The sequence below is a fragment of the Pectinophora gossypiella genome, chromosome 9 (assembly GCF_024362695.1).
Source record: "Pectinophora gossypiella chromosome 9, ilPecGoss1.1, whole genome shotgun sequence".
Lineage (NCBI taxonomy): Eukaryota > Metazoa > Arthropoda > Insecta > Lepidoptera > Gelechiidae > Pectinophora > Pectinophora gossypiella.
The window spans coordinates 16,553,907-16,614,854 of NC_065412.1; the positions used below are offsets into that span (position 1 = coordinate 16,553,907).

A 60,948-nucleotide genomic window follows, 5' to 3' on the forward strand; every position below is an offset into this window, starting at 1 on the left:
GTGAGCTTTTATGTTTTTAGGTTAATGCTGAAAACGATGGCTGTAAACTTTTTCCGTTGTTTTTGGAGTAATGATAAAATGCCATAGACCTCGTAAAATACATAAGCCGTAGAGCCATTTGCGAGATTTGTTTTAACATAGATATGACTTCCATATCCTGAATCTCGAAACATAATATACGATTTATTATTATTATTTTAGTAATTTGTATGTTACGTTTGCGTTGCTTTTTTGTTTATTACTATTAAATTGATGTATTTTTATCTTAACTGTTTGTTTCGATCAATACATTTTCACATTTATAATATTAGTACAGTAGGACTGTACTTTGGATATCTCAAACAGTTACATTTTATTTAATACAAGAAAAAGACAATATTATACTGTAACGTAATCTCGCAATTACAAAAATCTCGTGGTAATATCCATATTAACCACAACTTTGGGGGCTTTTGACGCCAAATGACACTAGCTTTCCCGATTATGATACAAAGTAACGTTCTTATTCCTATGGGGGCAGCTATTCCTGACACTTGTCATAAAACATATCGTGCAAATGATCTTCAACAGTTTGTCTTTGATAATTACGTTAGATAGATGATTTCTTTCGCAAATAAGGCGAAGAAAAGATTAAAATATAAGACAATGCCATAAGCGTGGCCAATTATTGGTCAGCAAAAATTTAGTATCGATCGCCATCGACTCGCAAAGAAGAATATAAATACTAAATATTTACCTCTTTACATTGTAGGTAATAAGAAAATAACGGGGTGGTTCGCTACAAAAGACAAAGTAGAACAGTTTTAATTGTTCCATTATAAGCTTGTTTAATTTACGTACAGCCACTAATGCAAGCTAATTAGCAGGGAAAAGGGAAATAAAACATGTTCTTAACAAGACTTACTGCGGTGGAACATTTACTTACATGAAAGGAAGAATTGGATCAAGTGAAGGTGCGAGGGATTGCACTATTTCTTGTACGTCGGATCTCGTTCGGATAAGCGCAATATAGGCCATTGATAGTGAAAACGGTATCTAACCATAATACTGCCTTTGAACGCCAATTGATAACAAAAAGCGTCAGTTCATGAACTAACGAAAAATTTGTTCCGATTATGATTCTGATCCTTTCTAACATATATTTTTTCAATAATTAATTCAGGCTTCTTGGTCTAGCTACTGGGTCGATTCCCGATAAGGACAATGTCGAAATGACTTTGCGGGACCGTCCTTTGTTTTCCGAAAAAGTAAAATGATTCCGTGCTTCGAAAGGTACGTTAAGCCTTTGGTCCCGGGTCACTAGTCTAATAAACATCACCACTAACCCATACTGGTGCAGTGTGATGGACTATGTTTCATACCCCCTCCGGTTGATTGAGGGGAGGCCTATACCCATCAGTGGGATGCATTATGGTGTCTATTTACGTTCTATGTTTATGGTCTTTTTATTTACTAAACTCATCATTACCCTCTATGTAACATGCAAGTATTTTACAAATATCAAAACCATTATTTTGTTTCCCTGCTACATTCGTAACGAATCGAAATCCGCCAAAACTGGAACGCCAGTGAACCCTGAACTCAATTGCAGAGAATCGCATTAGTGCAGATCGTTTAAAGCCGTACAAAGCTTAAGGTCCATCTAAAAGCGATAATGAGCTAACAATACCATGAAGTTGCCTAGAGTCTATTATTCGACTAAGTAGTGGAGCGATTACTGGCTAACGATTTGCGGGGCGAGTCATGCGGTTGCATCGCGTCGGTTAATACGATTACGAGTAGAGTTTGCAGTAGGAGCGTTAGTAAGCAGTTTAGCAGGTAATTAAACGACTATTACTAGAGGTAACTGCTGTAGACAACTGCGGATACAGTTCATCTGTCTTGGTTGAGAGTTGAATTCTACTGGCCGTCTGTAATTTATTTATTTATATCGAGGAAGGTTTACTGGTCAGACAGCCAGTCGGTTTTATAAAAACCCAACCTGTCCAATGTTTAGGGTAGGTAGGTAATCGGACCCAGTGAAAAGCTTGTTAACGCTAAGGAAATGAAGAGGAAAATAACACATACACATTTTTGTTAAAATAATTGAAAAGTTTCCACGTAATGCTAATTTGCCCCTTTACAGTCGTCAATCATTATAATGAAGAAAACTACTTATAAACATTTAACAATACTGAGACTCCTAATCGTATAAGTAAATTTTATTTTGAAAGATATAAATCTTATCCTATGATTGGTTGAAGCTATTAGTTTCTGTCAAAAAATGGACATTTTAGCGATTATATCTGTCAAGATATAAAATGAGTTATACGTACACCTCAAGACTGACGTCACTTGTATCACCAAATAATGTTTTCGCATTTTTTTAGTGCTACATAGAACAATTTAAATAAGAATCTTGGGGAGAGATTTTTGCGCTATCTAGAATAAGACTGAAATAGATTTCCTATCTATTTGTTCATTTTTAATCAGAATAAGATTCTGGTTGTTTGCATCCATTTGCATGTTTCGATGCGGCAGTAAGTAGAATTGTGGGATAGCTCTGAAATATAATCTTCATTTTCAATATCAATGGAATCTTAACGATCCAAGATTGAAATAAACAGCTTCTGCATAACTATGGCAAGACCGGACTACTTATAAGGAAAAATGCAAACTTTTTTCATTTCCTAATGTATGTTTTTTCTATATTAATAATAAGTACTTAATTAACTTCCCAAAGTTCACTAATAACATCATAGAATAATACTACGTATAGAACGGACATTCTCCGCCCCGCACCGATTCGTATAGGTGTTGAGCTAGATTTACCTCACCCCTCCGCTGGGTTTTACTTTATTCTTAATGGTCGTAAACTGTTAAGGAGTAAGGGAGCATACGCAGAACGTCTGTCTCGCTTGCACTTATGCGGTAAGCCGGTATACTGGAGAATGATATTTTTGTATGAAGTGTCCGAGCAAGTTTTGAATATGGCTAAAAGAAAACCCACGTACAAGCATTTCGTATTTGTAATGGACGGCCACCCCGCCAAATATTGACGAAACAAAACATATTTGTTTGGGTCTACTTTGTTTCTGCTGCCAATCGGAACTTATATTTGGGCTTTGTTTTGTTTTATTGATTTCGGAAAATACCAAAGTAAATGTTACCTTAGCCTCATTGTAGCGGAATAGATTTGTCAAATATGCACGGTTATTTTTTATTCTCTTCTAGTATTGTCATTGTTACCCACACTTTTTGTCCAACAATTTTAAGAAAATAATTTCATCATTTATTGGCGATTTGATGCCTAATTCGACGGAAGGCCAAAATCTTAATCATATTTTTAAAAGTCATAGAAAATTGTTTTTACTTTTAGTAGAACAAAATTGACTGAGTCATTTTATAAAGTTAGCTATAAGGTAGTTAGTTACCTTATTGATATTCAACGGTTAGCATGACAATATTGACAACCATTTCGACCGCTAAAAAACGAACTTAACTACGCAAAAAAATGAGGAAAAAAATTCAATAATAACGACAATATTTTTTAGGCTTGGTTTATACTTTAGGGCTCCTCACTAGAACGCCAAGGCCGTGTTGCTACCAACGTCACCAAACGTCGTAGATGTAAGTTGCCAAAGCGTCGTCGCCAACAGAGTTGCCTGACATTATAAGAATAAAACTGTTCGGCAACTGTTGCCAGATTGACAGGTTCGGTTTATTACAGAAGCGACTGCCGGTCTGACCTTCCAACCCGCAAAGGGAAAACCAGGCCAACACAGGTTAGGTCACATACCTCCGAAAATGCATTTCTCGGGAATGTGGGTTTCCTCACGATGTTTTTCCTTCACCGCTGAGCACGTGATAATCATTTATGATCCAAGCGTAAATTAGAAAACAAATTCGACAATCATTGGTTTAGGCCTGTGCTGGATTCGAACCTGCGACCTCAAAGTGAGAGGCAAGCGTTCTACCAACTGGGCTACCACGGCTCATATATGGCCACTATATTACATTACATACATAATATAACATAAACAGCCTATATACGTCCCACTGCTGGGCACAGGCCTCCCCTCAATCAACCGGATGGGGTAAATTACATTACTTTTATTTTATTTTTCGTATCGTTTGATGAACCAATGCACAAGAGTTTAATAGCTATATTAATACCAGTAATTGTCGTAACAAAGTTACATTTAAAATATTATAAATAGGTATTGAATGCAAACATTTATAATTGCGGTATGCAACACCATCTATAATATGTTGTAGCTATTAAGATATTTCTAATACCATATAGTTATTATAAATGAGGTAACTTAGTATGGTAGCCAGTCACATAGGCACAGCTCATCGTAATCTAATCCGTAGGTGCCGGGTTCGAATCCCGGTGGGGACGACGTACCAGATTGCAAAGTTTTTAAATGAGGTTTTAATCATGTTGGTGAGGTATGGATACCTACTTAGTTTATCATACGATGAACATTCATTCCAAATGGGCAATTGTTTGTTATGTTATAATATTAAAGAAGTATAAATAATTCCCATTAGGGTAGGCAGATATCATGGAACTCTGCTTAATACGATCTTGACACACCACTTTCTTTTCTTCCGCGCTCGTAAAATTCCATTAATGTTTGCAGGAAGCGAAACCTAAACGACAACATTACAACACTACATAGCATCACGCCTGTATCCTCGACGGGGTAGGCAGAGGTGTATAGTACACCTAGTCCTTACCAGGTACGTTTAAGCTGTGCTATGGTGGAGGCCTGGAGTCCTAAAACATAGGATATCCAGTTTAGGCTCCTGCCTCTTCAAATATTACCATGTATTTTTGTAGATGAAATGAAGATTTTACTTACTTAAGCTCCATGTAATAACCTAACCGACTGAAGACTAAACAAATAGAAATCGAATGGATTCTGGCTCGCTTACCTAACCTGAAGATTTAATAGGTCCAGTTTTTTACAGTAAGGTATGGAAGCCGAATACTATCTAAAATAAGCAGAAGGAAGACTTGTACGCTAAGATATTCTGGTAGAGACCCGCGCTCGACAGCTCGATCTGAAACCCATCAGAAATAGATAGCCGTGAGCTATTGAACTGATTTCGATGTAGGTTGTTGATATTTGAGTAGGTGTATAGAAGGTAGGCATTACATGAAATTTTCCTTTAGGGAATGATCGTTACTTTATTTTACTTGAGTTTTATGACGATGGTAAACTTGTCTCTAGTAGTCTTCTTCTATAGTACCCGGTCCCAGAGTTATTATTGAGCCACCAAAAGCCCTTTGACATGACTCATGTATCGACTACGTACTTACATCATCAGTAAGTAGTCACCGGGACCATCGTCTTATCGTGCCTTTAGAAGCACGGTCATCTTCTTACAGACATTCGAGTGTTCAGCATGTAATGTCTAAACCAAACTGGAAATCACAAAGTGATTTTTTGATATGTCCCCACATGGATTCGAACTCGAGACCACCGGATCGTGAGCCTAACGGTCAACCACTGGACCACGGAGGTCGTTACGTTATAACCAGTAGTTTAAACTAGATAGAAGTATTTACTTCATCATCATCATCAGCCGTATGACGCCCACTGCTGGGCATAGGCCTCCCCCAAGGATCTCCACGACGATCGGTCCTGCGCTGCCCGCATCCAGCGGCTTCCCAATGATTTACTTACTTATAGGTAAATCTTTAAAAAGATAACTAGGTAATAATAGATAGGCAACTAGATGAACAACTAGATAAATATACTTCCTATAATACCTAGCTATTTTTTCATGCATATTCTGCCGAATAAAAGCTAAACCTCATTTCAAAAACAAATCTTATTGCTCATTTAGGTAAGGAGAATCCCCGGCGATTAATTGTTACCACAATAACACATTAATTTGAGTTTTAGCGTCATCACAGAGGAAACTTTTCTCCACCGTAATTTGTGGTCAGTGTTGTGGTTTTCACCTTCCATGCATGACATAAATAGATTATATTTATGACTCCTGATAGGCACCCCTCAATCAACTGAAAGAGGTGTGGAGCACTCTCTACCACGCTGCTCCAAAACTCTGAATGTACAGTACTTGTGAGCTCGATGAAGTGTAGATACCTAGTTATTATTATCCGCTATTATTATAATTGTACAAAATTTTCCTGTACCCGGAGGTCGCCTGGAAGAAATTGCTGCATGAGCAATAAGGCCGCCTGTTGTGCTTTTCTGTATATGCTGTCCTTATCTCTGTATTTTGTGTCCATTGTGCTCAATAAAGTATTTTATCCATCTATCTATCTAGGTCATCTTTGAGGATTTACCTCTGACTAACCCAATTGAAAAAAACTTGTCAATAATTTATTTATAAATTGAAAAGCATATAGGTACACGCATAGCATCACAGTTCTATCATCGAAAGTGTTGGCCTCCGCCTATCCAACCAGCCAGCCGTTCTTGGCCAGCTACTTTAAAGCCTATTGCCATATTCTTCTTCTATCGTGTGGGTTGGTAGGTGGAGTACCAACCTCATTATCCCTGGTGTCAGGGTTACTATTGAGCCGCCATACGCCCCTGACATGGCTCATGTAACGACTATTTACTTACATCAGTAAGTAGTAACCGGGACCAACAGTGTAACGTGCCTTCCGAAGCACGGACCATCTTACTTATTAATTATAATATTAACTGGGCACAAATACTGAAAACCACGTGTTATCTATGATTCAAGCATTAACTCACAAACAAAAACGTAAATGCATGGGATGCAGATACTCCTTAGACTACAGTAAGTCTTAGAGGGGGTGAGGACAACGTCCCAAACGAATTGGTGCGGGGCAGAGAATTACTAAATTCTATACGTAGTGTCATTCTTTGTAATTTGGGCCTAGAATTTCGTATCTGGTGTCAATTCTTCAAAAAGCTTTTAGCTTTCTGCACTCTGAAAACGAATAATATTTGTTAAGTAACTACTATTGTTCTGCGCAAGGATCCTTATTAACCAGGGCCGCACATGAATTTGAACATAGTGACGTCATGAAAAGCCAACGAGTCGTCATCTGCCACCATATTACGGTTCTTTGAATTAATTTAGTGAGTAATTTACCACAATTTTACAGCCTCATTCCGTTTACGACGAAGTTTACTCGAGTTTTATTATATCCTTCTGTCTTCACTAACTTTTGTTTGTGATTTTGCTTTCTCGGTTTTCCTCGGATAACGCAACATAGCACCACGCCTATATACTCGAAGGGGTAAGCAGAGGTCTTCTTCTATCGAGTGGGTTGTGAGGTGGATTACTAACCCCGTCAACCCTGGGTTTGGTAATCCACCTCACAACCCTATTAGGTTGCTTTTGAGCCGCCAAAGGCCCCTGACATTGCTCATGTAAGTAGTAACCGGGATCAACGGCTTAATGTGCCATCATCTTTCTTTCGGACAAAGGTGATCAGCCTGTAAACCTGTTTTTTTTTTGCCGTGAGTTATTGTAGATTTGCCGCAGATGGCATTAACTACTTGACCGGACAAATGGGGAGCGCTGAAGGTTCTCACCCGGTACAACGTTTAAGACAACAGGCCTGAGGGTGCCCAGTTGGGCGCCAACCTCGGCTCAGGGCGTCGTCTGAGAGGAAAAATATTTGAAAGAATTAATCGACCCTAGTGGGTCGATAGCGATAAGCGCTGAATGAGGGAAATCGTCGACCACGCCGGCGGGGTCGGTATCGGGGACCTGAAGTGTTTGGTGTCGCGAGCTGATTGGCTGCCTCTATGGCTAGAGTAATCGGGTCGTCGGGATCGTATATTACGTCCTTCAGACGCCGATACTTTTCAGTACCGTCCCTAAGCGGAATGTACTCGGAAGCCGCAACTACCAGGGGATTTGGGTGGTGCGGAGCAGAATCGAAAAAACGTTTGGAAGCTAATTTGAGCCATTGGGCAATGGTTGGCAGACCTAGGTCAATGTGCAGATTTTCATTGCGAAGGAACCACGGAGCTCCCGTGGCTTTCCGCATTGAGGGGTGATTCAGACCATGATTCTGAGTTGACAACAAGTGGAATTTTCCGTCTGTCATTAAATCAGAATCATGGTCTGAATCACCCCCTCAGTTTTCACTAACACTCTGCATATCAAAAACGAAAATAATAAAAACAGACATTAAGATTTCGATCACGTAGTATATTAAAATACATTTTTATTCGCCCTTATTCTTTTATCCACCATTAGAATAAGGCGGAATATAATTTATCCAATAATTATTTATTATTGCCTGGTACACCATCATAGATATTACGTAAGTTTTATTGATACTATGTAGTCATGACGAGTAACACAAATATAATTACTTAGTTACGTAATTTGCTTCTATGCTGTTCTGGGAGCAAATAAAAAACATAGAACACGTTCAGCTGCTTGTCTTCCCGGGCGTGTCGTATAAACCGACAGAGGGATTGCGTCCTCTAACATGATGGACTGATGTTATGGGCGATAGGCTGATCCCTTATCACCATAAGGTTCATCATATCCATCTTAGGACTTCGTATCAACAGTGGCTGCAAGTTGTCTTTGATTACTTGTGGCTCTGCCCACCCCATTTGGGATTACGGGCGTGAGTTTATGTATGTATGTATGTAGTTACGTAATAAATAATGTAAAGAAAGTTAATGTGCCGTTGCTTTTATCACGAAAAGGGACTTTCCAGGCTATGCTCCTCAAAAATAATATAGATGGCGCTGTACAGATTTTCCCTCGTTTAGCCTTCTAATTTCATGAATAACAGACACATGCATCTTTTATCTTCGTTTTTGGGTAAAGATGATGACCCTTATTACACCCAGGCACAGTTACATCTTCCACCCATTATTATTCTGATGAAATTAAAGAGAAGCAATATAGTCATAGTCATAGTCATTTATTGATAATAATAATTACACGTCACAGATATTACAAAATTCAATTACTTAAATTAAATATTACTACGAAATTCAATTACATTAATAGTATTTTATGCAACAGTTGTATAAGAAGGGTCAAAAAATGCGAGTGGCGTGAGTTGCGATGTGAGCCTTGGCGAACATCGCAATAAGAGACGCCACGAGCATTTTTTGACCTAGTTATACAACGTTGCATACAATACTTTTTCTACGACGACGTAATTTTAAACGAAACACAAAAATTTTCCAATTTATTTTCCAACGCGCGGGAAAATGGCGGCAAATGTATACTTTTTTTTATAGTATATCTATGGCACCAAACAAAGTAAAGGTGCCAGTTTCCAGGTCAAAAAAAAAAAAACAACAACAATGCTTTTTTGGCGACATTATAGTACAGTTACACTTTGTAAACAATGCTTTTATAGGCCATAGAGCGTACACTTTTTCAAAGAGTTTAATTATGTATGTACTTATATTAGACTTTTTGGTTATTTAAATGCCAGATTAAAGTAGAGGAGTAGAAAAAATATATTATCAATTACAGGTCGTCAAAACTATAGAATGCCTGCTCAATAAGCCATTTTTTAAGTTTATGTTTAAATATAGTACAATTCTTTGCTTGTATGATATGGTCAGGCAGTTTGTTGTACACTCCCGGGGCCATGACATGCACAGTTTTCGCGCTCCTCCGGAGCCTATGAGGCACCCTGTCGAGTATATGCGCGTGCCGAGAATCGTGTCCTCGTCTGTCACCTCTGCAACTGTACAACTCTCTATTGTTGTACGCATAAAGAGCAAGCATAGGTAGCAATATAATTCTAAACATAATGTGATCCAAATATCAAGCAACAATTACTTTATGTATGCTATTTGTATGAAATAGGCGTGAGTTTATGTATGTGTGGCGGACCCAACTAGTTGGCCATCTAGTTCCGCCCACATGCAACAGATGGCGCCACGTTCAATAATGCAGTCTTCAAGCAGTCGTGAAACGCGATATCGAAGTTTACACAGCAAGACGCATATATACAACTTCGAACATAACACCGTCGGATCGTCGATCCCTAGTCACACTACCAACTTGTGGCTAGCGGGGTACTATGCTCAGTTCGGTACCCCGAAAACATCCTTTGGTACAACCTCGCCGCCAAATATGTATGTGTCATCACATTTACTTAAATACATAAATTTATAAATATAAACGACTATAACACAATCTTCCACCGTGCTTGAAAAGGTTAAAAGATAGAAGGAAATCACGGAAGGAACTGCGAGGAAAAGCACGCCGGCGAAAAATCCAGTCGTGACAATTAAGAAAGCGGAACAGATTGTTAATGCAATGAAATGCTGTTCATTTGGATGCAAATGTTTAGCTGCACTGTTGCAAGTTCTCTTGCATTTTAAGACCAAGCAAATTTCATCATTATTCGTAGAGATTCTTTGAAATTTACTTGGCGCTGTTTGTGTTGTTAACTCTTTGGAATTTATTGTATTTTATAATAAATCGACTAATAAATTAATCATCAATATCTCCGTGTTTCTTTATCGTTTTTCACGGGGTCCGCTTACCTAATGTGAAGATTTATCAAGTCCGATATATTACAGAAGCGACTGCCTCTCTGACTTAATCCAACCCTCGAAGGGAAAACCAGCCCAATACAGGTTAGGTCACATACCTCCGAAACGCATATCTCGGGAATGTGGGTTTCCTTACGACATTTTCCTTCATCGCTGAGCACGTGATAATCATTTATGATCCAAATATGGATTCGTAAACATATTCCATAATCATTAGTTTAGGACCGTGCTGGGATTGGAACCTGCGACCTCAGAGTACTTTCAACTGGGTTACCACGTGACAAATTATAAGTATAATATTATTATAATAAAAAGTGAACCTTCTATACGAGTGTTTTAAGAATGCTGATTGCCTAATTAAAAACGGAGGTAATTATCTATTTCCTGACATTAAATATTGCAGCAGGTGTTTTGTCAATTTGGTGCCAAAATTTACATCGTTGGTTAGAGAACTAATTATCATACTGGTCTAGATACATAAATAAATACATTATTATACGACATATCAAAGTTTCTTCTATATTTTTCTATTGGATATTAGTTTATATTCTTAAATGATCGGGTTATAACACGTCCTAGGGGGTTAAAAAAGCCACATCGAAGCAATTCATTTAAAAAAACAATATTGCAATTTGACATTTGCGCATATTATAAAAGTAAGTGCGCATTGCACACAAATACCGAATAGCAATATTACTTTTTTAGATGAATTGTTATGATGTGGCCTTTTTAATCCCCCAGTTGTCATTTCCCGGGCATGTCCTCACCACACCCCGGACACTTTTCTATGTTTTACCGATAGAGGGATTGTGTCCATTCTAACTTGATGGCTCATCATCTGTCACCATACGATTGTGACATCATCATTAATTATTAGGACTTCTCAAGACTATTTGATAATCTGTCCTTTGGCGTAAGTGTACACTTACGCCAATTTTTCACATTCAATTCAATTCATTTTTTTTTTAATTTTTTTCATATATACTGTCACTTATAATAGATAGATATATATATATATATATATAAACAAATAGATAATTTATGATAAAAGGCATAAAAAGTTTATTTCTATTATAAGTGACAGTATATATACTGTAAATTATCTATTTGTCGTATATATATTTATTATTTTATGTGTACGACTGGAATGTAAAGTGTCCCAAAAGTGTCGGGTAACCTTAAGTATAGAATAAGGAATAATACTACTTCCTTAAGGTCGGAATTCGGTTTAACTTCCTGGTAAAAGCTGAACCTATTTGTCTCGCAATATTTATTGTTATCTTACCGGACTGACCGCGCTAAATCCAACCACTATGCAAATTTTGTAGACTGAGAGCATAGAGCAATGCGGGTCTCCGAACTGAGTGGGTACTTAATGTGACACCTTTATATGCAATTAGGTATCACCTTTATGGTACTTGTAAAGCAACGTGGCCATCAAAACAGGGGCCCCTTAGTTGATTCCGGATATAAACAGACTCTTTTTCGAAAATTGTCTGAGAAGGGAATGTTAGGTTGGTTTGGACACGTAGAGCGGATGAAGGATAATAGAATGGCGAAAGCGGTATATAAAGCGAAAGTTGATGAAGGAATTACATTGACCAAATAGGAGATATCCTTAGAAAAGGCTTAGTTCGATCTACTCTGAACCGGCGTGCGTATATATGAAGCAATTGATGAATGTGGAGGAAGCAAGAGAAGTGTGTCATGATCGAAGCAAATGTAATTCCATAAGTCTTTGCTTACCCCGGTGGGAAACAGGCGCGTGTTTATGTATGTATGTTTTTCGAAAATGACTCGAGGCGGTCTCTCCACCAACCTGCAAAGAATTAGCAAGATGGATACCCCCTTAATAAACGAAGACATAATTAATAATAAACAAGCGGTGAACGTGAGTATAAATATTTAAGAGCCAAGCAAAATTGAACCCAACTATCAATTAATTCGATTTATTATATAAAATTATATTATGACATGACTTCCGTATTTATAATTTCTCACTTGTATTCCGTTTTAATTGCATCACAAAACAAATGCTCTTGTAATGTTGCGCATTAAGTAGTCAAATATTGTAAATACTCGCTTCCGAGGTCGCCCGGTCACGCATACCGCTTAGATAACTGCACGGATACCGATAAAAGATACACATGGCGCGATAAACCCACGAACAGGTGTAAGTGATAGCACAGCCAAGGCACTCCATACAAAATTCTCAACCTTACCGTGTGCCGCAACCTTACCGCGTAAGAGCGACAGAGACAAAAGTCCTCGCGCGCTCTCTCTTATACTCCTCAGCGCCTTATATCCTAGAGTAACACCCAAAGAGAGAAAAGGAGAGAGATTTTCTTTCCACGAGATAATTATATATTTAAGTCTTGGTCAAATTATATCGGCGGTGAAAAAAAAAACCTTCCTGATTCCAGTAGGCCTAAAATTTATGGAAGTTACGTGATTTTAGGCTGAAATTAAAAAAAAACCATCCCAAAATTTTATATTGCCCAATAACCCGACAGAATTAAATTAACATCACTCATCGAACTGGTTGAAAATCAGCGGCGTGTCTATTTTATTCGACCGGGTTATTAATTCATTTTAAAATTAAAAGTTGTTAATCATCCGTCTCATTCCTTTTCGGCGGATAAGAAAATGACGGGTATAATTTATAATTAGGAGGTTTGTGCAGAAATAGCGGCCAATGGCCAATGTCAATGGCATAAATTGACCACTAGGTCCTTATTACTTTTCTAATAAAATATAAAAAAAACCTTTTTATTTTTCCCTTTCCTTGGGAAGTTTGTGCCTAGCAGTGGGACGTATAAGGCTGTTTATGGTATGCATGTTTTTATGTATAATTAAGTGCTTATTAGGCATGCATAATTTAATTGTGCGAAGCGATAAGGGCTCTCAATAAAATATAACTTGTTTTACAAGTTATTACAAACCTACTTTGTCACTAGATTGTATATATTTGAGTTTTTTCCTCAAACACGTTTTATTCTCAGAAGAAAAAAAGTGATAGGTTTGACGTCAAGCAAGAAACAAATATCACTTATCGTTGCGGTTATGTCCAATAATGTTGTTGATTTTATCGAGTCCTATGTCGCGGTTACTCTTGGTTCTATTTCTTCACACCGTGTTTTCCTGTTCGATAAATTGACGTGGAATCATTGTATGTACAATAAAATTGCTCACATCACACGATTTTTTAAAGATTATTTTGTGGTAAATTAAAAAAAAATAAAATTAATTAAGTAATTAAAATAAAAAAACATAAAATGACAACGTAACGTTTAATGTTTTGTAAATTTGTGTGCAATAAAGTGTTTTATTATTATTTATTATTTTTAAAATAAATAATATTAAAAATAATTATAATTAATTAAATAATTCATTATTATATAATTCATTTATTACATTATATATATTTTTATTTATTTTAACAAATTTATTCTTTATAATATTTTTTTATTGTAAATTTTAAAGTAAAGTTTTATTTTAATTAACATTTTACTTAAAATGGAAAAAATGTATATCGTTCCCATTTAATTTCTGAGTCTGAAAACATTCTACGATTTTAAATACATCCTCTAGTTTGCGAAAGTAGACACAATCTGAATGACCTCCTTAAACTGATTGTGTTTAGTCGATCATGTTAGACGACCATCTCGTAATCGTAAATTCATAATTAATTATGAATTTTCTTAGTAAAAAAATGATCAGAAATAATTAATTCTCAAACAGTATCTCTCTTGAAACTCAGTAAGAACTTAAAGCTGTATTTTTAACTATGAAAATTGAGATAAACGTCCTTCTTCTTACTCCATTAGAGTTGTTATAAGTAGGTATATTCATTTTATAACTGTTATCTCCAACTGAGTAAGTAGTCTTAGTCTAAATTCTTAATTAAAAGTTATGGTCCTTATACGAGGACTCTCGTACTGTTAACAAGAAAACTCCATTAACACTTTATGATTTTGTTCTTGGTGTAATTTCAACTGGAGTCTTTATAATTTTAGTCTTTGTATTTTAGTTTAAAACAACTTTTTTTTGAATGTGAAAGGTACTTGAATAAAGAATAATAGGTACTAAATACTTACGAAAACCTTACGTTTACAACGAATGTCGGTTTACCTTACGTACATGAGCCAAGTCAGGGGCCTTTGGCGGCTCAATAGTAACCCTGACACCAGGGTTGATGAGGTTGGTACTCCGCCTCACAACCCACACGATAGAAGAAGTACTTACGTAACTCTCCTTCACCAACTCGTATCGGGCACGGAGTTAGATTTACCTCACCCCCTCTGGGGCTTACTTTGATGAGTAAGAGAGTGCGTGCACGGACTTTCTATCTCCCTCGCACTTACACGGTAAGGTGGCACATGGTAAGAATAATATTTTTTAATGGAGTGTTCGGGGTGTGGTTAAACCGTAAAAGCCGACAGAGAAAAAGCTCCAACATGATGGACTATTGTACCTGTAGGTCAAACGGTTCATTATCACGCCTCAGGACTTTGTATCAAAACTGGCTGCAAGATTGATTATAGAATAGAATTAGTTTATTATAAAAGGGCGCCACACACAAAAAAAAAGACAATTAACATCATATCAAATTTCCACTAAACAATTACAAGAAAAGCAAGACGGATGTTTGTCGAAATGATCATGAGGTGGTAGTGGACGTCCTGAGATAAAAGGGCCTCACTCAGCACAAGTCGCAGCGTGAACCACGACGCTGATATTATGTGGACCCTGTTGGGTAACGCACTTTTAATTACTTATAGCTGTTACCCCATTACGGTTTATGACCTAATTATTCAATACGAAGGCATCGTGTTTGCGTCGCTTTTCCTCAAGTTGTCTAGAAGACTGAGCTTATTTTGTGCCTTATCAATAGGGACGATTATTCTTAGGGATAACTGGAAGCAGGACGACGCCTATTATTGTATTGTATGAAAGAAGAAAGAAAGAAAGAAAGTATTTATTATTAGAGGACACCACAGTAACAATACAAACACAGTAGGGGAAAAAAAAATATTACAGAAAATCACAATTATTAACATAAACGTAAAAGAAACAGAAAAATAATAATAAAATACAAAATATTGGTCGTACAGTCATGTGGCGGTGGTGGACGTCCTCAATAAATGGACCTCGCTCAGCATAAACCGCGGCGTGAGCCACGACGCTGGTATTCTGCGGGCCCAGACGAGTGAGGCATGGACATCGTGTTCCATACTTATTTATTAATTTTTGTTACATAAGTTCGTACATAAATAACATGAAAAAATAAAAATAATACTTAAACATATTACAAGTGTTCATAAACAAATATACATAGGTACTTAATTATAATTATTTTTGAAAAGTGTCCATAAGTAGGTGGGTGAAATGTTAGTATAATAATGATGATGTTAATCGATATAAATATAATACATTAGTAATATCATACTATATGGCAATACACAGATACGAAATAGGTACTTTAGTTAATGTGTTCAATCCAGGCAAAAAAAGTGCGCGGCGCGACCGAGACCGGTATGCATATTGGTCCCGATTCCTGCAGACATCTCTTAATTTTACTTTAAGTTATACCTGTCATTTTCTTATCCGCCGAATAGGAAAGGGACGGATGATTGACAGCTCTTAATTTTAGGAAGAATGAGTAAATAAATGAATAACCCGGGCGAATTTTTAGACGGTTGTTTTAGATTTGTGCTTAAAATTGACGTGTGTTCCATAAATTTTATGCTTGTCGATTACCCGTCCCTTTCCTTTTCGGCGGATAAGAAAATGACAGATATAACCTAAAATAAAATTAGATGGTATTTACAGGAATTAGCACCATTGTATTGTTGCACTTCCAGGGAACAGTTGCGCAAGTGAGTATACCTACGGATGCAATAATTTCTAGAACTCTGTAGTACGGAGCGTTGTGGCCAGTGAGGTTGCCATTCATTGCAGTTAGCCTACTGTGGGCAGGGCGGTGGATAGAGAAATATACCATACCCATTCTAGTTTCTGGATACTTTTATAGTGCTAGAATGAAATTACAGCATAGAATGAAAAATATCCGCCCAAGTATGTAATGCCATCTGCGCCAAATGTACAATTGTGTATTCTACCTCTATGTACTATGTTTGTAAGTTATTATGTTTTTATTTAAGTATTTGTGACACAAAGCAAGTGGAGAGTTTGAATAAAACACAGTCATGTTAATTAAATAAGTGCTAGGAATTTTATTTATAAATTATTACATTGTAATGAATTTTAGTCTCACGTGAAATATTTACAACAGACGCAGTATATAGTATTATCTCTTAACATATATTATTACCATCAGGTAATGAGCCAATAACTTATCTGAAAGTTCATCCAATTTTTTTTTTCAGATTAATTAATTTGAGTACCTAACTATAAATACTTAAATCGTCGTCTTATAGAGCAAAGCATGTAAGCGCCTCTTTTTTAAAAAAATCTTAATTGATTTATACATTGTTTTAAGTTTACGCGGTTATTATCATAAAAAAAACACATAGTAACGGGTTCTTACTAGAGCTTTAGCTAAATATATGATCCACGCAGGATATTTTTTTTTTTACCAGACGAAATAATAATAATAAAGCGATGTTAAAAGTATCGAATCCCACGCGGGGCACCTATTCAACAATAGGTACCTTGTGAAGATAAAAAGTTGATGGTTCAATTTGCATGATTGCTTCGATAGATACCTTCGTTTTGGTGGCATTCATTTAAAAACTTACTATATTATTTTTTATTATTATTAATCCTACTATTTACAAACTGGTGTTTTTTTATTATTATATCCTATTGTCGTGTAGTGGTCTGCCCGGCGGCTTGATGAAGTCAAAGTTGATTTGTCTCGTCCTGACTATTTCTCGATAGTTGATGGCTGAAAGCTTGGGGGTTCGAGTCCGGTTGGGGTCATTGAAATCCACATGGTATAGGCCAAACTTTGATCTGGAATAAAACAGGTTTATAATTTTAATTTTAGGAAATTCTATTCACTCTATAATCATTGAGCGTTAAGAAAAAAGTAAATTTAAATTCACGTGATATTTAAATTACCAATTTTTATTTATTTAGTATCACGTGAATTTAAATTTTCGAGTCTTTCTTCAGAAAGAACAGAATCGATCGACATAATCTCGACTGATACAACATTATACTAATGAACGTTACAACATTGGCTTTTCATTTTGACAGATGTAATTTTTACATTGTTTTAAGTTTATGCGGTTATTATCATAAATAAAACACATAATAACGGGTTCTTACCGCGCCGCGTTTAAAGCAGGGATATGAGACTCCCGATATTTCGACACTGTTGCAAGTGCCATGATCACGGGATGACTAATGAGATTGGAGTGGAGTAGGTAGAAATATCGGGAAATATCAGGAGTCTCATATCCCTGCTTTAACCGCGGTAAGAACCCGTTATTATGTGTTTTAATTCTAATTCTTACGGCATATTATGCGTAAGAATTGAACAGCATCATATGAGATTGTGGTCAATTTATTCCTACCCTATTGTGTATTTTCTTCAAACGTGACACTGGCAGAATTGTGATCACACAAAAGCCATTCATCAAGAACTGAATTGATTGTGGTCAAACGTGAACTTATTTTCAATGCCATAAAAAGTAGGCTTTAGATAAGCTTAGTTGACATTAGTTGGCTTGCATGTGATTAAAAACATACTGGTTTTCAAGGGCGGGTGAGATTAGTAAATCAGAAGGTTATTTTAATAATTAATCATTTATCTTTAGTGCAGTTTTCACTAACACAGTTGGCTCGACCATTATATACGGCGATACGGCTCACCATCTATCACGTAGGTCTAACATTAAGCCCGGTGAAGTGGGTACCTACTTAATTTTGCGCTGGATGTACCACAGTTGTGAGCTTGTGTTAGGTATTTCAATAAACTTTTGTAAAATGTGAAGAATGTTTTGATAATTTTATTTGCTGTGTATAATTATTATACATATATTTGCATAAGAGTCGGGAATATAATTGTTTAATAGTTGATAATATCTTCAACCACTTATACGGACTGCGCGGTCGTGACTCACGGTAGGTATGGATAAACAATTAGCTGCTTATTGAATTATAAAAGCAAATCACTCGCTAAATTGTATTTAAGTGGTAGACGTATATTTTATTTGAAATATAATAAACGTTTTCAAAATATAGTTGAAACTGAAACAAATTTTGTTCAATTTTATTTTTATTATGAACTTAAGCATCGTTTACGTTACCTACTGTTTTCTTATGTTATTTTATGAAATAAAAATAAATTTGCGATTTACAAATTGGGACCCAAGATGTCACTTAGAAATAAATTTAAAGAAATTAATATTTTAACTTTGGCATCACAATATATCTTTGAAAACTTGCAAATTTGCAAAAAATAGCGATCGGCACATTGTTAATACCCGGAATAAAAATAAACTTTCTTTACAAGTCAGTCGATTACATAAGATTACTAAATCTTTTAAGGGGCAATGTATACGTTTTTACAATAAGATTCCCATTGACATTCAGAATTTGCCTTTCAACTGCTTTAAGACAGTAGTTAAACAAAAACTTTCCAAAAAAGGTTATTATAAAGTTAGTGATTATTTAGAAGATATGAATGCATGGGATTAACTGTCTGAGAACTGATATTAGGTAGCTAAATTACTCAATTGTATATCAATATTTTATGTTTATTTTTTTAAAGAACGTCTAGGGCCCTGTGCCGAGGTTTTTCTTGCAGCTTCTTTTCCCCGGCTATACAGGTTGTGAGAAGCTGCAGTAGTTTTAGGCGGATGAGACGTTCGTTATGTAAAAATTGACGATTCAAAGTGTAACTATGTTACCTATTGAATAAAGATATTTTTGAATTTGAATTTGAATTAACATAAGATCATGCTTGTGTCTGCATACCCCATGCAGAGATGTATAATATATACACCCAACCTCGCAAACTATGTTTAAGTCCCATGTAATAAGGGGCGAGCCTATTGCTATGAACAGGGCACAAATCCTAGAAACCACGTGATATCAATTAACTCTCCGCTCCCCGCCAGCGTCTGAGCTAGATTTACCTCACCCCCTTCGAACATAGTTTAAACTTCACCCACATAGATGCGCGTGTACGATAATGTGTAGTGTCTGTGTAAGACGAGGTGAAACAGTAGACGACATGAAACAATAGGACTAGGGACCTGTGCTCGGAGGTTTTCTGGCCACGTCTTTACAGATTAGGTTAGCGTTACAGATTCCGATGTGGTAGTAGTTTTACAGCTAGTAAATATGTAATTTAATTTTTGACGTTCAAAAAGCGCTGACTATGTAAGCCAATTTTGAACAAAAAATATTTTTTTTTTTTTTTTGAGGTTGTTTGTATGAAGTGTCCGGGGAGTGCTATTATTCAGAAACGAGTTCAAACTCATAAAGTCGAATTAATCAGTTAATTCTGCGAAATTTTCATCCAACTGCTTTGTTGAACTTTACACACCACTTGACCACTTATTTCGACTCAATTTTAGATACTGCTAACCAAGAAAAGCGTGACCGGTTGTAATGATCCTTAATAATGAGAAATTCCCTGATCTGAAATCAATTACTTCAATCACTTAAGAGATGAGATTAATTTGTAAACGCAAAACTGATTAATGCCATTAATCGGAATAATATCTTTGAATTCATGAATAATTACTATTGTGATTGTAAAGTAATTGAGGGTTAAGAAGCTTACCGACAGCGATTGTAATAATAATTATCAGAGTAAGTTACGGCAATCAGACATCTATCTACAATGTCAGGTTGTAAACTTGAATTATTAAATAATTCTGTTTCATCTATTGTAAATACTGTTCAATTCCAAACGGTTAACCTCGTAAGACCGAGATTTCCAGGCACAATATTTAAACAATGGGATTTGGATTTTAAAAACACATTCTGTTTTACGACTTTAGGTATAGTTTTAGCTAAAACTGTACACTATTTGGTTTTGAATTCTTCTTCTACCTAAGTGGATTACCAACCCCATCAACCCCGGTGTCAGGGTTATTATTGAGCCGCCAAAGGCCCCTGACTTGATTCATGTAACGACTACGTACTTACATCAGTAAGTAATAATCGAGACCAACGGCTGAACGTGCCTTCCGAAGTAATGTCCTAACCAAACTAGGGATCACATAGTGATTTTTGCGATTTGTCCCCACCGGACCCGGGCCCTTTACCAAAATATGGGGAAAACTATATTAGTGAAAACATTTTACAGGCAAATATGATGAATTTCGAATAGGTACTTTTTCGACCAGCCGGATGTAAGCTTGAAAATATATTTATCAAAACGAAATGACAAATCATACACCTACTTACTTTCAAAACCAGAATAGGTACAGTCATGGCCACAACATATTGACTGCCCTTACAGTCCCAATATAAGAAGAAAGAAAGAAAGAAAGTATTTATAAGCATGTGTATATTATACAATCATGAGAAATATCATGAACCCACGATTAGAACCACGTCGCTTTGACGTATTTGACATCTACTGAGACTTACAACAGAATTTTAAAAAAGTTATTGTGATATGGTTCTAACCTGCTCGTGAACGTGTCTAGGTTTTTTGCATGTTCTCTACTGTATTGATCGAGCGGCAGTATTATATCTCGTGCATTGAAAGCAGTTGCAACAAGTTTGACAGGCATTGTTTCAATACATCCTAGCTAGAACGCTGGTAGCTACAAACAGTTCTAGATTGTAGGTACTCGTGTTTGACTCTGACACAGTCGTCACACAACACGCCATGTCACACCTCAGACGTCACACTCTATTGTGACGTTTGACTCGAGTGTCATATGCATGTCAAGTTTAATTAATAGAGGTATTGGATTCAATTGTCTGGCAATCTGAAGAGAATTACTTTGAAATATAACGTAACATAGCATCACGCCTGTATCCCTGGGGGGGTAGGCAGAGCCGTGTCGTCACGTATAAATAATTTCTAATTGTAAGAAAAACCACGTACCGCCTTTTTGAAAATAAAAAGTGAACAATACCTCTTATGCGACTGACAAAAACTACTGCAGCTTCGCAACCTGTAGAGCTGAGGAAAAGTAGTAATTAAAGAGACAGCAGGGCTATAGAATATATCTGGAACAACCCTATTGCTAAAGAACGCCTTGAAGGCATCATTCTCGCTTTAACATCTTTTCCGGCGTCTAGGTATATCTCGTTTGAAATAAAATGTACATTTGTCATTATACGACGAGATAAAATGTTAATATAATACTAGTCTACGTTCTATTAACGTAATTCGAGTAGTTATAAGTTCTTATTGTGCAGGTCGTGTACAAATTCAAATTCGGTTACACTTTGAATCGTCAATTTTTACATAACGAACGTCTCATCCGCCCAAAACTACTGCAGCTTCTCACAACCTGTATAGCCGGGGAAAAGAAGCTGCAAGAAAAATTTCGGCACAGCCCACACGATAGAAGAAAAAGTTGGTGATAATATCAAGTCGGCTTCAAAGCATTGCTTAACAACTTGTCACATCACGCAGTTTGGACAAAACAAAAGAAAACACAACTCCACTTACACATATCCATCTGTCCATTCAAAATCGTCCATCAACGTCCAAGCGAAGTAACCTTGCACGTTGCATCCATCCTGGTACATGGCTAGCAGCATTTGGTACAGATATTTGTTATAGTATGACACTCTTTCGTAGTCCTTGAGGCCGCCAAAGTCGCAGCTTCCGTTCTCCGTGATAATAACTGGTATATCACTGCCGTAGTTTCTCTTTATCCAGTTCAGCAGTTTCCTGAAGCCTGGTGGGTAGACCTGTGTTAAACACAAATATTACATACATACATAATTATATTATATAAATTCGCTGCTTGGGGTGGAGTAAGTACTGCCTAGTCTAAGTAAGTTGAAAATTTTTGTTCTTAGTAAGTAAAATATTGCATCGAAAGGTTCCAAGCCGAGCGATAGTTTGCAAGTAAGTTTGATTTGTAATTAACAAATCATAAAATAAAGAACGCAAATTAGGTAGCGGTAAGTAGGAACGGAAATGAGGAAGCGCTAGGAAGAGTAAGGAAAAAAAGACAAATACTGAAAAATATTGAGGACAGAAGAGGCAAGATGATTGGACACCTAATAAGACACGACGAATTTATTAAAACATAATAGAAGGAAAGCTAGAAGTAAAGAAAGGAAGGGGAAGACCAAGAAGAGCTTACATGGAACAGATTAAAGAAAAGGTTAACGTCGTGTCTTACAGGGAAGTCAAGGAATTGGCTTTTGATAGACTGGAATGGAAAATGCTACACCGACAAGAGCGTGGCTCTTAAATTGATGATGATGATGAAAGTAGGTAGGCATAACACTGGTATGTAAGTAGGTAGTGTTTTTTTCGTGACTTATTTTTTATTTTTCGCAGATGGTATTAACTACTTAGCAGTAATGTACTCGTAGAGTAAGTACTAAATACAGGTTTATATGTAATGAACATACTATAATTAATGTAGTTCCAATCTGCAGAATATATTAGTACAGTTCTTTTTTTAATCTAAAAAAAGTAGACTTTAAATATTCCAAAGTTTTTTTTTACCTCATAGTAGTAGGCTTTTAATCTGATGCAATTTTAAGGTCTCTTGCAGTTGTGAAAATAATTATGTACTGTAATATATTGAATAGAATAACTGTCAAGTCAAAATGACCAGGCAATTTGTTTAGACCACACCTAAATCTAGTTTTAAGCGAAGCCAGTTACTTAGTTGCATTATAATAGTAGTATTAGTAGTCGACGCAAATAAGGCAAATGAATTGAATATTTGTTGTCGAACGTTTATTCCTTGTAATTGTACAGTCATGAGCAATATCATGTACTTATCCACTTTAGAACCCTGTCGCACTATCATATTTGACATTTAATGAGACTTACGGTTTAATATGTCAAAAAAGTTAATGTGACATGGTTTCAAAATGTATACATATTAGTACTCGTGACCGTACTATAATCAGATGCAAATCTAATTATGGACTTAAACGGCTACAGCCCAATGCCCTCTCAATATTATGTGGCCCCCAAGACAAACAAAGAACAAATGACTGATCACAGGAATACCCGGAGAGTAAGGAAGCAGGTTTGCCAGCATGGCTCTGCTAGTTGCGGTAGGCGGCGGTACATGTCACACAGCTGAGCAAAATATTGAAAGTAAATTATTATAATTGTTATATTTATACATTGTTTTAAGTTTACGCGGTTATTATCAGAATTAAAACATGTAATAACGGGTTCTTACCGTATTTAAAGCAGGGATATGAAACTCCCAATATTTCGACACTGTTGCAAGTGCCATGATCACGGGATGACTGATCATGGCACTTGCAACAATAATTAAAGCACATAATAACGGGTTCTTACCGCGTTTAAATGGGGATATGAGACTCCCGATATTTCGACACTGTTGCAAGTGCCATGATCACGGGATGACTGATGAGATTGGAGTGGAGTAGGCAGATCCATAATTTTCTACGGGCAAACATATCTGTCTACCCTCTTTCTCTGCCGCTTGTTTATGTTTTTGATACCGGAATGTTCGGAACCATCTGAACTCGCACGAAACTCACTACGACAAACCGCACTCACTGTGTCCTCACGTTTTTTCACCACATTAGGCCGTTTCAAGCTTTTTACAACACCTACTACTGGATTCCACATACTCGACAACTTGAACCCGTCTAATTATGATAATAACCGCGTAAACTTAAAACTTGCAACAATGTCGAAATATCGGAAGTCTCATATCGTATCGCGGTAAGAACCCGTTATTATGTGTTTTAATTATGTTATATTTATACTAGGTATAGAACGATGCGGGCAGCGCAGGACCGATCGTCGTGGAGATCCTTGGGGGAGGCCTATGCCCAGCAGTGGGTGTCATACGGCTGATGATGATGATAGAACGACAAGTCTCCGTTCCCCACCATGGTCTGAGCTAGGTTTAACCACCCCCCACTCCTGTTTATATGAAGTGTCCGGGGGTGCGACAGGACCCTCAATTCAATGTTCTTCTTGTATTTTTCGTAGGCGCAGGACCGGCGTGCGTGTATGAAGTGATTGATAAATGTGGAGGAAGCAAGAGAAGTGTGTCAGGATCGAAGCAAATGGAATTCTATAGTCTCTGCTTACCCCGGTGGGAAATAGGCGTGAGTTTATGTATGTGTGCAGGACAGCAATATCTTTAAAGGTCAAAATCAGCACCATTTATTTTAATTAAATTACCTAACTTATTGGTAACTTAATTTACTTTTGCCTATCAGTTATAAATATGTTGAGAGTAGGTTGAGTTTACTTTTTATTAAATAATCGAAATAACAATAAAAACGATACCGGAAAACGAGCTAGATACGCAGTTGATATGTTTCGATTCGATATTTTTTTGTGAAACTGTCATTATGTAACATTATTGGAGCTTATAATCGACATTTATCTAGTCACGTCAATCACATAAACTATAATTAGTAATTGCAATGTTTTTCTTACAAGCCAAGTAGGTATAGCTTATGATTAGGTATTATGAGGAGGTATTATTATGATTGTTATGGGCTAGAGAATGGTGACCATTTGCGTTTTATATACATTATGCTGGTGGTGTTTTAACGGCTAACCCGCAGTAGAGCAGAGTGGTGGACCATACTCCACCACTCTGCTCTCTCTCTAGTATGGAGCATACTCCATACCCCTTCCGGTTGATTGAGAGGAGGCCTTTGCTCAGTAGTGGGACGTATATAGGCTGATTATGTTTTATGTTATGTTTTGTAAGCATTATTTACCATATTTTGATGTCCTAGTGAGATAATTTCTTTCATTCATCTCTTATCGCTATGGGCTCAGTAGGGTCGATTCCTCTTTTCAAATATAATCCTCTACGAGGATGCCCGGAGCCGAGGTTAGATAGATGATAGATAGATAGATAAATGATTTATTTGGTCTACAGACACACATGCATACAATACAAATCAACAACAATACACACCACATACAAAATGTTTAACACACGCCAGGTATGTATGTGTGCTGCAGCAGCGCAAAACGGTCATAGCTCAGCGCAAGCATTTGCCCTTTCGAGCAAATCGCTGATTTTCAGCTACAACCCGGATAGAGGAAACCGCGGATACGGTAACCGAACTAATTGACGTTGTTTACAAATAATAAATAATGCATGCAGAAGATAATCGTAAAAATGCGTTGTAAGATTACTGATATACCTACGTACATAATAAAAAGATACTTGTTTGATATTTTATAGGTATATATATATATAATAACAATCTAAATGCATAGACAAAATAACTATAAAGCAGTGTTCGCCACTTATGCAAGAAGTTGTGAATTTTCTTGTTTCTGACAATATAGAAGTATTTTTTTTACTTTTTCCTTAAAAGATAATTTTGATGTAAGAGCTCTTATTGGTGGTGGAATATTATTCCAACACTTCGTTGCATGGTAGCGAAAACTGCCAGTGAATGCTACTGTTCTGTGTTGATGTACACTTAAAGGGGGGCGTAAAGTTCGGGGCTCATGCCCACTTTTGTATCGTTTATCAAAATGTGGGAATTTCAGTTTCGAAAAAAGATAATCGGGATTTTTGAATTTTATTATGTCGAACATTAAGGAAGCAATGTGTAACTGTCTACGATACTGCATATTAAGTATACTGGCATTATTTAAAAATGGTGTAATATGACCCCTCGGCGGTACATTAAAGATGTATCTACAGCATGCATTCTGCACGCGCTGTATTAACCGACTTGTTTTATATAACAGTCGAGGGCCATATACAAGATCTGCATAGTTGAGACGAGACAAGGTTCGCGCCCAAGTCCGCCCAACTGGACAGCCTCAGGCCCGTTGTCTTAAATTTTGTACCGGGTGAGAGCCGTCAGCGCTCCCCATTTGTCCGGCCAAGTAGTTAATACCGTTAGCCGCAATTAAGGCCCTTGCACAGTTGGCTATCGATCTTTATAAACAGCGAAACAGCTTACCTCAGAGATTTAAGCAGCTCGGTTAAGCATGGGAACTTAGTCCATCATACGATAGATGTACCTCGGACTACCACGATTAGGAATAAGTCTATATCTTTTTTTTAACTTATACTAACTTATTATTCTAGTATGTCTAAGCTTATGTTATGTATTAAGGAACATAATGAAGGAAAGGGTCGTACCGTGAACCAGTCAGCCCCGGGTTTTGGCCAGTTAGGGTTCTGCGTAAGCCGCACGCCAGTGTCGTGGTCTAACGAGGGCACGCGCCAGGTCTCCTCGAAAGACGATGGAGCCATCAGGAACGTCGTGTAGTGGTTCAGGCCGAAGAAATCTGAGCTACCGTGGAGCTGGTCAATCTGGAGGAAATGTAAAATGATTAGAATTTATCGCCATTCCTGTTTAAGTACCATATTTCTTACTCTGTTAACTGGCAAGCAGGCCAGGCGAGTGGAAGAAGTAAAATTGGTATCAGGATCGTCATTAGTGGAACTCTGTGGTCTTTGCCTAGAGAAATAGGCATGATCTTATGTTTGTAAGTATGAAAGTAATTATTACTGTTCGTAATTATAAAGTATTGTATAGTTGTGCTAACGAATAAAATCACTGTCTTTACAAAGTGAGGTAATGCTGTGAACAGATGATTGGAAAATTAATAAGACACGACGAATTTATTAAAAACATCATAGATGGAAAGCTACAAGGAAAGAGAGGAAGGGAAAGACCAAGAAGAGCTTACATGGAACAGATCAAAGAGAAGGTGAACGTCGTATCTTATAAGGAGTGGCCTTTGATAGACAAGGATGGAGAATGCTACACCGAAAAGAGCGTGGCTCTTAAATTAGTGACGATGAATGCTGTGAACAGTATCAACTCCATATTTACTACTATCAAGTTTATGTAAATACTAATCTCCAACTTTCCGATTTATAGTAATGAACTAAAGTAGGTTTACCTCTTCTAAAGTGAAGTATGGAAGTCGGGACCGTGCGAAGCCTTGATGCAGACTGATGTTATCGACGCGCTCGCGCACTATAGCTGGGTAGTCGCCAGTTTTGGAGTAGATTGGGTGCGCGTAGATTCCAAACTGTATACAAGGTACATCATCAAATAATGTAAATAATATAAAATTTAACAGTTTCACACAAGAGAGAGAAACAGTAAAACTAGACATATCTAGTAAACTAGACATAACTTGGTTTTATCGAAAAAGTGATCAGCTTAAATATTGTAGGGTGAATACTGACATTTTAAAATATCCGGAGTACCTACACCGGCTGGCATCTCAATAAGAGGTGCGCCGGTTCGAATCCCTGTACCGTTGCAGCTATGAGATATCAATTTATTTTAAGTGCAGTTTTCACTAACAACGTTGGCTCGACCAATAGACGACGATACGGCTCACCACCTATCACGTTGATCAAACAGAAAGCTCGGTGACGTGTTGGTACTTACTTCATCTTCCACTGGATATACCTCTGACTACCCCGATTGTCCGATTGCCCTTGGTCTTGGTTCCATACAAGACCATTAACCCGGCCCCAGGGGGGACAGAGTCATCTTCTCTGCCCTCCACTGGGGCAATTCCTGTTCGGCGCGTCCTTGCCGCGGGGGTGGGCGCCTCTTACTTCAGTAGGCCGGAGTAAGATGGTGGCTGAGTTCGAATAGGGACCCAGACCTACGGGGTATAACGTAGAACCCTTGCCCAGGGATACAGGTGAAGACCTCAACGGCTGCAGAGGCGGAGATGGGAGCCATCGGTACGGCAATGCAGGACGGAAGGGGCATGTCACAGGGACTGTAACCTGGAACCTGACAGAGGGCAGCAGTAACTGTCAGTACTATTCAGAGGCAGAGGACAGGAGTCCTAGTATGGCTTTGTAATAGACTACTCTGGGCGCCATCCCACTCGCGTCAGACAGAGTACTGCGGGGCGGAAGGCAAGAGGGAAACCACTGCCCTATTTTTCCCTAAAAAAGTAGCATGGAGAGTATTTTACAGAAATGCTGCACCGACAAGAGCGTGGTTCTTAAATTGATGATGATGACCCCGATTGTGATATAGTAGGTACGGTCACGAGTACTAATATATGTATATACACTTTGAAACCATGTCACATTAACTTTTTTGACAATTTAAACCGTAAATCTCATTAAATGTCAAATATGATAGTGCGACAGGGTTCTAAAGTAGGTACATGATATTGCTCATGACTGTACTATAACAAAGGCAACTAGAAAGGAACTGATGTAATTATAAACAATTAAACACAGCAAAAAAACAGCCTCCGTGGTCTAGTGGTTAGAGCGTTAGGATCACGATTTGGAGGTCCGGGTTCGATTCCCGACGGGGACATTTTCGAAATCACTTTATGACACTATCCTTGGTTTGGTAAGGACTTTTCAGGCTTGAATCACCTGATTGTCCGAAAAAGTAAGATGATTCCGTGCTTCGGAGGGCACGTTGAGCCGTTGGTCCCGGCTGTTAGCCGTAAAAACACCTCCACCAACCCGCATTGGAACAGCGTGGTGGAGTATGCTCCATACCCTCTCCGGTTGATTGAGGGGAGGCCTGTGCCCAGCAGTGGGACGTATATAGGCTGTTTATGTTATGTTATGTAATTAAAACACATAATAACGGGTTCTTACCGCGTTTAAATCAGGGAAATAACCGCGTAAACTTGAAACAATGTATAATTAAACACAGTGTAGCCAACTAAGTATTTCTATAAAGCAAGAACCTTCACCACGGTTAAGGCCATACAAGAACTGGTTTCTGCGAAATGAGTTCACTAGACGCAAGTTCATAACTTGTATGACAGGAATGATTGAAGTCGTGTACGTCTAAATATGTGCGCTGTTGTTTACAGGAAGCTTTTGTCATAGCGATTAATCTGGAAGCATTATAGTTATGGTAAATTATGTACATTATTATGTTTGTTAATTTAGTATGAAATAGACGAAATAAGGGTTTAATTTCTGGTACAAAGGCGGACGGCACAAAGGGATATAGGTTGGTAGTTTCTTTATAAAATACTAATTACTTATATTAAAATTTAAAAATGTACATTTTGTTACTTCTGTTTGAATTATTTACGAATTCGAGAAAACGGCAAATTCGCCGAATTCGGCGGAATTTTGCTGTTTTCTCGAATACAAATACTACATAGAAATACTTCTATGGCGTCATAAATTAAGGTGCGTGCAACGAAAACTACACATAAGATAATAACTAATTCGTGCAAGGCTGCTACCGGGGTTTCAACCGGCGCTCTCCATTTGAGAAGCAAGCAGGTGACCATAGGACCACAGTGGCTATTTACGAATAGATTATCATGAAAATACATGTTAAGTAGTTCTTTATATCTTACATGCATCTGTAGATACCGTTCCGCCGCCTCATGGTCCTCAGGTTTGCTGCTGTCGTGAGGTTCTGCCCAAAACGCGTCCAGAGTTATGCCAATCTTTCCTGGAAGAGGATTCACCAGTCATTCGAGTAATATTGCCACTTGCCGTCAAACGGCACTCCACTGTCTTCGCCAAACACTGAACTAAAAACGACGTGGAAATCAAGAAACTGTGTGTTGAGAAAGCTAGTATGTCTATACTTCTACGTATCGATGGAGTAAAATGCTGATCCATATGTCATTATATTATGGTCATGCAAAAGCTATCAAAAATCAATAAAATCTTTAATTTTGTAGTATTTTAGATGGTACCGAGTACGGTAAAACTACTGGGAATAGGGGGACAAAATCCATTTATACAATTCTTTCTGGCATTAATAATCTATCTAAATATATAAAAGCAAAAACTGACTGACTGACGTATCAACGCACAGCCTAAACGGGTTAACGTAGCCACTTGAAATTTGGAAGGGACGTAGCTTAGGTATCGTAGAGGTGCACTAAGAAAGGAATTCTCGAAATTCCCACGGGAACGGGAATTAGCGGGAAAAAACATTTGTATGAAAAAAACATTCTCATCTCTGAATTCCAGACGAAAGCTTATAGGTACATCAGGGTTAGCCTCCTCTGATTGTATTTTCCTAAATTTATATTAAACCAAATTAAAATAAACTAATAATCTAAAAATTAATAACAATTCATTATTTAACTGAGCTACTTTTAGTCGCTTACTTTTCGTATTTTCTTGTAGTTTTTAATCAGTGCTGTTAATAATGAAATTAGGTAATAATTTTTGTCATTAATTTTATTCACATAGTACGCTTTTGTGACTTTATTAAATTTATTTGATTGTTTTTATTATTATTTACTGTTCTCGTTCATATTATTCTATTACGGATATATTGTTATTATTTTTTTTGTATAATTTTCGACACAATGTAAAAATTGTTCAGAAATAAATAAACTTGAAACTTGAGCTACTTATACTATAACCTCATTTAAAAATAATAAAATTAAGCATTTTTTTAACCTTTCTCCCACACACACAAAGATGTCTCTTTTATAACACGCCACGCGGATGAAGTCGCGGGCAAAAACTAGTTGACAATATACCTTTCTGTTTGGGCCGGTACTCTCTGTCGTACAGATGGTAGACCCTGGCATGGGCCAGTAACATGTAATGAGTACACAAGTACTCTCCCACCCCGTGGGACTGCAGCGCGGGGACAAAATAATTGTTTCCATAGCCCTGTGAACAAAATAACATAAGCGAATATATCACAATTATTATTTGCATTTCGTCCTCGAGATTAGTATTTTATTTATACTTGTAGTAATGCATAGATGCCATCACTCTGCACTGCAGAGCATAATTATGATAGAACTTCACTTGGTAAGTTCGTTTACATACATAACATTAGCCTATATACTTCCCACTGCTGGGCACAAGCCTCCCCTCAATCAACCGGAGGGGGTATGGAGCACACTCCATCACACTGCTCCAATGCGGGTTGGTGGAGGTGTTTTTACGGCTAACAGCCGGGACCAACGGCTTAACGTGCCCTCCGAAGCACGGAATCATCTTACTTTTTCGGACAACCAGGTGATTCAAGCCTGAAAAGTCCTTACCAAACAAAGTGATTTCGACAATGTCCCCATCGGGAATCGAACCCGGACCTCCAGATCGTGAGCCTAACGCTCTAACCACTAGACCACGGAGGCTGTCGTAAGTTCGTTTAATCATCAATTATTATTGGGGTAGTCAGAGGTACAGAATCAAAATCATTTAATTTTATTCATCGTAATTATCATAGGTCAATTTAACATTTTTGAATCTACGTCATTTCGCAATGTGTTATGGCTGAGGAGAAGAAACTGCAACAGCAATACATCTTTTAAATCAATGTAGGTATACATTACAAGTTATTTAATAACTACAGAAACATTGAATACCAGGCATTTTTGATAAATCAATTTTATCATTTAAGTAATCATTAATCTTTTAATAACCTTTTTTACATAAAGTAAGCTGCACGTGAGCTTTAAATTTATTTTCTGACAAATCATATATACATAAACAATATATACATAACCCCAAAAAAGGTTAATTTAATTTACTTAGCCTAGAATTTTGGATGACAATTATATACATCCATCGCAAGATGAACTAAGTATCTATACCTCACCGAACTTTCTGTTAGGTCAATGTGAGAGGTGAGCCCTATCACCGTCTATAATGTTAGAGCGAACTGTGCAAGAGAGTGAGTTTTTCAAATCTTTGTCTCGGAAAAATTCCATGGTGGCAAAAAACAAGAAATAACACAACAATAGCACTTGTCGTTTGTCCTATAGTGTACAAATAAAACAATACACGAATCTTTGCGGATGTATAAAAGAGAAACTGACGTATGGCGGATATTTTAGCACACAAACCAAATCCCATTACCTAATGGAATAGAGCTAATGTTGCCTATATTATCACCAATGCTGAAAGTAGGTCAGAATTCTTCCGCACCGTCCGCGCTGTAAGAATATTTATTTTAAATGTTATTAAAATTATTTTTACGGAACTGAAAGGGTCGATTCTCGTTTGTTAATTTGATAAATTCTGATGACGTCATCAAAAGGATTCGTCACTGGATGGCATTCGAATTTTTCCAATTAACAAAACAAATATTGACCTTCTTTGTTCTGTGATAGTGATTATAATTCAGTAATAAACCTGAAAATTCTGTCACCGCATACGATGCGGATTTTTTTTCTGCTGGCACCTTAAGAAGAGTGTTTTTGTTAGTCAACCCAAGAGTAAGGAAATTCTACGTGGATAAAATTACTGGCAAAATTTTGTGTAAAAATAATTCAATTTTCATATTCCTTACTTCAATACAATGAAACGGTGCCACTTGTAATTTTGGGGCCAATTCATCAAACCGTTATAATTCAGTTAGCGTTGCTTTATCGATGGATATTGACACAGCTTCAATATTTCAGTGGGTTTTCCTTATCTCCAGACTTTATTTACTACATGACGTAACATATTAAGCGAGAAATTCTATTTGCTACTGTTATGTTATATGTATCTATAATACGAGAGGGGTTTTCTGGGTTGAATACTTAAATATTTTTTTTGTATTGATTCAAGTTATGATGTTTACAAGGTAGGTAGTAGGTAGAATAGAATACATACATACATACAACATAAACAGCCTGTACACGTCCCACTGCTGGGCACAGGCCTCCTCTCAATCAACCGGAGAGGGTATGGAGCATACTCCACCACGCTGCTCCACTGCGGGTTGGTGGAGGTGTTTTTACGGCTAATAGCCGGGACCAACGGCTTAACATGCCCTCCGAAGCACGGAATCAACAATAGAATAAAATACAATAATGTTTATAGAGAATGGGAAGAAGTGGATGATGGTGAATTTAAGACTTTTAAGACTATGGTTAGTTGTGGCTCTGCCCATCCCATTAGGGATTACGGGCGTGAGCTGATGTGTGTACTCACGTTATAACAGTGTTGGTGCGGCTCGTTCAGAGTGGTCCATATGTTGACGACATCCCCGAAAAGGTCGAAAGCAACCCGGGCATAATCTTCGAAATAATCCACAATCTTCGGGTTGGCCCAGCCTCCGAGATCCATCAGCGGTGTAGGCATATCCCAATGAAATAACGTTACTAACACCGTTATGTTTAATCTTTTCAACTCCTTAAATATTCTACGGTAGTAATTCGCGCCGTCCTTGCTTATGTTATTATCGGTTCCGTTCGGCAACAATCTGTTGGCAAAGTTTTTCTTTTATACTTATGTTTCTAGTTGTGTTCTCACGAGAAAGTTGTGGCAGTTTTTGTATTGTGTATATTGATGGGTGTTGTACTTGACGGAGATTGGATTGGGAGGTTGTGAAGAATGAAGTACCTACTGTATGAAGTTGTTAGTCCTTTGTTGTACCTACTTTACGTTGACTACAAGTAATAATGAGGCGCGACACTTAGTTGTAAAATTCTAAGCTTTATGATAAAATATTCGCAGTATCAGTGTGCTTGCCGTTGGTGGCCTAATAAATAAAATAAAATATATAAATAAAAGTAAATAGATAGGGTATTAGTGACATCGTAACAAAAACTGAAGAGATTTTCCTGTCCGAAAATTCATTAAAATTTTAGTGCTTTTTTTATATAGTTCCATAATTTGCCAAGGAAAATCCTATTTGTTGATATCAAGTAGGATTGCTCATTGACATCAACATGGTCTGAACCATACCTCAAAGTTGTCGTTACGATGTCTCTGACACCTTGTATAGGTGTGATATACATATAGGTGCCCGAAGGCATTGACGACGCCTAAGATGGAGTTTGCTCGCCCAGAAGGTTTCTGTTGACTCTGGCCTTAAAAGCACCCGGGTTATATGCATTTGGAAATAAAGAAGATGGCAGAGAATTCCACTACTTAGCATTGCGCATAATGAAGGAGAATGCGAAGCGCTTTGTGCGAATAGTTGGGACATCAACAAATAGGGATAGAACCAGGCCGTACGTCTGAAAGTCCGAAGATAAAAGGGGGATGGTGGAATGAGCTCGTGTAGATCGGGGGCACACTGCCCGAAGTGCAGTCTGGTGCAGGCTGGTAATAAGACCTGTTACCAACATTACAGCTAGTCTTAGAAAGACGTCAGAAAGAAAAAGTGCGAAAATGGTGTGTAAGGCACTTAATTCACACCTGAATGTAGGTTCTGGGTAATTGACCAGCTAAGTGGGCAATAAATAACGACCATCTGGTTCCTTTGCATTCACCATTAGCCTAATTGTTGCTCGTTGATCCTTTTTGATTTTTTTCCTTTGTTTACTAAGGCAAAGATAATCTTTTAAGACTCTAGAAAGCTCAGCGAATGGAAAAGTGACTTTCTCATAAAGTGGAACTTCTTGTCTGATATTATTCGGATAGACTTTACGTTTTTTTTTCGTATTACGTTTCTTTGTCTTAGGGCCGTTGGTAGATATGACTTTGGTCAGTATGACAGCCATGCTATTGAAGTTCTTGGTGCTCCACAAACACTTAATTGGTTTACTTTATGTCTAAAGAATCATCTCGCTAGAAAACAAAAAAAAAAATAAAAAGAAAACAAAAAAAAAAAAAAAGAAAACAATTTAACTCGGACGAGACTTCAACTCACCGCTCTTGTCAAGCCGGGACGAGCGTGTTAACTATTACACCATCGGGTCCTCCTCCTGTCTCTGTGAAATTCTTTCGATCTATGTATCGTCATGAAGCTGACGTCGACGCCGACCCCGACGTTGACTTGGTCGTGTAATGGTTATCACGTTCGTCCCGGCTTGACAAGAGCTGCGGATTCAAGTCTCGCCCGAGTTAGATTGTTTTCTTTTTGTTTTCTAGCGAAATGACTGTCCGAGTCAGATTTTTTTGATTCAATTTTTTCTTTGTGAGTTTTCTGAGCACGGTGAGTGGAATATAAACAAAAAGCATTCATCTCGCTAGCGTTTATCTCTCTCTTTTACGGTGTCCATCAGCCTAACCTAAAGGCCAAAGGAGATCATCGGATTTCGGCCCAGAAGTCAAAGTGCCGGCCAAAAAATAATTTTGCTATATTCCGTTAGACCTTATCCGTCTGAGTATTTATTACTATGGCACCAAAGCTGTAGGGTCAATATCTTCGGTTTTATTCGAATTAAAAGAACTGTATTTTTCATACATTTTTGGTGAAAATGTAAAGTGCCGGCCAAGTAACAATAATGGTATATATCCTTAGAACTTATCCATCTGAGCATTTATTACTATTGAAACACTAGATTTTTAGCTACCTTATAGGAGAAGGTAGGTAAATAGGAAAATGGTGTTATGATAATACTATGTTTCAGAAAATTTATAAAGTGGTGTTTACCTGAAGGGCACAGCTAGATGTTATAGACCGGTGAGCATGAGACAAAGAAAACTCCCTTTGAATTTGTACACTGTATAATTTTAAATATACAAATTTAATTATCCATAGGTAGGTAGAAACCCTATGGAGGGAGACAGGTCGCGCTTTGGTCCGTCAGGTTAATTGTCACTCCGTAACAACCATGGGATATCACTATATTTAAAAACACTGTCCGTACACCTGTAGGCACCTCACTTACTCGAGGACCTCCGACTATCAGGCCTACCTGAGGCGTTCCGGAATACCGTACAGGTGATGAGTTGAGGCCGGCTCAGGCCAGGGCGTGCTGGACGATGGCGGCGCAGCGGGCCAACTGTTACGCAGCTGGCGGGCTGCACGTCCACCGGTCAACCTCGCAGTCCTTCACCGGGCCTTATCCGGAGTGTTGACAAAAGAAGAGGCGCGGCACATCCACATACGCGCCGCACAAAGGAAAGCTTCGAAGTGCAAACAACCAAGGCAAGCTCCGCCGAAATGAAGCTTGAAATAACTTGCAAACGCAGAAGAAAACAGTAGCAATCTTCATTCACAAAATTTGTTGAAATAGTCTGATCCAATCATAAACTTCTTCTTAGATTAAAACTTGCAAAACGTTCGAAAATTAAAACGTTAAAACTTTAAAGAAAACAAAAACTTTAAAAACTCAGAAATTTTAAAAAAACTTGCAAAAAACCCCATCTGCAACAAGGAATGACAATGATTAGCATGTGGTTCAGCTGACAGCGTGGCAAGGCAACTCACGAGTGTAAAACAAAGAAAATAACTTACAGGTTCATCCGGGATAGTTGGGCATCGCTCGGATGAAACCTAAACCCACCCACTGGACCTTAGGCGATGGGATTTCAGTGATGTTGCTGAAAACAAGGACCTCGAGGTTATCACAAAGTTGGTGCAAAAATATGCACGAAGAATTGCGAGGACTCACCATCTCGGTTAAGTTGTTTATTTAAATCGAGACATCGGCTCTTGATGTCGCCGATAAATCGTGGCTTTTAATTTGCCCACATTATTGTTACGGCAGTGGAGTCTCCGGCGCTCTCGCGACGTCCCCACTTTCCATAACCTGTCTCTCAGCTCAGCCAGCTGTCAGTCTGACACAAGAACCACGAACAAAGTTGCCAAACTAGATAAAATCTACCAAACCATAAATTCGCCGAATCAACGACAACAATCGATCGACTTGTTTGATCCCAATTAATCCTAAATAAAATATAATATAATTTCCATAAATGTTGCAGATAATTAATATACCAAATTTTGAAGAAAAATAATCAAAAATATTCGGGCCCATCGATAACCCTGCAGCGCCATCTGTGATTTCCTGCGGGTAAAATATAAAACAACGATATCTCGCCAGAAACCACAAGATGTCGCTACAAGGCTCGTTGGTCCGAAATGCTTCGTTACAATACCCCCCTACCCACGAGAGGTTTCGAACTGGGTGAGAAACACGGCTGCCCTCAGCCATAGAGCCTGGAGCGCACAACCAGTCTAAATTTTAACGATTTTAAAAAAAAATACTGCCACAAAAGACAAGACAACTAAACAATTTATAAAAAAAACGTAACGAAGCACAACTCAAACATATACACAGCACAACCCTAAGCACAACAATTACCCCGACCTGTTATTCTTCACCATTCATTGATCACCTTTCACTTATTTCATAAAGTAGCACCCAGTATCCATTTCACTGGGTGTTACCCACAATCATACCCCTGTTGAGCTGACAACTCTCTTAGTGTCACTCAATACCCCAATTCTAAAGACAAAGACAAAAAACAAAACAACAGTTGCTAGAGGCTTATTTAAGGAGTCACTACCCGCTCCGTCGAAAAGGGAAAAAAAAAAAACAAAGAGTAACCTAATAAGGTTCCCTAACTGAACTTAATTTACAACGGCTACTATAATGCCCATTAATAAATTTTTGTTGACACGAGCAACGTAAATAATAAAAAACTATACTAAATATTTGGCTATAACCGCCTAAACAAAAAACATAAAAACGCTATATTGAGCTTTCATAAAAACGCTGCGTTGCAGACGCTAGTGTGTATGGGCCTTATCTGTGCACCATAAACACACTAAAAAAAAAAACATTAAACATAAAAACATTTATTGTTAAATGTAGTTATTTTAAAATCAAAAGACTACATTAAAAAAACGTGTTTGTCATAAACAGGCTGTATAAATATACGTAGGTTGTTACTAGGTCCTAATGACACAAGTAAACCACCAAAGTTTTATTTTTCTAAATTAAATTGTTATGAAAGCTAATTATGAAAAGGAAAAATACTGTAGCTTTCTTTATAAACGTGAATTTAAATTGAGCCAAATACAATGATCCAAGCCGGTAAATTTTGTTTAAAAAAAATATAACTAGGGGAACACGGGGCAATTTGATTATTAAATTTTTAAATCTTTTATATGCCAAGAACCTAAGTTCTTGCCACTAAATGAAACTAATTCGTACACCAAGGGTGATAAGACCTTTTTAATCACACACTGCTCGTATTTTGGGGCAAGTTTCGAGGCTTTAAAATTAGCGGCGTCACTCTGTACGTACGTTTTCCGCCACACTACTTGACCTTCGCGCAAAGTATTAACGTTACGGCGTCGCAGGTTGTAGTACTTCGCGTTCGTCGTGTGAGCCTTCTCGATATTAATCCGAACCTTATTAAAAATATCCCGAAGGACCCCAAATTCACCCGCATACTCGTCCCTTGGCATAGAGACCTCATATTCCCTGTCATCATTATAAAAAGAACCGTTAATAATTGGTTCCCGGCCATGGACTAAAAAGAATGGACTAAACCCAGTGGTTTCGTTCACTGCACTATTCATTGCAAACTGCACCTTAAATAAATTAACATCCCATGCCCTATGATCGTCAGCTACATAAGACGAAACAGCTGTCATGACTGTTTTGTTGTACCTTTCCACCATGTTAATCTGTGGCGTATACCTAGGCCCGTAGTGAACTCGTGGAATATTGTACTTCTTGAGAAGGCCACTGAATTCTGATCCCGTGAATTGAACCCCATTGTCGGTAATTACGGTTTCAGGAATCCCGTGAGCTAGAAGCACATAATTCTCAAAGTTTTTAGCTACTGCAGCACTAGTCGCTCGACGAAGTGGAAATAACATGGTGTACTTTGAAAAACAGCATGTTACTACTAAAAGGTGCATATAACCCGAACGTGATCGTGGAAGAGGTCCTACCAAATCTACGGATACAGCTTGAAATGGCCTATAGCACTGCTTAGGCTGACCCATGATCCCAGGAGTGAGTTTGGTCCTGTGCTTATAAGCGGAACAAATACTACATTTGTTAACAAAATCAAGCACGTCGCGGTACATTCCTGGCCAGAAATACCTCAAACACAACCTACGGTGCGTTTTAAACACTCCGAGGTGAGCCGAGGTCGGTGGTTCGTGGTTTTCGGACATGACCTGCAGACGGTTTGCCTTTGGCACAACAATCTTCCAATCAAACTCCTGAGTCAGGGCATACTTACCCTTGCTGTATCGTAGAAGAGTACCATTTTCGACGCGATAATTGGGATAATTTTTGGGATAAGCCGTACATCCAGAGTAAACCTTATCATACCACTCATCACCGGTTCCTGCATTTGGAGCATCGATGGCATCCACATGCAGCAATCGTGAGAGGGCATCAGGGACGACATTATCCTTCCCTTTTCTGTGCTCAATCGTAAAATTAAATTGGGATAACCTACAACCCCAACGAGCTAAGCGTCCCGTAGGATTCTCTAAATTCATGAACCACCTAAGCGAAGCGTGATCTGTTACGACGGTGAATGGTCTACTACCCAAATATGGTTCAAATTTCTCAACCGCGTACACAACTGCTAACGCCTCCCTTTCGGTAGCACTATAATTACGTTCGTTTTTATTAAGGGATCTGCTGATATAAGCGATAGGGCGGTCATGGCCATCAATATTTTGCGCTAAGACACCTCCTACGCCAAAATTAGATGCATCGCAGTGAACTGAAAATGGTTTACTAAAATCAGGGCAGGCTAAAATTGGAGCTGAAACTAAAGTGTTTTTTAAAGTGACAAAAGCGTTTTCTGCGTCTTGGTTCCAAATAAATTTCGTTTTTGAGCTGGTAAGAGCGTGTAAGGGTGCCGCAATAGTGGAGAAATTTCTGATAAACCTACGGTACCAAGAACAAACACCTAAAAAGGTTTTTAGTTCCTTCGAACTTTTGGGTACCGGGAACTCCAGAACAGCACGAACCTTATCGGGATCCGTTCTAAGTCCAAACTCATCCACTACATATCCCAGATATTTCAAAGAGCTGCGGAAGAATTTGCTCTTCTCAAAGTTGATTGTTAAATTGGCGCTCTGTATTCTTTCGTGAAGCCGTTTTAAAAGAAGTATGTGCGTTTCTAGATCTTCAGCAACTACTATAATGTCGTCGATGTACACGAATATCATGCCTTTAGTTACGTCACTGCAGAAAGGGTGTCCAAACAACATGTCCATGAGCCGTTGTTGGCGAGCAGGAGCTCCGCATAGGCCGAATGGCATAACTTTAAATTTAAACAACCCCCTACCAGGCACTGTGAAACTAGTCTTCTCCTGTGAGCTAGGGTCGAGTGGAATTTGCCAAAAGCTCGATTTAAAATCCACAGAACTGATGTATTTGGCATTCTTGAGGCTATCTAATATCTGGGGTATGTAAGGAATGGCATAAGCATCGCCTTTCGTCACAGAGTTGAGCCTCCGGCAGTCCAGACAAAATCGCCATGTACCGTCAGCTTTAGGAACCATAAGGACTGGATTGTTCCAAGGACTTTCGCTCGGGGCGACAACGTCCAGCTCCAGCATCTTGTCCAACTCCTTATGTAGTTCCTTCTGCTTTTCCGGTGACATGGGATAAGGTCTACACTTGACCGGTGGCGCAACCCCAGTGTCGATGACGTGCTGTGTAAGATGCGTCCTACCTAAACCCTTGCGCTCAAAAGAAATGTCATGAAATTTCGTTATCATAAGCTCCGCTAACTCCTTGTGTTCATTGGGAAGACTGTCATAAGCTTGTATAGAGTTGACTGGCATTTCTAAAAACTTTTGTGGACCTCTCATGTAGGAAACACTTTCAAAAATTTTCGGCATTAAATTGTATGCCCGCCAAAAGTCTACGCCTAAAATAACATTTAATTTAATACTGGGTATTATAAAAAACTTCAAAATTTTGGTTACCCCATTAAATGTAATGGGCAACATTAAAAATCCTATTGAGGTACACTGGGAACCATCCGCAACAGTAACATTAGTTTCTTTCCCAGATTGCACTGTAAACCCTAAAGATTTAAAATATGCATGTGCTCCATTTCCTAAAATTGAAATTGCTGCACCTGAGTCCAGTAACCCGTAAATTGTCAAATCCAGGACATTAAGTTTCAAATATGGTCGAACGTCATCATCATTGGGCTCGAACAAAACGGAAGCTACGTTGTTAAGCTTAAAATAATTAGTTACTACCTGTAACCATTGTTTCCAATCCCCATCTTCGACCTTCGATGGAGGATCGGCGTTATTGTCCGAGCAACCTAGTTTTTTGGGTTATTACATTTTGGGCACGACCTTACCGTAAACCCTAAATGACCGCATTTAAAACATTTGACTGTCTTGTCCCTACACCTTGCGGTTGAGTGAGTAGACACCCTACATCTTTTACAAAAAACTGATTTGTTAGCCGCAGATTTTGTATTAGGATAACTACTAGGCTTTTCAATACTTGGCGGTTGTCGCTGCCTAAAAGTTTGAGCCTGAATTGGTGGCTGAACTGCCGAGACCTGTTCCGTTTCCCTAACATCGGCGGATTCGCTGACGGGCATTACTGGTTTCGTTTTGCCTTTATACACGAAATCATTATTCAAACTAGACTGCTTAGATGGTTCGACAAACAGCTGTGTCATTTGTCGCGCAGATTCTATTTTACGGCATTTTTCCTTAAGTTCAGCTATCGTAGCTACGTCGTGCAATGCTAACTGCTCTCTAAAAACGGGCCTAATATTGTGCGTTAAAATTTCCAATTTGTCATTATCCGAAAGTGGTCGTTTCAATTGTGAAAACATACAGTTCATGACTGCAAAATAGATGTGTGTTGGTTCATCCTGTCCTTGGGTGCGAGCTCTAATCTCCCCCAGCAAACGATAATCAAAATCAACGGGTGCGAATTCTTGGACTAAAAGCTCACTCAAATCCTGCCAAGACGAAACCTGCTCCTTAACACCTCTGTACCATAGAAGACCTTGGTCCGAAAAGAAACAAAAGGCGGACCTGAAAAGTACATTGTCACTAACTCCGAACGCTGAGGCGCGTTCACTTATGGATTGCAAGAACGTATGTGGACTCGTACGGCCGTCGAATTTAATGTTCCACTTCATTAAATTAATTGCTGAACCATCTGTCCCTTTTACCCGGTTTTCCTCTTCTGGGTCGATGACGTTTTTCGTTGTCAACAATTTTTCCAATGAGTGACTGCAAGCTTTAAGATTTTTAATCAGCTTCAATTGGATGTCCCTATCGACAGACTCCGTGCATACTACACGCTCAAGACGATGATGAAGATGATTATACAAAGCCCTAGCACGCATAAGGTGATGACGTTCCCTAGACTTCACTGCTAAATCAAGTTTTGCCTGCAGCTCCTTCAGCTTTTCGGTGATGATTGGGAATTCTGCCTGTGGTTTTCGTTCATCGTCCATTATTTCATCCGGAGAGAAACCAGTGATCAACTCCCTAAGCTGTCTCTTCAAATTGAGAACAGTATCTGCCGGTGCTTCTGCACGAATACTCACTTCATATATTAATTCATCACGGAGCAGCGAATGTAAATAGACAGTTTGGATATCCATGGTTGTGTTTCAGAGTTATAATTTCAAGATTGTAAAGTGGTTTGAAGTAAACTGAAGTAAATTTATGTTTCAAAATGTACCCGTCTGCCTCCAAAACTTATTTTCTAAAATATGTACAAATTTTTCATATAATATAAACCAAATAAGTGTAATTATCACACAACATCAATTCTCAGTCTATTCCTGCAAATAATTTTTCAAAACAATAAAAGAAACAACAGTGTTTTATATTAATTTTGTTTAAGGTTATGTTTACTATATATTAAATGTTTATTCTCAAGTAAATATATTGTTGTAATTATATAAAGATTGTAAAGCAAGTGTACTACTATATATTTCTCAATAAAGTTGTTATTGACAGACAGTTCTATAAAATTATTTCCAAAAACAAATAAGCAAAATGTTTGCCAAGCAGCGGCACAACTAACAATATGATGATGAAACTAAGTTACAAAGTTTTAATTGCAAACCAATGTCCTATTATAAATGAAAAAGAATTTACTAGAAAGTAATATATAATTGTTTTTAAATGTGAAATTGTTTGTTTTTTTATTATTAAATTATTTTTTACCAAAAAGCTCAATACTCAAAAAAAAAATTGCTAGTAAGCATCAAAAAAAATGTTCAAAATTGGTTTTAACCTGTAATTTATATAAACAAGGTTAAAAAAAAAGTATAAACAAATGTAGTACTAAAAATGACAATAAGCCCTAGACCATTTAGGTTATAAAATTGGGTTTAAACTTATTGTAAATAATAAAACACAAAACAAAATAAGTGATTAAGTTAGGTGTCAATAGAAGGCCTATAACTTTACTTATACTAAGACAAACACAACTTAACTTAAGATGCAACATAAACACAAACAATTCACACAAAATCCCATCACTTTTTAATTAAAAAATACACTGTTTTCACAAAATTTATTCTTAAAGTTTATGCCAACACCACTTATATTCTAAAATGGTTGTACAGAGCGACAATTTCACCAAGAAGGGCGCCACTGAAACACTAGATTTTTAGCTACCTTATAGGAGAAGGTAGGTAAATAGGAAAATGGTGTTATGATAATACTATGTTTCAGAAAATTTATAAAGTGGTGTTTACCTGAAGGGCACAGCTAGATGTTATAGACCGGTGAGCATGAGACAAAGAAAACTCCCTTTGAATTTGTACACTGTATAATTTTAAATATACAAATTTAATTATCCATAGGTAGGTAGAAACCCTATGGAGGGAGACAGGTCGCGCTTTGGTCCGTCAGGTTAATTGTCACTCCGTAACAACCATGGGATATCACTATATTTAAAAACACTGTCCGTACACCTGTAGGCACCTCACTTACTCGAGGACCTCCGACTATCAGGCCTACCTGAGGCGTTCCGGAATACCGTACAGGTGATGAGTTGAGGCCGGCTCAGGCCAGGGCGTGCTGGACGATGGCGGCGCAGCGGGCCAACTGTTACGCAGCTGGCGGGCTGCACGTCCACCGGTCAACCTCGCAGTCCTTCACCGGGCCTTATCCGGAGTGTTGACAAAAGAAGAGGCGCGGCACATCCACATACGCGCCGCACAAAGGAAAGCTTCGAAGTGCAAACAACCAAGGCAAGCTCCGCCGAAATGAAGCTTGAAATAACTTGCAAACGCAGAAGAAAACAGTAGCAATCTTCATTCACAAAATTTGTTGAAATAGTCTGATCCAATCATAAACTTCTTCTTAGATTAAAACTTGCAAAACGTTCGAAAATTAAAACGTTAAAACTTTAAAGAAAACAAAAACTTTAAAAACTCAGAAATTTTAAAAAAACTTGCAAAAAACCCCATCTGCAACAAGGAATGACAATGATTAGCATGTGGTTCAGCTGACAGCGTGGCAAGGCAACTCACGAGTGTAAAACAAAGAAAATAACTTACAGGTTCATCCGGGATAGTTGGGCATCGCTCGGATGAAACCTAAACCCACCCACTGGACCTTAGGCGATGGGATTTCAGTGATGTTGCTGAAAACAAGGACCTCGAGGTTATCACAAAGTTGGTGCAAAAATATGCACGAAGAATTGCGAGGACTCACCATCTCGGTTAAGTTGTTTATTTAAATCGAGACATCGGCTCTTGATGTCGCCGATAAATCGTGGCTTTTAATTTGCCCACATTATTGTTACGGCAGTGGAGTCTCCGGCGCTCTCGCGACGTCCCCACTTTCCATAACCTGTCTCTCAGCTCAGCCAGCTGTCAGTCTGACACAAGAACCACGAACAAAGTTGCCAAACTAGATAAAATCTACCAAACCATAAATTCGCCGAATCAACGACAACAATCGATCGACTTGTTTGATCCCAATTAATCCTAAATAAAATATAATATAATTTCCATAAATGTTGCAGATAATTAATATACCAAATTTTGAAGAGAAATAATCAAAAATATTCGGGCCCATCGATAACCCTGCAGCGCCATCTGTGATTTCCTGCGGGTAAAATATAAAACAACGATATCTCGCCAGAAACCACAAGATGTCGCTACAAGGCTCGTTGGTCCGAAATGCTTCGTTACACTATGGCACCGAAGCTGTAGGGTCAATATCTTCGGTTTTATTCGAATTAAAAAATAAACTTGTATTATTCATACATTTTGGTGAAAATGTGAAGTGCCGGCCAAGAAACAATATTGGTATATCCCGTTAAAACTTATCCGTTTGACCATTTATTATTATGGCACCAAACGTCTATGACCATTATTTTGGCTTTTATTGGACTTTACGTTTTAGTTTCTAAGTGAAAAGTGCCGGTCAGCAAAAACACATGTCAAAACTATCGAGAAGATACCTGTAAACATTATTCACTATGACAATAAACGTGTATGACCATTAGTTTGGCTGTTGTTGGATTTTTAAAATCTCGATTCTTGATTTATTTTGTTATAAAATAAAATATGACAGGCGCGTTATTTAAAGGATCGTCAGAATGTTTATTACTATGACATTAAACGTCTATGACCACTATTTTGAACTCAATTAGATTTCTCAAAAATCTGGAGTTTTCATAGATACCTACACTTTGGCGAAAAAAGTTTTATCTGGCGATAATGCAGGTAAAGGCGTAATATCGTGGTCGTCTTTGGACACATTTTTATTAATCAAAAATAGGTTTTCGTTTGGCCGCTTTAGAAGCTTATTTTTTTTTTAAGAAAAGTTGAGGTACGATGCTATGTCGGCCGAGTAGCACCAGGACATTGTGATCGGCATACATGCAAAGTACAACTGCCCGACTCCTGTCTTCCCTAACAGCTACTTCAGACGTCATGCCAAAATACGAGTTTCGTCACTAGATGGCAAGCTTATCTTTGGAGGGTGGTAACCATCTACGGTCAAGATGAATCAATACCATAATTCGACCTAAACTTAGGCCGTAACGTTGAGTCGAATGCAAAAACTACAGCCAACGTCATATCTAAAATCAGATAGTATTAATATAGAAGTTCACCTAACAACACACAAAACAAAAACACAAAGTATTTATCTGACTAATAACTAGTCATGGGGAAAGCTCTGCTTATTGTCATTGTTAAAATGTATATAAAAAAAGTTTTTTTTTAAAAAGTCTAATAAAAGCCAAAGTCGATATTTGGTAATATAGTAAAAAAATACGTTTCAAGTCGTTTACCAAAAGATTTGACTTATTTTGTTTCGCTGGCTGATATTTTCCCATTTGAACCAAAATGGAAAGAGAGACGAATAAAAGTCAAAATAATGGTCAAAAATGTTTTGCGCCAGATTATTAAATGTTCTAAAGGTCCTTTGTAATCCGCCGTACCGCAAGTTTTGCCTAAAGCACTTTTTTTTAAACAAAACAAAAAAGAAATCAAGATTTTTAAAATACAATAAAAGGCAAACTAATGGTCATACACGTTTGGCGCTATAGAAAAAAATGTTAACAGGCATCTACTCGATACTCTCAACATGGTATTTTTGGTGGTCGGCACTTTTCACATTTGAACTAAAACGTAAATTCCAATAAAAGTCAAAATAATGGTCATAGATATTTGGTGTCATATTAAAAAATATTAAGAAGCAACTATTAGACAGATTTGACGTATTTAATTCGATGGCCGGCATTTTAACATATTAACCAAAACGGAAAGTCCAATAAACGTCAAAATAATGGTCATAGAAGTTTGGCGCCATACTAATAAATGTTCTAACGGTCCTTTGTAATACGCCTGTATCCCTTTTATTCCCAACGGACATAATATTTTTTTTTACAAAATGTATGAAAAATCGAGATTTTTAAAATCCAATTAAAGCCAAACTAATGGTCATACACGTTTGGTGTCATAGTAAAAAATGTTCACAGCAATGTACTCGAAAGGTTCGACACATTTTTTTTCTCTGGCCGGCACTTTCGAATTTGGGCCGGCCAAAGTATGGAGAGCCGATGATCTCCTTTTGTGCCTAATCCCAGTTTGCCTTCTCTTAGGCCGTTATTAGCTGAGTATCTACACCCAAGTGTGGGATCGTCTCCTCTCGTATGTGTTGTGAGATACATGACTGACCACATCGACCCTGGCGTCATGTGTGTGGTTAACGTCCTCCGTGGTCCAGTGGTTGAGCGTTGGGCTCACAATCCGGAGGCCCTGGGTACGAATCCCGGTGGGGACATCACTTTGTGTTTGTGTTTTGGCTGACCACCTGATTGTCCGAAAGTAAGATGATCCGTGCTTCTAAAGGCACGTTAAGGCGTTGGTCCCGGTTACTACTTACTGATGTAAGTATGTAGTCGTTACATGAGTGATATCAGGGGCCTTTTGACGCTTTATAATAACCCTGACACCAGGGTTGATAAGGCAGGTATTCTGCCTCACAATCCACATGGTAAGAAGATGTGTGTGGTTGTAACTGATCTTGGAACTGACCGTGGCCATGATATGGACATGCGGTAGTATGAGACGCCTAGGTCCTGGATCATCCGGATGTCCTCCCGCCACTTGTGGTACGAGTCAGCAGCCACGTCACCATTGGACCGGTCCAGTGTGTACTCCGGGTGCTTGTGGATGTACGTGTCCCACATGCTTTCTCCTTTACCTGGAGGGAAGAATATGATGAGAAACAATGAAGGGAGGAAGTAAATCACGAGTTCGAATCCTGGCTTGGGCTCTAAACCACTGAGTTTGTATTCATGTATGGATCATAATATATGATATCACATGGTTTCCAGCATTTATGCCCGGTTAATGACACAAGCAATCAAATAAAATCACATTTATGCAGAGAAAAAGAGAAAAAGATCGCAGCCACAAGTAATCACAACACAAGACACCAACTTGCAACCACTTCTGGAGATCAGGGGGGTTAAAATGGCCACATCGAAGCAATTCATCTAAGAAAGCAATATTGCTATTTGATATTTGTTTGCATTGCGCACTTACTTTTATATGCGCATATGTCAAATTAAAATATTGCTTTCTTAGATGAATTGCTTCAATGTGGCCATTTTTGAATTTTGAATTTTTGAATTTTGCCATACGATTCTAGTTTAAACTGTGTTCGAAGGGGGTGAGGTAAACCTAGCTCAGACGCTGGTGGGGAGCAAAGAGTTACCGTTCTATACGTAGTCTAATCTAATCTTATCTAATCTAGCCTATAAGATCCCACTGCTGGGCCTTCCTCCCCTCCTCTTTCCATTTTTCGCGGTCCTGTGCTTACTCCGGCCAGTCCCTCCGGCAAGCGTCCAAGTCGTCACGCCATCTCTTTCGAGGTCTACCACGACGCCTGTATCCGTCATGAGGCACCCAATGCGTGACGATCCGTGCCCACCGCTCAGGGTGCATGCGACAAACATGTCCGGCCCAATTCCATTGGAGTCTAGCGGCTTTTCGTCCCACATCAGCCATTCCCGTTTTTGAGCGCAGTGTTGTGTACGTAGTATTATTCCTTATACTATGACTATAGTGTGTAAGAACCGCAATCTTATCATTATACCAGCATAACATTTTTACCAGTAATCCTCTTTTCGCCATCTGTTATTGCTTTTCAAGCTAATAATATCATATTATATCCTCAAAGATTTTCCTTTATACACGCACCCTTTTGGTAGAGTAGGTAATATCGTTGAAAAGGTGTTTCATTCATACAAAGCATCCGAATATTATGAAACACGCATAAATTTCGCTAATTAATTCCATACAACACCGCATAAGACTCACAAAGCTTTCATGAAGTGAAATATATTTGTAGAGAATAATTAGCAAAAGACGTGATTCAGTAGGATAAAGCGTTGAATAAATATTCTCAATATATATACCGCCTTATCAATAGAAATAAACAAGAAATAAACGTATGTAGCAAGCGAAATTTAATCAAATAATTCTATTGAACTTTACTTGCCTGATAAACACTTACCTAAATTATAAATATGTCTTGTATTTAATGTGATCCTCTAGTTATTCAATAAGATGTAATGTAAGTCATCCTTAATGTGATGTACAATAAATGTTACCTTATACATTATATGTCGTGGCCAGATCTTAGAATTAATCATTTCATGATGTGTTCGACCATTTCATGAAATAGCCAACTTAAGTTGACCATATCATTGAAATGTCAACGTTTAATGATATTTCAATCAACGTTTGGCCATATCGTTAATGTAGGCAGTGTCCATGCTATATGGTGTAATAAAAATGCGAATAGTCGATTAATTTCTTAGGTTAAAAATTATTTACCTAATGGGTATGGAAAATTGTACAATTACATCGATTCATCGATTATAATATCAATCAAGTTTTAAATATAATCTACACCAGCGCCACTACCGGTGGATAATGTTACTTAATGTTGTTGTTGTGTGTGTTATGTGTTATTTTACGATAGGATTGCCAACGTTTGGCCATATTATGAAGTAATCATGCATTTAGTTGCTTATATCGTTAAACGTTTAGTGTTCATTGATCTGGCCAAACTACATCATGATGTGGCCAACGAATGATATTAAATAATTAATTCTATTTCATGAAATATGACCATTTCATGAAATGATTGAGCACATCATGAAATGATCAATTCTAAGATCTGGCCGCGACATACGAGTATACATAACAAAACAGAAATCCAAAACATGTCTTATAATCATAGCATACACATGCCGTTGAAATTTATCCTTTAATTGCAAATTATGTCGAAGGATATACACGTAACTATATATGTATAACGAGAGATATATAGATTATAAGTACTTCGAGAAGGAGATTTAACATTTAATATGAAAGCGCAATTTACATTTCTCGAGGAATTAAGGCATGCGCCGGTGATTAAATTATAATCCGCTAATCCGAGTTATCTCGTGATCACAGCATAGCTTGGATCTCTGTAGATTTTCCTCCATTACTTTGTTTTTATTTTGCAACGGATAGGTTGATAATCTACATTTTATATATGGCACGGATGTATCCTACTTCTAACTGAAATAAACCTGTTTGATATATTTATTTATGTATTTACTTTTCAGAAAACCAACAGCTTCTTTGAACAATATAGTACATATAAAAATATATAGGATACAGAAGAGCCAATTATAGGTTTCCACAAATATAAGTCCCAAGATTGTGGGATAGGGCATGAAGGAAACGATTATTATTTCTTTACCTTTTTTTATTTTTGAAGGTTTTATGATTTTCTACATTTTCCTGTTTAAAAACAACCGTCCGCCATTTCCCTGTCATTCCGCAATCCTCTCCTCTCTTACTCTTACTTAAGATTCAATATTAACTGGATCATCATCACCAGCCCATTAACGTCCCCACTGCTGGGGCACGGGCCTTCCCTATGGATATATAAGGAGATCGGCCCTTAAACCACCACGCGGGCCCAGTGCGGATTGGTGGTTATTAACGACTGCTAATGCAGCCGGGGCCAACAGCTTAACGTACCTTCCGAAGCACGGAGGAGCTTGAGATGAAAACTTTTTTTTGTGGTCACCCATCCTATGACCGGCCTTTGCGAAAGTTGCTTAACTTCAACAATCGCAGACCGAGCGCGTTTACCGCTGCGCCTCACGCCACCGAGCTCCTCAATAGAGGATACAAGTATGTAAACATGCGAGGAACACAACCGCAAGTGGACATTATAACTTACTTGTAACTTATCGTCCATAGAGACTAACTAATGTTAACATACTAAGGCTGAGTAGGGGTCACCTCAGATTTAACCAAAGTCTGTTAATTCGATAGTATTGGCTGTAATTCCATTAAAGTTGACATTCGCTTGAAAGAGCTTCTATGTAAACTAATGTTTTCAAAGTGGCTTTTCAAATTGAATCAAGTGTTTAGCTCGCCTCTTATAAGAAATATGTCTTTACAGCTTCAATACAAATAGGTGTATTGAGGCATGAATATGCATAATACAATCATCATCTCCCTAGTAGTATCCCGTTTTTCACAGGGTCCGTTTACCTAACCTGAAGATTTGACAGGTCCAGTTTTTTACATAAGACAAAACCAGTCCAATACAGGTTAGGTCACATACCTCCGAAGCGCATTTCTCGAGTATATGGGTTTCCTCACGATGTTTTCCTTCACCGCTGAACACGTGATAATCATTAATGATCCAAACATGAATTCGAAAGATAATTTCGAAAATTATAGGATTAGACCCGTGCTGGATTCGAACCTGCGACCTTACAGTGAGAGTCAACCGTTCTTCCAATTGGGCTTCCACGGCTGCATAACATAGATAATAATTATAAACATCTTATATTGTCCCATTACTGGGCAAAAGCTCTCTCTTTAATCATCCTAAGGGGATATGAAGCATAGTCCACCACGCGGCTGCACTTCGGGTTGGTGGGGGTAATTTTTTCGGCACGGAGATGTTTTAATAGCCGGGACCAATGGCTTAACGTGCCCTCCGACACACGGAATCATTTTATTTTTTCTGACAGTCAAGTACCTAATTCTAGCCGCAAATTCCTTATTAAACAAAGGACAGTCTTATAAAGTGATTACGACTTTGTCACCACCATCGAGAATTAAACCCGTATTTCCGTGTGCATATCGCTCTATGTACTAGACCACACAAGTTGTTTTGTTGCCGATACTGCTCACCACGTCCATTTCATGGCTTCGTATCAAAAATGGCCGCAAACTACTCTCCTAATTCCAGACGCACACGCACACAGTTATACACGTTATTAATGTCTCTCTTATCTACCAATCTATCTGTCTACTCAGCCTGTATCAACCCACTGCTGGGTATAGGCGTCCCCTCTTTCACGCCATCCTTTCCGGTTCTGTGCTAGTCTCATCCATTGCTTTCCGGCATACCTCACAATGTCTCTCTTAGAAATAGTTATTATTTAGTTATATTTGTTTGTTGTTGAGATATATATATATATATATATATATATATAGTTAGTTTGTATATTAGTTTTTTTATGTACCCAATTAATCATAGGAACAAATGTGCTTAGACGTAGGAACCCAGTATTTGTTTAATTGTCTTCTATAATAAATCGGCTGCAGCTGAAAATCAGCGCCATAATCTAGCTATAGCTAGGCTATGGCATTTATTTACCCGATTACTCTAGCCATAGAGGCAGCCAATCAGCTCGCGACACCAAACACTTCAGGACCCAGATACCGACCCCGCCGGCGTGGTCGACGATTTCCCTCAATCAGCGCTTATCGCTATCGACCCACTAAGGTCTATTAATTCTTTCAAATATTTTTCCTCTCAGACGACGCCCTGAGCCGAGGTTCGCGCCCTACTGGGCACCCTCAGACCTGTTGTGTTAAACGTTGCACCGGGTGAGAGCCTTCAGCTGTCTTCATTTTTCCGACCAAGTAGTAAATGCCATCTGCGGCAAATCTACAATAAGTCACGTCAAAAATAAGCTATGGCATTTGTAGAGCTGCAGCCGATTTGGCATTATTTATAATTCAATTGTTGATTACTACGAGTACAACTGTATATCTTTCTTTCTTTTTAACTACTTTTAGCTCTGCCCCTACCCTCTAGATTATCACGGAATTCCACTTGTTGAGCAATTACGACCTCTTACTTACGTATATAAACAAAACTATGTCTCTTTGAATATGTAATTAATATCAATCAAAGCATGATTCAAAATTAATTAAGATTACTCAGCTTAATATTGAATTTTCATTATGCAAGCGTTTGATGTAGTTTGGATTAAAGCAAAGGTTAAAGGTGAAAGTGCGTTGTTTACGGGTTGATGATCCCGGAAATAGGTAATGTGAAAGTTTTTATGGGAACGCACCCTTAGCAACGTTGCTGCTGTTGGCAACACCAACACAGAAATATTTAAAAAATATAAACTTAGATTTTGTTGACGTCATTACCTGTTAACATTCGTGTCTGTACTATACGCTCTGTATTGCTCCGCGTCTTACCGCAAATAAAAGTGTACTTTCAAGTACCAAGGTGTTTACTTTGTAGTGAAGACAGGTCCAAACCTACAAGCAACCCTACAGTCCACTTTTGCCTCAGCTGGCATGGTCCTACGAGCCGGATTTATAATGGTTGACACGTCTTTTATCATTATAGCCCGCGTCTACTGAAGACGGTTTCAGCAGTGCCTGCGAGGCATTTTCGCCTTTCATTAGTACAAAATCTGTTGATTTTCTTTATTTGACATTTCAATCATCTATCGATCTGATCAAAATATTTGACTGTACACACATAAGATCACGTCTATGCCCCATTGGGGTAAGCAGAGACCACTGAATTACAAACCTGGTTCAAGAAAAAATAATATTTTTTTTGTATCTTTTATACGATGTTTTTATCTAATGTAATTGTAGGGAGCGCTGGTAATTATAATAAAACCCCACACAAACAATTGAATGAACTATATTACTTAGGATATTAATTAAATTACAAGATCCAAACATTGAGACGCGTTGGCTTGCTCGCGCTAGAGATGTGACTGACCATAAATGGTAGACTATTAGGTATGTCCCATACAGTAATGTCGTTAGTCATTACATGATCCCTATAAGTCCCAGATTGCCTGTAGCAATAGTTAAACAATCTGGTTTGGATCTAAAAAATTGACTTATGCATGTGGGTCAAACCACAAATTCAGTGCGATCCCTAGTAAAAGGAGCTACTACACCCCCCCCCCCCCCTCCTCATTTCACCCCTTAAGATCTGAAAGGTGGTCATGGACAAATCCCGCATGAAGTCACCAGTTACCTTCTAGTTACAGACTTTCATAACAAGAACAACTATAGGCCCCTAATGGTTGCAGCGTTGGGACCTTAGGTCCGGGTTTGATCCTTGATTGCCCAAAACCAATTTGTAAGACTGTCTGGTAATAATATCGCAGACCGAATCATGTGATTGTCCAAACAAGCTAGATGATTCAAATTCCGTCTTTCGGAAGGCACGTTAAAAACATCCACCAAACTGTAGTGACGCAACAAAGTGGAGTATGCTCCATACCCTATGCGGTTGATTGATATTTTTGTTTTTCTCAGCAGGTCGTAAATAGGCTGTTTCTGTAATTTGTGAAACTTTAATAACATTCCCACCGGAAAAACAGAGAGTATGGAATTCCATTTACTTCGATTCTGACATACTTCTCTTGCTTCCTCCACATTCATCAAAAGTTTCATACACGCACGCCGGTACAGAGTAGATCGTACTGAACCTTTTGTAAGGACATATTCAATTTGGTCAAAGTGCGTCCTTCTAGGTCTTCCTCTGCCAGCCCGACTACCAACCTTCGCTTAATATTTCATCATCATCATCAGCTCATTAACGTCCCCACTGCAGGGGCACGGGCCTTCCCTGTGGATGGATACGAGTAGGGAGAACGGGCCTTAAACCATCACGCGGGCCCAGTGCGGATTGATGGTTATTAACGACTGTGCAGACGGGACCAACGGTTTAACGTGCCTTCCGAAGCACGGAGGAGCTCGAGCTGAAAACTTCTTTTTTGTGGTCACCCATCCTATGACCGGCCTTTGCGAAAGTTGTTTAACTTCAACAATCGCAGACCGAGCGCGTTTACCGCTGCGCCACCGAGCTCCACACGCTTAATATTTAAAAGGTTATAATTAGATTAGGTTATTTTTTTTTACTCACCCCCCTCATTCCACCCCCCTTCGATCTGGAAGGCAGCCGTTGACACTCCCAGCATGAAGTCATCAGGGAATGTGTAGTTGGTCAGCTCCGGCACATCCGAAAGACTACACTGTGCTACACATAACACGCTGGAATAAGAGGCATTATGTTATGATAGGTTGTTGTACTCAGTTACTGTGGTACTGTGGTACACAGGCTTTTTTCTCAAAAGGGCGAACGGCGATGCGGCTCACCGTGAGTGTGTTTTATTTAAAAAAAAAAAATGTTTGAACTGGTAACGTCATTATGCACAGTAAATGTACCTTAACATATCCGACTAAAACGAGATAATTCGTTAGTGCGTGCTAACTGTGTTACTTCACCTAGTTATTTGCAAGGTCAAGATCTCATGTAAACAAAGCATGTTTGAGTAGGTATGAAAAACGGACGAAAAAATACTAGGTAGCGTAGCGTAGCGTAGGTATTTGCTATAATACACTGATTGTTACAGATATAGAATAGAATAGAAATAATTTATTATACGCCACACACAAAAACAAGAGAATAATATCTGATCAAATTTCCACAAAACAAAAGCGCAACGGTAAAGGAAAACATCGTGAGGAAACCCACTATCATCATCCCGCTTTCACAGGATCCGCTAACCTGAAGATTCGACAGGTCCAGTTTTTCACAGAAGCGACTGCCTGTCTGTTCGTCTAACCCAAACGGAAAACCAGCCCAAGGAAGTAAGGAAGCCCACATTCCCGAAAAATGACTTTTCGGAAGTATGTGACCTAACCTATATTGGGCTATTTCAAGGATTGAAAGAAGACAGTCACTTTTGTAAAAAAATCTGACTTGTCAAATACTCAGGTTACCTAAGCGGACCACGATGATGTAGAGTATTTACCAGATAAGTTCCTGATAGGCTATACTTATCAGCAAGTTATACAATACAATACAATACAAATACACTTTATTGCACCAAACTAGAAATAAATAATTACCAAAAGTCTCTTAATTAAGTACATGGCAAATGGCGGCCTTATCGCTTAAAGCGATTTCATCCAGGCAACCATAAGGTGAGGTAAAATGTAAAAAATAATAAGTGAAAGATTGCGGGTACAAACTATAAGTACAACTATTACCAATAAAGTACAATTTTACCAATAAAATACATGCAAATAAATATATATAACATACTTACAAATATAATATATACCTAACCTATATACATAACCTAACACATATACCTACTTATATAAATAGTACACACAAAATAATAATTTATGAGTAACCACACTGACGTTCATAATAATAACGAAGAAGATTTTGAAAAATATGCAAGGATTTGGCTTGTCTAATAAAGGCTGGCAGAGAATTCCACAGTCTCACAGCGTACACGGAAAAAGATTTGGCGTAAAAATTCGTAGAGTGAACCGGACAATCGAGAAATAAATAAGAATCGAGTTATAAATAAGGGTCAACTTTTACACAACATAAGTAAGATCTTAGCCAATATTATGCTGGTTTCGTGTTAATGAATTCTGTTTAGAACTCTAAACCAGTAAGTACCTAAACTTGATAGGTAAGTTAATAAAACAGAGATTAACCACTTTAATGTCACTTTTAAAATGCGCAAATATTATAAAAAATGTGTGAATAAGCACCGTATATATCAAGAGGGTAATTCAATAAGCGGCGCGGGATCATTGACCAAACAGTAAGTTTATTTTTTAATTTAAGAAGAATAAAATAAATTTAAGGCTTCTCTATTTTCCCATTAAGTTTCCTAAATAAATTTCTTAGCTTTCTACATTGTACAAATGTTAGTAAGTAAGTATAATGAAACAAAAAAATGAGTGATAGAAAACAGATTATAAATTTCATTAGTATTGAAAATATTTTTTTATTTCTTTTTTATTGACAGTATAAATTGAAATGAAACTTGATACAGCGGAAACGATAGATATTCAACTATACTCGTACATCTGTGTCAATATTATGATCGCTGTCGTCACAGGTGCTCTTGAACTAATTATTAAAGGCTAAACGGATAGCAATTTAATGCTAAAAATTTTATAATATTGTAAGGACGACATAGCATTTTGAATGTCTTTAACAAACAGTTACCACACTTTTTTATGTTAGCGTTCATTTCTTGCCAACCAGTCAGTTTGTTACATATTAGGAAATCTAAGCATACTAATGTTAGTTGACAGTTAAATGTATTTATCTCCCTATCATTATCCCGTTTCTCCGTTTCCACTTACCTAACCTAAAGATTTAACAGGTCCGGTTTTCATAGAAGCGACTTTGATCTGATCTTAAAATCTTCGGCCAAGTAGTTAATGCCATCTGCGGCAAATCTACAATAAGTCACGTCAACAGATCTTCCAATCCACGAAGGTAAAACCAGCCTAATACGGGTTAGGTCTCATATCTCTAAAACCAATTTCTTGGGAATGTAGGGAATGTATTTCTTCACCGTGTTTTATTTTGCCAAGTACGTGATAATCATTTGAGATCCAAACATGAATTCGAAAATTATTGGCTGTGCTGGAATTTGAATCTGCGACCGGACAGAGCGAGTCAAGCGTTCTTCTTGCTAGAAAATATATCCACCCAACTATAGAGTTTCATTCGATTTTATTTCAAATCTATATTCAAGTAATCGATTCTAATCAATCTGCATGTGTGATTAAGTTTATCAACACGCGTTTATATTTTAACCTAACAATCACCTTATTTTTAGGGTACCGTTAAGAAAAATGGAACCCTCATAGGTTCACTTTGTTGTCCGTTCGTCTGTCAAAACCCTCTGTCAAAACTCTCAAAATTCTCGGGAACTCGTGGAGTTATCATTTTGAAATTCACGTCTAATGCTTATATCTGTGGTCTATTGAAGCTGTAACATAATTATACTTTCCATAGGCTCCGTGCAGCCTCAGTGGTCTAGTGGTTAGAGCATTAGGCTCACGATCTGGAGGTCCGGGTTCTATTCCCGATGGGGACATTGTCGAAATCACTTTGAGAGTCCTTTGTTTGGTAAGGACTTTTCAGGCTTGAATCACCTGATTGTCTGAAAAAATAAGATGATTCCGTGCGTCGCAGGGCACATTGAGCCGTTGGTCTTGGATATTAGCCGTAAAAACACCAACCCGCAGTGGAGCAGCGTGGTGGAGTATGCTCCATACCCCATCCGGTTGATTGAGGGGAGGCCTGTGCCCAACCGCGAAATAAACTATTTCTATTCTATTCTATTCTATGTATGGAGACAATATCTTTTTAACGCCAGAATTACAGCCTCCCCCAGTTTATATTTGGTATTTTTTGACAGTTTCTTCGGGACCCTTAGTGCGCAAGTCGAACTAGCACTTGACTGGCTTAGTTATGTAAGGAGTTAATCATAAAATAATACGTCATACGAGCGTTAAGTAAGAAAACATATACTTATTGATATAGGATTTACATTTCTTTACATTTTTTTATTTGTCCCGGGTTCGAATCCCGGTGGGGACATATCACAAAAATCACTTTGTGATCCCTAGTTTGGTTAGGATCAGCCTGTAGGCTGATCACCTGGTTGTCCAAAAAGTAAGATGATCCGTGAAAGGCACGTTAAGCCGTTGGCCCCGGTTACTACTTACTGATGTAAGTAATTAGTCGTTACATGAGCCATGTCAGGGGCCTTTGGCGGCTAAACAATAACCCTGACACCAGGGTTGGTGAGGTTGGTAATTAACCTCACAACCCACACGATAGAAGAAAAAGATTTCTTTATACCTAATATTGTACCATGTTCATAATCATAATCTGCGATGGTGAAGATGGTAAAAAATAATATAAAGTATCTACTAAGTCGCTCTATGTTTATTACCTCCAAAAGTTTTGCTTTCAAAACAAACGCTTCAACTGATGTGTGTCCTTATCAATGACAATACTGGTACTTATAAACTTGTTTAACTAGTTCAAGATAAAGTAACATGTCGTTAATTTAACACCTACTGCAAATATTAATATTATTGTTGTTAATAAAAGCAAGTACGTAAACATATTTTGGTGTAATTTGTCAATTTTAAGATAAAGATTATAATGTTGTGTTGTGTAGGCTTAAAGAACTCGGTTAAAAAACTTAAACATGAATTTAATTCCATTTAGATTATTTATCAATGATTATCTTGTCAAAGGTTAATAGCCTCATTTATTTAATCCATTCTGTCGTTATATAATATTGCAGCTAAGTAATTTATGTATTAAAATGCAATAATAATATGTTCTACATTGATAGATTAATTTGATTACATTAATGTAAAAACTTTTATCGTTATAAACATTTTTATTTTTTATATATTTCCAGTATGCCGCCGGTTCTGAATGAATAATATTTTTCATAATATTATCTTTTTATGATTTAATATTTTTAAAATTAAATCATTATTACATTACAATTTTATGTTTCTAATCTTGAATACCAAATCGAGTTTAAAAATAGAATGGAATTGAGAAATTCTTTCTATTTTTGGAATTTAAAAATTAAATAAAATCAGGTGTCGACTTACCTAAGACCCGCTAGGGCGATTCCGACCCAACTCGAGCACTCCATGGTTCCGACTGACTCCAACCACAGTTCCTCACCGACTGATCACCGGATTATCACCCGGAAACCACCTCACCTTAGAGAAATGACGTCAAGGACTTTACCGATTACTAACTAGTTCTCAGTTCTGAACTAGTACTTTATAGCCATTCATGTTGCATTGTATGTTTATTCGATTACTTATAGCACCGTTTAGAGTGTAATAAAACTCACCTCAGACACATAAACAATAACAATCAAACGCCTTATAAATATGTTCTAGAATTAAGATTATAATTCAAAAAAACACCCCAGACAAATCGAGTGTTCTTTTTTCATATTTCGAATGAATCTCCTGCCGAAAATGCTTTTCCTTTTTTCAAGTATTTTTTTTTAATCCGACCAGTGTTGACAACTTTCCTAAAATATTTAACTCGTTTTAAGTTGACTCTACAACAGTATTTTATTGATATTACCTGAGTAGTTTACGATCGATGCAAACTGCAGTGGAATGATTTATGTATCAGTAATCTTGTTCCGGATTTCAAGTCTGAGGTAGAATATGGAGCGATAGAATATTTTAGTAGTCTTCTATCGCAATAGAAGACAAAGTAGTTCCTAGTTTATTTTGTCTGGCCAAGTATTTCAATTCTATTATCGATTAAAATTAAACGTAGTTTATGTTTTCAGCCAACCCGTATTGGAGCAGCGTGGTGGAGTATGCTCAATACCCCCTCCGGTTGATTGAGGGGAGGCCTGTGCCCAGCAGTGGGACTTATATAGGCTATTTATTTATGTATGTTGTGTTTTCAGAATTTTACCAGTAAGCATAAAACATTCCTGCTTCAATCCTACAAAATGGAAACCGTGAATAGTTGTAATTGGCTTGCAACATATTTTTTTACCACATGTAAATCTGATATAGAAGAAGCTGTTACTATCCCTTTCAATATATAAATAAATAGCCCTTTTCGCAGAACTAAACACTAAATTCGACTCTATGAGTTTGAATTCACGTTTCTATTATAGGCATTATTGATATCATGTGGTTTCAAAAAAAAAACAATAATTCAAAAACATCTTTGTTCAATAGGTAACATAGTTACACTTTGAATCGTCAATTTTTACATAACGAATGTCTCATCCGCCTAAAACTACTGCAACTTCTCACAGTCTGTATATCCGTCCCCTAGTTTAGAGTCGTCCCCGATTCCAAGAGACATAAACATAACTGGCTAGGATTAGGTTTATTATGTAGGTATACTATATGCACATTGCACATACCCCTTTGTGGAACCACACGTGAAGTTATGTTATGTTTTATTAAGCATAATATAATTGGCCAAGTGAATATTGTTATCTGGGCGAAACCCACAATAAGTCACTTTTAAAAAATACAAAAAAAATAGATACAAATAACTGGATTTCTCACAGTCTTTCTGGGCAGTGCAGTTAATTACCTATCATTAACTGGTATTGTACAGA

General features: G+C 37.8%; 1 protein-coding gene across 1 annotated transcript; it reads right to left on the minus strand.

The window, feature by feature from the left end:
• Window positions 1-16,705: 16,705 nt before the first annotated feature.
• Window positions 16,706-59,580, minus strand: LOC126369641 (myrosinase 1-like). Its single transcript, XM_050014176.1, has 10 exons — window positions 59,447-59,580; window positions 54,903-55,030; window positions 47,711-47,879; window positions 33,479-33,749; window positions 31,084-31,219; window positions 29,935-30,032; window positions 27,520-27,651; window positions 26,750-26,923; window positions 22,111-22,355; window positions 16,706-17,471 (listed from the first exon to the last, which is right to left on the minus strand). Exons 1-10 carry the CDS (start codon window positions 59,488-59,490, stop codon window positions 17,312-17,314), a joined length of 1,557 nt encoding a protein of 518 aa, XP_049870133.1. The 5' UTR covers window positions 59,491-59,580; the 3' UTR covers window positions 16,706-17,311.
• Window positions 59,581-60,948: the final 1,368 nt, after the last annotated feature.

Bases quoted from the DNA above. Each gene is read 5' to 3' on its own strand.
- LOC126369641 (XM_050014176.1), bottom strand. From the start codon at position 59,490: ATGGAGTGCTCGAGTTGGGTCGGAATCGCCCTAGCGGGTCTTAG. The intron at 55,031-59,446 runs GTAAGTCGACAC...CTCTTATTCCAG, and splicing joins ATCGCCCTAGCGGGTCTTAG to CGTGTTATGTGTAGCACAGT. The intron at 17,472-22,110 runs GTAAGTGGAGTT...GTTTTATTCCAG, and splicing joins GAATGGACAGATGGATATGT to ATCAAAGTTTGGCCTATACC.